This window comes from Chiloscyllium plagiosum, unplaced genomic scaffold, assembly GCF_037043375.1.
Source record: "Chiloscyllium plagiosum isolate Xiang-an unplaced genomic scaffold, Cpla_swu_hap1 HiC_scaffold_49, whole genome shotgun sequence".
Classification (NCBI taxonomy): domain Eukaryota; kingdom Metazoa; phylum Chordata; class Chondrichthyes; order Orectolobiformes; family Hemiscylliidae; genus Chiloscyllium; species Chiloscyllium plagiosum.
Window position 1 is genome coordinate 505,746 of NW_028270187.1, and position 71,532 is coordinate 577,277.

General features: G+C 55.1%; 3 protein-coding genes and 1 pseudogene across 3 annotated transcripts in view; 2 read left to right on the forward strand and 2 right to left on the reverse strand.

The window, feature by feature from the left end:
• Nucleotides 1-18,593: 18,593 nt before the first annotated feature.
• Nucleotides 18,594-25,365, reverse strand: LOC122546753 (uncharacterized). Its single transcript, XM_087984588.1, has 3 exons — nt 25,245-25,365; nt 22,982-23,051; nt 18,594-19,642 (listed from the first exon to the last, which is right to left on the reverse strand). The coding sequence occupies exon 3, from the start codon at nt 19,620-19,622 to the stop codon at nt 18,594-18,596; it is 1,029 nt and encodes a 342-aa protein (XP_087840714.1). The 5' UTR covers nt 19,623-19,642; nt 22,982-23,051; nt 25,245-25,365.
• Nucleotides 25,366-25,803: 438 nt separating this feature from the next.
• On the forward strand, nt 25,804-28,658 carry LOC148135337 (uncharacterized; annotated as a pseudogene).
• A 15,374-nt stretch (nt 28,659-44,032) lies between these two features.
• LOC122545316 (uncharacterized) lies at nt 44,033-48,181 on the forward strand. Its single transcript, XM_087984897.1, has 2 exons — nt 44,033-44,149; nt 47,089-48,181. Exon 2 carries the CDS (start codon nt 47,092-47,094, stop codon nt 48,010-48,012), a length of 921 nt encoding a protein of 306 aa, XP_087841023.1. The 5' UTR covers nt 44,033-44,149; nt 47,089-47,091; the 3' UTR covers nt 48,013-48,181.
• A 22,753-nt stretch (nt 48,182-70,934) lies between these two features.
• Nucleotides 70,935-71,532, reverse strand: part of LOC122547460 (uncharacterized) — a 30,353-nt gene continuing 29,755 nt past the window's right edge. Inside the window, exon 4 of the mRNA XM_087984589.1 lies at nt 70,935-71,532. This exon is cut by the window's right edge and continues 5,886 nt beyond it. The gene's annotated coding sequence lies outside the window, so the exon portion shown is untranslated.

Sequence of the window (71,532 nt, forward strand, 5' to 3'; positions counted from 1 at the left end):
GGGGGGGGGCAGGAGAACGCGCAAACTTCCACACGGACAGTCGCCCCCGAGGCTGGGATCAAACCCGGGTCCCTGGGCAACGTGAGGCAGCAGGTTAGGGTGGGGATTGACCGTGCTAAATTACCCATAGTGCCCAGGGATGTGCAGGTTAGGGTGGGATTGACCGTGGTAAATTACCCATAGTGCCCAGGGATGTGCAGGTTAGGGTGGGGGATTGACCGTGCTAAATTACCCATAGTGCCCAGGGATGTGCAGGTTAGGGCGGGATTGGCCATGCTAAATTACACATAGTGCCCAGGGATGTGCAGGTTAGGGCGGGATTGGCCATGCTAAATTACCCATAGTGCCCAGGGATGTGTGGGTTAGGGTGGGGATTGGCCGTGCTAAATTACCCATAGTGCCCAGGGATGTGCGGGTTAGGGTGGGGGATTGGCCGTGTTAAATTACCCATAGTGCCCAGGGATGTGCGGGTTAGGGTGGGGATTGGCCATGCTAAATTACCCATAGTGCCCAGGGATGTGCAGGTTAGGGTGGGGATTGGCCGTGCTAAATTACCCATAGTGCCCAGGGATGTGCAGGTTAGGGTGGGATTGGCCGTGCTAAATTACCCATAGTGCCCAGGGACATGCGGGTTAGGGTGGGGATTGACCGTGCTAAATTACCCATAGTGCCCAGGGATGTGCGGGTTAGGGTTGGGATTGGCCGTGCTAAATTACCCATAGTGCCCAGGGATGTGCGGGTTAGGGTGGGATTGACCGTGCTAAATTACCCATAGTGCCCAGGGATGTGCAGGTTAGGGTGGGGATTGGCCATGCTAAATTACCCATAGTGCCCAGGGATGTGCGGGTTAGGGTGGGGATTGACCGTGCTAAATTACCCATAGTGCCCAGGGATGTGCAGGTTAGGGTGGGATTGACCGTGCTAAATTACCCATAGTGCCCAGGGATGTGCGGGTTAGGGTGGGGATTGGCCATGCTAAATTACCCATAGTGCCCAGGGATGTGCGGGTTAGGGTGGGATTGACCGTGCTAAATTACCCATAGTGCCCAGGGATGTGCAGGTTAGGGTGGGATTGACCGTGCTAAATTACCCATAGTGCCCAGGGATGTGCGGGTTAGGGCGGGGGATTGGCCGTGCTAAATTACCCATCGTGCCCAGGGATGTGCAGGTTAGGGTGGGGATTGACCGTGCTAAATTACCCATAGTGCCCAGGGATGTGCAGGTTAGGGTGGGGATTGACCGTGCTAAATTACCCATAGTGCCCAGGGATGTGCAGGTTAGGGTGGGATTGACCGTGGTAAATTACCCATAGTGCCCAGGGATGTGCAGGTTAGGGTGGGGGATTGACCGTGCTAAATTACCCATAGTGCCCAGGGATGTGCAGGTTAGGGCGGGATTGGCCATGCTAAATTACACATAGTGCCCAGGGATGTGCAGGTTAGGGCGGGATTGGCCATGCTAAATTACCCATAGTGCCCAGGGATGTGTGGGTTAGGGTGGGGATTGGCCGTGCTAAATTACCCATAGTGCCCAGGGATGTGCGGGTTAGGGTGGGGGATTGGCCGTGTTAAATTACCCATAGTGCCCAGGGATGTGCGGGTTAGGGTGGGGATTGGCCATGCTAAATTACCCATAGTGCCCAGGGATGTGCAGGTTAGGGTGGGGATTGGCCGTGCTAAATTACCCATAGTGCCCAGGGATGTGCAGGTTAGGGTGGGATTGGCCGTGCTAAATTACCCATAGTGCCCAGGGACATGCGGGTTAGGGTGGGGATTGACCGTGCTAAATTACCCATAGTGCCCAGGGATGTGCGGGTTAGGGTTGGGATTGGCCGTGCTAAATTACCCATAGTGCCCAGGGATGTGCGGGTTAGGGTGGGATTGACCGTGCTAAATTACCCATAGTGCCCAGGGATGTGCAGGTTAGGGTGGGGATTGGCCATGCTAAATTACCCATAGTGCCCAGGGATGTGCGGGTTAGGGTGGGGATTGACCGTGCTAAATTACCCATAGTGCCCAGGGATGTGCAGGTTAGGGTGGGATTGACCGTGCTAAATTACCCATAGTGCCCAGGGATGTGCGGGTTAGGGTGGGGATTGGCCATGCTAAATTACCCATCGTGCCCAGGGATGTGCAGGTTAGGGTGGGGATTGACCGTGCTAAATTACCCATAGTGCCCAGGGATGTGCAGGTTAGGGTGGGGGATTGGCCGTGCTAAATTACCCATCGTGCCCAGGGATGTGTAGGTTAGGGTGGGGATTGGCCGTGCTAAATTACCCATAGTGCCCAGGGATGTGCAGGTTAGGGTGGGATTGGGCGTGCTAAATTACCCATAGTGCCCAGGGATGTGCGGGTTAGGGTGGGATTGACCGTGCTAAATTACCCATAGTGCCCAGGGATGTGCAGGTTAGGGTGGGGGATTGGCCGTGCTAAATTACCCATAGTGCCCAGGGATGTGCGGGTTAGGGTGGGGATTGGCCGTGCTAAATTACCCATAGTGCCCAGGGATGTGCGGGTTAGGGTGGGGATTGACCGCGCTAAATTACCCATAGTGCCCAGGGATGTGCAGGTGAGGGTGGGGATTGACCGTGCTAAATTACCCATAGTGCCCAGGGATGTGCAGGTTAGGGTGGGGGATTGGCCGTGCTAAATTACCCATAGTGCCCAGGGATGTGCAGGTTAGGGTGGGGGATTGGCCGTGCTAAATTACCCATAGTGCCCAGGGATGTGCGGGTTAGGGTGGGGGATTGACCGTGCTAAATTACCCATAGTGCCCAGGGATGTGCGGGTTAGGGTGGGGATTGACCGTGCTAAATTACCCATAGTGCCCAGGGATGTGCAGGTTAGGGTGGGGGATTGGCCGTGCTAAATTACCCATAGTGCCCAGGGATGTGCAGGTTAGGGTGGGGGATTGACCGTGCTAAATTACCCATAGTGCCCAGGGATGTGTGCGTTCGGTGCATTAGTCAGGGGCAAATATTGAATAGTATTGCAGGGGTAGGGGAGGTGGGTCTGGGTGGGTAACTCTTCGGAGGGGTCGGTGTAGACCTGTTGGGCCGAAGGGCCTGTTCCTGCAGGGATTCTATGTCTCTCAACTGCCCTCTGGGGGCAATTAGGGACGGATAACAGAGGCTGGCCCAGCCAGTGACACCCCTCCTGAACGAACTGAAAGCAGGTGGGGTCGTGCGAGGTCTCGGTGGGAGAGACACAGAGCCGTCCGGGCTGTTTTCGGAAACATTTCGAGGGGCTTGCAGGAGCAGTGGGTGCTGGGGGTGGGGGTCACGTGCTCGATGCCCTGGAGGTGGCCGGGCAAGTTGGAGCAGTTATTAAGGAAGCTCATATCGTTGGGGTTCCCGGGTTTCTGAATCGAGGCACAGAGTGGGATAGGGAGGAAATGATGATCCTCAGGGACTGATCAGACCGCATTCTGAGTCGAGTCTTCAGTCCTGGGCGCGTTATTAAATCCCTGGAGGGAGTGCAAGAGAGGTTTATTCGCATGAAATGAGGGGGTTTCGATACAAGGGTGCAGGGTCATAGCTCCTTGAAAGTGGAGTCGCAGGTAGATAGGGTAGTGAAGACGGTTTTGGTCTGCTTTCCTTTATTGGTCAGAGTATTGGTCAGACGCACGACCCCACCTGCTTTCAGTTCGTTCATGGGGGGTGTCACTGGCTGGGCCAGCCTCTGTTACCCGTCCCTAATTGCCCCCAGAGGGCAGTTGAGAGACATAGAATCCCTGCAGGAACAGGCCCTTCGGCCCAACAGGTCTACACCGACCCCTCCGAAGAGTTACCCACCCAGACCCACCTCCCCTACCCCTGCAATACTATTCAATATTTGCCCCTGACTAATGCACCGAACACACATATCCCTGGGCACTATGGGACAATTTAGCACGGCCAATCCCCACCCTAACCTGCACATCCCTGGGTACTATGGGTAATTTAGCATGGCCAATCCCCACCCTAACCTGCACATCCCTGGGCACTATGGGTAATTTAGCACGGTCAATCCCCACCCTAACCTGCACATCCCTGGGCACTATGGGTAATTTAGCACGGTCAATCCCCACCCTAACCTGCACATCCCTGGGCACTATGGGTAATTTAGCACGGTCAATCCCCACCCTAACCTGCACATCCCTGGGCACTATGGGTAATTTAGCACGGTCAATCCCCACCCTAACCTGCACATCCTTGGGCACTATGGGTAATTTAGCACGGTCAATCCCACCCTAACCCGCACATCCCTGGGCACTATGGGTAATTTAGCACGGCCAATCCCCACCCTAACCCGCACATCCCTGGGCACTATGGGTAATTTAGCACGGTCAATCCCCACCCTAACCCGCACATCCCTGGGCACTATGGGTAATTTAGCACGGTCAATCCCACCCTAACCCGCACATCCCTGGGCACTATGGGTAATTTAGCACGGTCAATCCCCACCCTAACCCGCACATCCCTGGGCACTATGGGTAATTTAGCACGGTCAATCCCCACCCTAACCTGCTGCCTCACGGTGCCCAGGGACCCGGGTTCGATCCCAGCCTCGGGGGCGACTGTCCGTGTGGAAGTTTGCGCGTTCTCCTACCCCTCCCGAGTCTGCGCCAACCCACTGAGCCACCGTGGGTTGGGAGGTCATGTTGTGGCTGTACAGGACATTGGTTAGGTCACTGTTGGAATATCGCGTGCAATCCTGGTCTCCTTCCTATCGGAAAGATGTTGTGAAAGTTGAAAGGGTTCAGAAAAGATTTACAAGGATGTTGCCAGGGTTGGAGGATCTGAGCTACAGGGAGAGGCTGAACAGGCTGGGGCTGTTTTCCCTGGAGCGTCGGAGGCTGAGGGGTGACCTGATAGAGGTTTACAAAATCACGAGGGGCATGGATAGGGTAAATGGACAAGTCTTTCCCCCCTGGGGCGGGGGAGTCCAGAACTACAGGGGCATAGGTTTAAGGGGAGAAGGGAATGGGGCCCGAGGGGTTTTCACAAATAGGGTGGTACGTGTGTGGAATGAGCTGCCAGAGGGAGTGGTGGAGGCTGGCACAATGACAACATTTAAGAGGCAAATGGATTGGGGACGTAGGTAAGGGAGGCTTCAGAGAGAGATGAGGCAAACGCTGGCGCACACGGGGACTGGGTTAGGTTCGGATAGCTGGGTGGGCGCGGACGGGTTGGACCGAGGGGTCTGTGTTTCCGTGCGAACAGCTCTCCGAGTGCGTCAGAAAATGTGCAGGTATTCCCCTCGTTCGGAATCGTGAAAAGTTTTGTCAGGGTAAAGAAGGAAATTCGGTCACTGTCCCAAGATTCTAGATTAGAGGTGGTGCTGGAAAAGCACAGCAGGTCAGGCAGCATCCGAGTGGCAGGAAAATCGACGTTTCGGGCAACAGCCCTTCATCAGGAATAGAGGCAGGGAGTCTCCGGGGTGGAGAGATAAATGGGAGAGGGGGTAGGGGTGGGGAGAAAGTAGCAGAGAGTACAATAGGTGAGTGGGGGTGGAGGTGATAGGTCAGGGAGGAGAGGGTGGAGTGGGGAGGTGGTTAGGAGGATTGGCAGGTCGGACAGGTCATGGGGACAGTGCTGAGCTGGTAGGTTGGAACGAGGGTGAGGTGGGGGGGAAGGGGAAATGAGGAAGCTGTTGAAGTCCACATTGATGCCCCGGGGTTGAAGTGTTCCGAGGCGGAAGATGAGGCGTCCTTCCTCCAGGCGTCTGGTGGTGAGGGAAGCCCAGGACCTCCATGTCCTCGGCAGAGTGGGAGAGGGGGAGTTGAAATGTTGGGCCACGGGGCGGTGTGGTTGGTTGGTGCGGGTGTCTCGGAGATGTTCCCCGAAGCGCTCTGCTAGGAGGCGCCCAGTCTCCCCAATGTAGAGGAGACCGCATCGGGAGCAACGGATACAATAAAAGATATTGGTGGATGTGCAGGTAAAACTTTGATGGATGTGGAAGGCTCCTTTAGGGCCTTGGATAGAGGTGAGGGAGGAGGTGTGGGTGCAGGTTTTACAGTTCCTGCGGTGGCAGGGGAAAGTGCCAGGATGGGAGGGTGGGTTGTAGGGGGGAGGGGCGTGGACCTGACCAGGTAGTCACAGAGGGAACGGTCTTTGTGGAAGGCGGAGAGGGGTGGGGAGGGAAATATATCCCTGGTGGCCACGATTCCAGGAAGAGAGCTGGGAGTGAGATGCAGTGAAACCTTGTTACTCAAGACTTAGGATCTGGAATGCGCTGTGATGGAGGTGGGTCCGAGAGGACGTTTCTGAGGAGCGGGATATTTATAGGAAAGGGATACATTTAAACCAGAAAGAGCACAGAAGACTTTTCCGGGGATTCGACGGTCTGAGTTATGGGGAGATGTGGCAAAATTTGCCGATGACACAGAGGCTGGAGGTGTCGTCAATGGTTATGGAGGGCTACAGCGCGACACAGGCAGGGTGCAGAGCTGGGCTGAGATACAGCAGATGGAGTCCAACCTGGATGCATTTTGGAGGGTCGAACTCGAATGCTGAACATAGGATTAAAGACAGGATTCTCGGCAGTGTGCAGGAACAGAGGGATCTGGGTGTGCAAGTACACGGCTCCCTCAAAGTTGCCACCCAAGTGGTTGGGGTTGTTAAGAAAGCATGTGGTGTTTTGGCTTTCACTAACAGGGGGATCGAGTTTAAGAGCCGCGAGGTTTTGCTGCAGCTCGACAAGTCCCTGGTGGGACCACACTTGGAATATTGTGTCCAGCTCTTGTCGCCCCACTATAGGGAAAATACCGAGGCTTTGGAGAGGGTGCAAAGCAGGTTTACCAGGGTGCTGCCTGGACTGGAGGGCTTGCCTTACGAAGACAGTTTGACTCAGCTCAGACTTTTCTCTCTGGAGAGAAGGAGGAAGAGGGGAGACCTGATCGAGGTGTACAAAATAATGTGAGGCAGGGAGACAGTCAATAGCCAGAGACCTTTCCCCAGGGCAGGATTGACTGGTACGAGGGGACATAGTTTGAAGATATTAGGAGGAAGGTATAAAGGGGACATCAGAGGTCGGTTCTTTGGATTAGATTAGGTTACTTACAGTGTGGAAACAGGCCCTTCGGCCCAACAAGTCCACACCCACCCACTCCCCTACATTTACCCCTTCTCCTAGCACTGCGGGCAATTTAGCGCGGCCAATTCACCCTGACCTGCGCATCTTTGGACTGTGGGAGGAAACCGGAGCGCCCGGAGGAAACCCACGCAGAAACGGGGAGGACCTGCAAACTCCACAGAGACAGTCGCCCGAGGCTGGAATTGAACCCGGGTCTCGGGCGCCGTGAGGCAGCGGCGCTAAGCCCGTGAAAGAGTTGTGAATGCGTTGCCAGCGGTGGTGGTGGTAGCGGAGTCATTGGGGACGTTTAAGTGACTGCTGGGCAGGCACGTGGACAGCGTTGAGTTGAGGTGGGGGGGGGGCGGGCGCGGGTGAGGTTACTGCTCTTCTGATTGGGATTGAACCTCGGCTCAGCACCGTGGGCCGAAGGGCCTGGTCCATGCTGTACTTGTCTGTGTGGTCTGTGGTGGGCAGACACAGACTCCGAAAAGTCTGCGCCTGGAAGGGCCAGTTTGATTGTAGCTAGCAGATACTGCCCTCAGGCAGAGGGCTTTCAGGCTGTTATTATTTTTTTAAAAAGAGAAAGGCATTTGTCCAATGGAAGGGGGAGTGGGCCTCTCCCAGCTCAGCCCCTCAGCGCGATCGAGCTGTTGGAGTCAAACCCGATAGCTCCAGCTTGGGATATTTTTTCCCTCTCTCCTGGGGTTAGATATGGGCCAAGGTTGGGGGGGGGGGGGGGGGGGGGGGTGATTATCAGGAGAGTTGCAGTTATTGGGAACTGCAGCATGAACCTGGAATCATCTGTTGGGTTTTCGGTCAGGCATTGTGCTCTCTTAATGTTCGTGTTTCAGTCGGGAACTTTGCTCATAGATTCGGTTCTGTTTAAAACTAAATAGACATTCTGCCCTTCGAGCCTGCACCACCATTCGATATGATCATGGCTGATCATCCTTAATCAGTATCCTGTTCCTGCCTTATCTCCATAATCCTTGATCCCACAATCCTTGAGAGCTCTATCCAACTCTTTCTTAAATGAATCCAGACACTGGGCCTCCACTGCCCTCTGGGGCAGACCATTCCACACACCCACCACTCTCTGGGTGAAGAAGTTTCTCCTCATCTCTGTCCTAAATGGTCTACCCCGTATTTTTAAGCTGTGTCCTCTGGTTCGGCACTCACCCATCAGCGGAAACATCTTTCCTGCTGCCAGAGTGTCCAATCCTTTCATAATCTTATATGTCTCAATCAGATCCCCTCTCAGTCTTCTAAACTCAAGGGTATACAAGCCCAGTCGCTCCAGTCTTTCAGCGTAAGGTAGTCCCACCATTCCAGGAATTGACCTCGTGAACCTACGCTACACTCCCTCAATAGCCAGGATGTCTTTCCTCAAATTTGGAGACCAGAGCTGCACACAATACTCCAGGTGTGGTCTCACCAGGGCCCTGTACAGCTGCAGAAGCACCTCTTTGCTTCTATACTCAATCCCTCTTGTTATGAAGGCCAGCATGCTATTAGCCTTCTTCACTATCTGCTGTACCTGCATGCTTACCTTCATTGACTGGTGTACAAGAACACCCAGATCTCTCTGTACTGCCCCTTTACCTAAATTGATTCCATTGAGGTAGTAGTCTGCCTTCCTGTTCTTGCTACCAAAGTGGATAACCATACACTTATCCACATTAAACTGCATCTGCCATGCATCTGACCACTCACCTAACCTGTCCAGATCACCCTGTAATCTCCTAACATCCTCTTCACATTTCACCCTGCCACCCAGCTTAGTATCATCAGCAAATTTGCTAATGTTATTACTAATACCATCTTCTATATCATTAACATATATTGTAAAAAGCTGCGGTCCCAGCACGGATCACTGCGATACCCCACTGGTCACTGCCTGCCATTCCGAAACGGAGCCGTTTATCACTACTCTTTGTATCCTGTCAGCCAACCAACTTTCAATCCAAGTTAGTACTTTGCCCCCAATACCATGCGCCCTAATTTTGCTCACTAACCTCCTATGTGGGACTTTATCAAAAGCTTTCTGAAAGTCCAGGTACACTACATCTACTGGATCTCCCTCGTCCATCTTCAGAGTTACATCCTCAAAAACTGCCAGAAGATTAGTCAAGCATGATTTCCCCTTCATAAATCCATGCTGACTCTGACCTATCCTGTTACTACTATCCAGATGTGTCCTAATTTCATCCTTTATAATAGACTCCAGCATCTTTCCCACCACTGAGGTCAGACTAACTGGTCGATAATTTCCTGCTTTCTCTTTCCCACCTTTCTTAAAAAATGGTACAACATTAGCCACCCTCCGATCCTCAGGAACCGACCCCGAATCTATCCAAGTACGTCTCCCCTGGAATATCCTCAGCATGCTTAAACCAACGAGCGGACTTAGGTTACTTACAGTGTGGAAACAGGCCCTTCGGCCCAACAAGTCCACACCGACCCGCCGAAGCGCAACCCACCCAGACCCATTCCCCTACATTTACCCTTGCACCTAACACCATGGGTAATTTAGCATGGCCAATCCCCACCCTAACCCGCACATCCCTGGGCACTATGGGCAATTTAGCACGGCCAATCCCCACCCTAACCCGCACATCCCTGGGCACTGTGGGTAATTTAGCACGGCCAATCCCCACCCTAACCCGCACATCCCTGGGCACTATGGGTAATTTAGAACGGCCAATCCCCACCCTAACCCGCACATCCCTGGGCACTATGGGTAATTTAGCACGGCCAATCCCCACCCTAACCCACACATCCCTGGGCACTATGGGTAATTTAGCATGGCCAATCCCCACCCTAACCCGCACATCCCTGGGCACTATGGGTAATTTAGCACGGCCAATCCCCACCCTAACCCGCACATCCCTGGGCACTATGGGTAATTTAGCACGGCCAATCCCCCACCCTGACCCGCACATCCCTGGGCACTATGGGTAATTTAGCATGCCCAATCCCCCACCCTGACCCGCACATCCCTGGGCACTATGGGTAATTTAGCACGCCCAATCCCCCACCCTGACCCGCACATCCCTGGGCACTATGGGTAATTTAGCACGGCCAATCCCCCACCCTGACCCGCACATCCCTGGGCACTATGGGTAATTTAGCACGCCCAATCCCCCACCCTGACCCGCACATCCCTGGGCACTATGGGTAATTTAGCACGCCCAATCCCCCACCCTGACCCGCACATCCCTGGGCACTATGGGTAATTTAGCACGGCCAATCTCCACCCTAACCCGCACATCCCTGGGCACTATGGGTAATTTAGCACGGTCAATCCCACCCTAACCCACACCTCCCTGGGCACTATGGGTAATTTAGCACGGCCAATCCCCACATCCCTGGGCACTATGGGTAATTTAGCACGGTCAATCCCCACCCTAACCCGCACATCCCTGGGCACTATGGGTAATTTAGTACGGTCAATCCCCACCCTCACCTGCACATCCCTGGGGCACTATGGGTAATTTAGTACGGTCAATCCCCACCCTAACCCGCACATCCCTGGGCACTATGGGTAATTTAGCACGGTCAATCCCCACCCTAACCCGCACATCCCTGGGCACTATGGGTAATTTAGCACGGCCAATCCCCACCCTAACCCGCACATCCCTGGGGCACAATGGGTAATTTAGCACGGCCCTGGCGCTGTGAGGCAGCAGTGCTAACCCACTGTGCCACCGTGCTGCTCAAAGAGCTCGCTTAGACTCTGGGCTACACATTCGGAACGTTTTTGATGGTTGGGGCGGGGGGGGGGGGGGGGGTCTGGCGTAGTCCATAACAACCTCGCAGCGCCAGAGACCCGGGTTCAATTCCCGCCTCAGGCGACTGACTCTGTGGAGTTTGCACATTCTCCCCGTGTCTGCGTGGGTTTCCTCCGGGTGCTCCGGTTTCCTCCCACAGTCCAAAGATGTGCAGGTTAGGGTGGATTGGCCATGCTAAATTGCCCCTAGTGTTAGGTGAAGGGGTAAATGTAGGGGTATGGGTGGGTTACGCTTCGGCGGGTCGGTGTGGACCTGTTGGGCCGAAGGGCCTGTTTCCCACACTGTAATAAGTAACCTAATCTAATCTAAAACGCCCCCTCACGATTCTATAAACCTCGAGGGTCAGCCCACCGACGTTCCAGGGAAAACAGCCCCCAGCCCGTCCAACCTCTCTCCCCACCCCGAGCCCCTAACAGCCTTGCGAATCTCTTCTGCACCGTCTCCAAGCCCTTCCGATAGGAGGGCGACCAGCTTTGGTATTCTGTTGTCCAAATGTGGCCTCGCCAACGTCCTGTTTAGCCGTCCCCCCACACAGAGCCGAATCCACAGAGCCAGGGGATGAGAGACGGGGCTGCTGTTGGCTGTTTAATGGTGCTCTGGCCCCCACCCCCCCCCCAGTCTCCCTCTTCCCCACTTGCCCCAACGCTCCCATCTCTGACTCAGTCCCATTTGACCCCCCCCCCCGCAAACACGGGAGGAGTTGGGGACGTCACGCTGAGGCTGGACAGTAAGTTGGTGGGGCCGCTTCAGGGGTACAGTGCCCCAGTTCAGTCGACACTCAGAGAGGGCTTGGAAGAGATTTACCAGGATGTCGGAGGGTCCGGGTCAAAGGGAGAGGCTGGGGGCTGTTTTCACTGGAGAGGGTGACCTTATCGAGGTTTATAAAATCATGAGAGGGCGAATGACAGGTCCATTTTTCCCAGAGTAGAAGGGGAGATACCTTTAAGGTGAAACGACGCAGGTTTTCAAACATGGCGAGGGGCAACGTTTGGACAGATTGCGTATGGAAAGGACTCCCCCACAGGAGGAGCTGGAGGACCGGGGACATGTACACAGGTTTAAAACTCATTTGGATAAGTACATGGGCCAAGTTCAGGGAGCGCGGTCGAGTTTAATTCAGGGATTGTGCACAGACTGGTTGGGCTAAAATTTCAATATCCGTGCTGGAAGAGACCTCTGGACGGATCGGTCAATCGCCCCGGGAATGGGAAGCCGGGGGACACTCAGACTCCGAGCCTCGACCACACAAGGTCAGTATCACTTCACCACTTCAGTCATCTTGGAGTCGGACTCCAGGGGCTTATCACACCATGACTCTATCGCTCTGGGACTCGATGGCTCTGTTAGTCAGTCACCCGGGGACACTGTCGCTCTGGGACACTATCACACAGGGACACTGTCGCTCTGGGACACTGTCGCTCTGGGACACTGTCGCTCTGGGACACTGTCACACAGGGACACTGTCACACAGGGACACTGTCAACAGGGACACTGTCGCTCTGGGACACTGTCGCTCGGGGACACTGTCGCTCTGGGACACTGTCGCTCTGGGACACTGTCGCTCTGGGACACTGTCGCTCTGGGACACTGTCACTCGGGGACACTGTCGCTCTGGGACACTATCACTCTGGGACACTGTCGCTCTGGGACACTGTCGCTCTGGGACACTGTCGCTCTGGGACTCTGTCGCTCTGGGACACTGTCGCTCTGGGACACTGTCGCTCTGGGACACTGTCGCACTGGGACACTGTCACTCGGGGACACTGTCGCTCTGGGACACTGTCGCTCTGGGACACTGTCGCTCTGGGACACTGTCGCTCTGGGACTCTGTCGCTCTGGGACACTGTCGCTCTGGGACACTGTCGCTCTGGGACACTGTCGCTCTGGGACACTGTCGCACTGGGACACTGTCACTCGGGGACACTGTCGCTCTGGGACACTGTCGCTCTGGGACACTGTCGCTCGGGGACACTGTCGCTCTGGGACACTATCACACAGGGACACTGTCGCTCTGGGACACTGTCGCTCTGGGACACTGTCGCTCTGGGACACTGTCGCTCTGGGACACTGTCTTAGATTAGATTAGATTACTTACAGTGTGGAAACAGGCCCTTCGGCCCAACAAGTCCACACCAACCCGCCGAAGCGCAACCCACCCATACCCCTACCTTTACCCCTTTAACCTAACACTACGGGCAATTTAGCATGGCCAATTCACCTGACCCGCACATCTTTTGGACTGTAGGAGGAAACCGGAGCACCCGGAGGAAACCCACGCAGACACGGGGAGAACGTGCAAACTCCACACAGTCAGTCGCCTGAGTCGGGAATTGAACCCGGGTCTACAGGCGCTGTGAGGCAGCAGTGCTAACCACTGGGCCACCGTGCCGCCCGGGGACACTGTCGCTCTGGGACACTGTCGTTCTGGGACTCTATCGCACTGGGACACTGTCACTCGGGGACACTGTCGCTCTGGGACACTGTCACTCGGGGACACTGTCGCTCTGGGACACTGTCGCTCTGGGACACTGTCACTCGGGGACACTGTCGCTCTGGGACACTGTCACACTGGGACACTATCGCTCTGGGACACTGTCGCTCTGGGACACTGTCGTTCTGGGACTCTATCGCACTGGGACACTGTCACTCGGGGACACTGTCGCTCTGGGACACTGTCACTCGGGGACACTGTCGCTCTGGGACACTGTCGCTCTGGGACACTGTCGCTCGGGGACACTGTCGCTCGGGGACACTGTCGCTCTGGGACACTGTCACTCGGGGACACTGTCGCTCGGGGACACTGTCACTCGGGGACACTGTCGCTCGGGGACACTGTCACTCTGGGACACTGTCGCTCGGGGACACTGTCGCTCTGGGACACTGTCGCTCTGGGACACTGTCGCTCGGGGACACTGTCGCTCGGGGACACTGTCGCTCTGGGACACTGTCGCTCGGGGACACTGTCGCTCTGGGATACTGTCGCTCTGGGACACTATCGCTCTGGGACACTGTCGCTCTGGGACACTGTCACTCGGGGACACTGTCACTCGGGGACACTGTCACTCGGGGACACTGTCACTCGGGGACACTGTCGCTCTGGGACACTATCGCTCTGGGACACTGTCACTCGGGGACACTGTCGCTCTGGGACACTGTCGCTCTGGGACACTGTCACTCGGGGACACTGTCACTCGGGGACACTGTCGCTCGGGGACACTGTCGCTCTGGGACACTGTCACTCGGGGACACTGTCACACTGGGACACTATCGCTCTGGGACACTATCGCTCTGGGACACTGTCACTCGGGGACACTGTCGCTCTGGGACACTGTCACTCGGGGACACTGTCACACTGGGACACTATCGCTCTGGGACACTGTCACTCGGGGACACTGTCGCTCTGGGACACTGTCACTCGGGGACACTGTCACTCTGGGACACTATCGCTCTGGGACACTATCGCTCTGGGACACTGTCGCTCTGGGACACTGTCGCTCTGGGACACTGTCACTCGGGGACACTGTCACTCGGGGACACTGTCGCTCTGGGACACTGTCGCTCGGGGACACTGTCGCTCTGGGACACTGTCACTCGGGGACACTGTCGCTCTGGGACACTGTCGCTCTGGGACACTGTCGCACTGGGACACTATCGCTCTGGGACACTGTCGCTCGGGGACACTGTCGCTCGGGGACACTGTCGCTCTGGGACACTGTCGCTCTGGGACACTATCGCTCTGGGACACTGTCGCTCTGGGACACTGTCGCTCTGGGACACTGTCGCTCTGGGACACTGTCGCCTTGGGACACTGTCGCCTTGGGACACCGTCGCTCTGGGACACCGTCGCTCTGGGACACCATCGCTCTGGGACACTGTCGCCTTGGGACACTATCGCTCTGGGACACCGTCGCTCTGGGACACCATTGCACTGGGACACTGTCACTCGGGGACACTGTCGCTCTGGGACACTGTCACTCGGGGACACTGTCGCTCTGGGACACTGTCGCTCTGGGACACTGTCGCCTTGGGACACTGTCGCTCTGGGACACTGTCGCTCTGGGACACTGTCGCCTTGGGACACTGTCGCCTTGGGACACTATCGCTCTGGGACACCGTCGCTCTGGGACACCATCGCACTGGGACACTGTCACTCGGGGACACTGTCGCTCTGGGACACTGTCGCTCGGGGACACTGTCGCTCTGGGACACTGTCACTCGGGGACACTGTCGCTCGGGGACACTGTCGCTCTGGGACACTGTCACTCGGGGACACTGTCACTCGGGGACACTGTCACTCGGGGACACTGTCGCTCGGGGACACTGTCGCTCGGGGACACTGTCGCTCTGGGACACTGTCACTCGGGGACACTGTCACACTGGGACACTATCGCTCTGGGACACTATCGCTCTGGGACACTGTCACTCGGGGACACTGTCGCTCTGGGACACTGTCGCTCGGGGACACTGTCGCTCTGGGACACTGTCACTCGGGGACACTGTCACACTGGGACACTATCGCTCTGGGACACTATCGCTCTGGGACACTGTCACTCGGGGACACTGTCGCTCTGGGACACTGTCACTCGGGGACACTGTCACACTGCGACACTATCGCTCTGGGACACTATCGCTCTGGGACACTGTCGCTCTGGGACACTGTCACTCGGGGACACTGTCACTCGGGGACACTGTCGCTCTGGGACACTGTCACTCGGGGACACTGTCACTCGGGGACACTGTCGCTCTGGGACACTGTCACTCGGGGACACTGTCGCTCTGGGACACTGTCGCTCTGGGACACTGTCGCACTGGGACACTATCGCTCGGGGACACTGTCGCTCGGGGACACTGTCGCTCTGGGACACTGTCACTCGGGGACACTGTCGCTCTGGGACACTGTCACTCGGGGACACTGTCGCTCTGGGACACTGTCGCTCTGGGACACTGTCGCCTTGGGACACTGTCGCTCTGGGACACTGTCGCTCTGGGACACTGTCGCCTTGGGACACTGTCGCCTTGGGACACTATCGCTCTGGGACACCGTCGCTCTGGGACACCATCGCACTGGGACACTGTCACTCGGGGACACTGTCGCTCTGGGACACTGTCGCTCGGGGACACTGTCGCTCTGGGACACTGTCACTCGGGGACACTGTCGCTCGGGGACACTGTCGCTCTGGGACACTGTCACTCGGGGACACTGTCACTCGGGGACACTGTCGCTCGGGGACACTGTCGCTCGGGGACACTGTCGCTCTGGGACACTGTCACTCGGGGACACTGTCACACTGGGACACTATCGCTCTGGGACACTATCGCTCTGGGACACTGTCACTCGGGGACACTGTCGCTCTGGGACACTGTCGCTCGGGGACACTGTCGCTCTGGGACACTGTCACTCGGGGACACTGTCACACTGGGACACTATCGCTCTGGGACACTATCGCTCTGGGACACTGTCACTCGGGGACACTGTCGCTCTGGGACACTGTCACTCAGGGACACTGTCACACTGCGACACTATCGCTCTGGGACACTATCGCTCTGGGACACTGTCGCTCTGGGACACTGTCACTCGGGGACACTGTCACTCGGGGACACTGTCGCTCTGGGACACTGTCACTCGGGGACACTGTCACTCGGGGACACTGTCGCTCTGGGACACTGTCACTCGGGGACACTGTCGCTCTGGGACACTGTCGCTCTGGGACACTGTCGCACTGGGACACTATCGCTCGGGGACACTGTCGCTCGGGGACACTGTCGCTCTGGGACACTGTCGCTCTGGGACACTGTCGCCTTGGGACACTATCGCTCTGGGACACTGTCGCTCTGGGACACTGTCGCTCTGGGACACTGTCGCTCTGGGACACTGTCGCCTTGGGACACTGTCGCTCTGGGACACCGTCGCTCTGGGACACCATCGCTCTGGGACACTGTCGCTCTGGGACACTGTCGCTCTGGGACACTGTCGCTCTGGGATACTGTGGCTCTGGGACACTATTGCTCTGAGACACTGTCGCTCTGGGACACTGTCGCTCTGGGACACTGTCGCTCTGGGACACTGTCGCTCTGGGATACTGTCGCTCTGGGACACTATCGCACTGGGACACTATCACTGTGGGACACTATCACTCTGGGACACTATCACTCTGGGACACTATCGTACTGGGACACTGTCGTTCTGGGACACTATCGCTATGGGACACTATCACTCGGGGACTCTATCGCTCTGGGATACTGTCGCTCTGGGACACTGTCGCTCTGGGACACTATCGTACTGGGACACTGTCGCTCTGGGACACTATCGCACTGGGACACTATCGTACTGGGACACTGTCGCTCTGGGACACTATCGCACTGGGACACTATCGTACTGGGACACTGTCGCTCTGGGACACTATCGCTATGGGACACTATCACTCGGGGACTCTATCGCTCTGGGATACTGTCGCTCTGGGACACTATCACTCTGGGACACTATCGTACTGGGACACTGTCGCTCTGGGACACTATCGCTATGGGACACTATCACTCGGGGACTCTATCGCTCTGGGATACTGTCGCTCTGGGACACTGTCGCTCTGGGACACTGTCGCTCTGGGACACTGTCGCTCTGGGACACTATCACTCTGGGACACTATCACTCGGGGACTCTATCGCTCTGGGATACTGTCGCTCTGGGACACTGTCGCTCTGGGACACTATCACTCTGGGACACTATCGTACTGGGACACTGTCGCTCTGGGACACTATCGCTATGGGACACTATCACTCGGGGACTCTATCGCTCTGGGATACTGTCGCTCTGGGACACTGTCGCTCTGGGACACTATCGTACTGGGACACTATCGTACTGGGACACTGTCGCTCTGGGACACTATCACACAGGGACACTGTCGCTCTGGGACACTGTCGCTCGGGGACACTGTCGCTCTGGGACACTATCACACAGGGACACTGTCACTCTGGGACACTGTCGCTCGGGGACACTGTCGCTCTGGGACACTATCACTCTGGGACACTGTCGCTCTGGGACACTGTCGCTCGGGGACACTGTCGCTCTGGGACACTATCACTCTGGGACACTGTCGCTCTGGGACACTGTCGCTCGGGGACACTGTCGCTCTGGGACACTATCACTCTGGGACACTATCGTACTGGGACACTGTCGCTCTGGGACACTATCGCACTGGGACACTGTCACTCTGGGACACTGTCGCTCGGGGACACTGTCGCTCTGGGACACTATCACTCTGGGACACTGTCGCTCTGGGACACTGTCGCTCTGGGACACTATCGCTGTGGGACACTATCACTCGGGGACTCTAGCTCTCGAGGAGTGAAGACCGATAAGACTCAATGAGAAATAACTGACCAGAAACACTCAGTGTTGACATGAGGCCTCAGTAATGCTTTATGAAGAGTGTTGGGAGTTGGGGTTCGGAGGGTGAGGTGGAGAGGAAGGGTAAGGGTTTATGGGACCTTTCACATAACTCAATTACTTCGGTATTTCTCTAGCCTCTCTCTCTCTCTCTCTCTCTCTCTCTCTGTCTCTCTGTAAAGACCATAGCTGACCCAAGGGTTGATGCGAGGAGCTGGAGGGATTGGATGGTGAACGGGAAGGTTGGGCGAGAGGGGTTTGTTTCGCCAATCTGCCCATTGGCCCCCCCCCCCCGCCCCATCTGACATTACCCCCTCCTCTAAGCCCTCCCACTTCACGGACCTCCCCTCCCCACGCGCGCCCTCACTGCTGGTTGACATAGCAGGGGGCGTCGAAGGGGTCAGGGGGCGTGGGGTGTTGGCATTTCCCTTGGCAGGACTGGGTGGGGGTCTTGGCCTGGCGGGGTTGCTGGTACCCGGCCTTGGATTGGTCCTGGGACTCGGTGTCCCCTCCCCGGGACAGCATGGCCCTGTGCAGCCTGGCGTCATAGACAACCCTGCCTGTCAGCTGCCTCTCGTTCACCTGGGGGTTGACCCCGAGGCCGCGGGAGGTGGGCCGGGTGGGAGGGTGGGGTGGGAGAGGATGAGGAGGTGGTGGGGGGGAGGTGGGGGCCCAGCCCTGTTGCAGGAGGCGAGCGGGAGAGGAGCTGGAGGAGGAGGTGGTGTTGGCGTTGACTAGGCCGAAGCCTACCACCAGCCCCGGCGAAGGCGGGTAGCCGTCCCGGGAGAGGGGCCCGGGCTCCGGGACTCTGAGGCGGGTGAAGTCACCCGTCTGCAGCCGCCCGCAGGAGGCGCAGTGCCTCTGGGGGAGGGGTGAGGCCGCCCCGCGGGGCCCAGAGAGAGGGCCGAGGCCTAGCGCCAAGGTCCGGGAAGGGTCAGGGGTCAGGCAGCGGCGGGAGGGGGCCTCCGGGCCCAGCCGGCGCTCGGGAAGGCGGCAGGACGCCGAGACCTCCCAGAGGGGGGTGCCCACCCTGGGACTGGGAGACAGAGAGGCCTGGGAGCGATTCCGGGAACGGGCAATGGAGGAAGAAGCCGCCGCCAATGGCGGGCACCAACGCTCGGAGCCGTTGCTGCGGGTCTCCGAGGGCAGGGCCGGGTACCAGAGGCCAGGGTAGTGGGAGTAAGGGTGCTGGGCTGGCGAGGGATCCAAGGGGTGGCTGGACGGGTGGCGAGGGTAGTCGCCCATCACCAGGTCCCCTGAGGCTGGGCTGTCATCTTCCTCCAGTTCCTCCAGGTCATCCTCTTCCTCCTCGGTCAGCCTCCCTCCGGCCACCGGCCGCTTTTCCAGGTCTTTCCCGTCGGCCGACTTCCCCAGGCAGCACAGGGACGGCATCTCGGGGGCCCTGGATGGGCCTGTACGTAGGCAAATGCAGCAGGTTAGAGACGGAGCGCACAGCACCCTCCTTCTCCTCCTCCCTACTCTGTCAGACACAGAGTAAAGCTCCCTCTACACCGTCCCCCACACTCCCCAGGGACAGGGGGGTTAGATACAGGGTAAAGCTCCCTCTACACTGTCCCCCCACACTTCCAGGGACAGGGGGGTTAGATACAGGGTAAAGCTCCCTCTACACTGTCCCCCACTCCCAGGGACAGGGGGGTTAGATACAGGGTAAAGCTCCCTCTACACCGTCCCCCCACACTCCCAGGGACAGGGGGTTAGATACAGAGTAAAGCTCCCTCTACACCATCCCCCAATCCCCAGGGACAGGGGGTTAGATACAGAGTAAAGCTCCCTCTACACCATCCCCCACTCCCAGGGACAGGGGGTTAGATACAGAGTAAAGCTCCCTCTACACCATCCCCCCACTCCCAGGGACAGGGGGTTAGATACAGAGTAAAGCTCCCTCTACACCATCCCCCACTCGCCAGGGACAGGGGGTTAGATACAGAGTAAAGCTTCCTCTACACCGTCCTCCACTCCCAGGGACAGGGGGTTAGATACAGAGTAAAGCTCCCTCTACACCGTCCCCCACTCCCAGGGACAGGGGGTTAGATACAGAGTAAAGCTCCCTCTACACCGTCCCCCACTCCCAGGGACAGGGGGTTAGATACTGAGTAAAGCTCCCTCTACACCGTCCCCCCACTCCCCAGGGACAGGGGGTTAGATACAGAGTAAAGCTCCCTCTACACCGTCCTCCACACTCCCCAGGGACAGGGGGTTAGATACAGAGTAAAGCTCCTTCTACACTGCCCCCCACTCCAGGGACCGGGGGCTAGATACAGAGTAAAGCTCCCACTACACCGTCCCCGCCCTCCCAGCGACAGGGGGTTAGATACAGAGTAAAGCTCCCACTACACCGTCCCCCACTCCCAGGGACAGGGGGTTAGATACAGAGTAAAGCTCCCTCTTCACCGTCCCCCACTCCCAGGGACAGGGGGTTAGATACAGAGTAAAGTTCCCTCTACACCATCCCCAACTCCCCAGGGACAGGGGGTTATATACAGAGTAAAGCTTCCACTACACCATCCCCAACTCCCCAGGGACAGGGTGGTTAGATATAGAGTAAAGCTCCCTCTACACCAACCCCAACTCCCCAGGGACAGGGGGTTAGATACAGAGTAAAGCTCCCTCTACACTATCCCCCACTCCCCATGGACAGGGGGGTTAGATACAGAGTAAAGCGCCCTCTACACTGCCGCCCCTATCAAACACTCCCAGGACGGATACAGCATGGGGTTAGATACAGGACAAACATCTTGTAGAATTTTCCACAAAAATTGATCTCTGGGTTAGAGAGAGAAAGAGAGGGGAAATCAGCCAGGGTTCCTGCTCCTGATCACTGCCCAGTGATCCCTGGGTTAGAGAGAGAGAGAGAGAGAGAGGGGAAATCAGCCAGGGTTCCTGCTCCTGATCACTGCCCAGTGATCCCTGGGTTAGAGAGAGAGAGAGGGGGGAAATCAGCCAGGGTTCCTGCTCCTGATCACTGCCCAGTGATCCCTGGGTTAGAGAGAGAGAGAGAGGGAGAGGGGGGAAATCAGCCAGGGTTCCTGCTCCTGATCACTGCCCAGTGATCCCTGGGTTAGAGAGAGAGAGAGAGAGGGGGGAAATCAGCCAGGGCTCCTGCTCCTGATCACTGCCCAGTGATCCCTGGGTTAGAGAGAGAGAGAGGGGAAATCAGCCAGGGTTCCTGCTCCTGATCACTGCCCAGTGATCCCTGGGTTAGAGAGAGAGAGGGAGAGGGGGGAAATCAGCCAGGGTTCCTGCTCCTGATCACTGCCCAGTGATCCCTGGGTTAGAGAGAGAGAGAGAGAGAGGGGGGAAATCAGCCAGGGTTCCTGCTCCTGATCACTGCCCAGTGATCCCTGGGTTAGAGAGAGAGAGAGAGAGAGGGGGGAAATCAGCCAGGGTTCCTGCTCCTGATCACTGCCCAGTGATCCCTGGGTTAGAGAGAGAGAGGGGAAATCAGCCAGGGTCCTGCTCCTGATCACTGCCCAGTGATCCCTGGGTTAGAGAGAGAGGGAGAGAGGGGGGGGGGGAATCAGCCAGGGTTCCTGCTCCTGATCACTGCCCAGTGATCCCTGGGTTAGAGAGAGAGAGAGAGGGGGGAAATCAGCCAGGGTTCCTGCTCCTGATCACTGCCCAGTGATCCCTGGGTTAGAGAGAGAGAGAGAGAGAGGGGGGAAATCAGCCAGGGTTCCTGCTCCTGATCACTGCCCAGTGATCCCTGGGTTAGAGAGAGAGAGAGGGGGGGGAATCAGCCAGGGTTCCTACTCCTGATCACTGCCCAGTGATCCCTGGGTTAGAGAGAGAGAGGGGGGAAATCAGCCAGGGTTCCTGCTCCTGATCACTGCCCAGCGATCCCTGGGTTAGAGAGAGAGAGAGAGGGGGGAAATCAGCCAGGGTTCCTGCTCCTGATCACTGCCCAGTGATCCCTGGGTTAGAGAGAGAGAGAGAGAGAGAGAGAGGAAATCAGCCAGGGTTCCTGCTCCTGATCACTGCCCAGTGATCCCTGGGTTAGAGAGAGAGAGAGGGGGGGAGGGAAAATCAGCCAGGGTTCCTGCTCCTGATCACTGCCCAGTGATCCCTGGGTTAGAGAGAGAGAGAGAGAGAGAGAGAGGAAATCAGCCAGGGTTCCTGCTCCTGATCACTGCCCAGTGATCCCTGGGTTAGAGAGAGAGAGAGAGAGAGAGAGAGGAAATCAGCCAGGGTTCCTGCTCCTGATCACTGCCCAGTGATCCCTGGGTTAGAGAGAGAGAGAGAGAGGGGGAAATCAGCCAGGGTTCCTGCTCCTGATCACTGCCCAGTGATCCCTGGGTTAGAGAGAGAGAGAGAGAGGAAATCAGCCAGGGTTCCTGCTCCTGATCACTGCCCAGTGATCCCTGGGTTAGAGAGAGAGAGAGAGAGGGGGAAATCAGCCAGGGTTCCTGCTCCTGATCACTGCCCAGTGATCCCTGGGTTAGTGAGAGAGAGAGGGGGAAATCAGCCAGGGTTCCTGCTCCTGATCACTGCCCAGTGATCCCTGGGTTAGAGAGAGAGAGAGAGAGGGGGGGGAAATCAGCCAGGGTTCCTGCTCCTGATCACTGCCCAGTGATCCCTGGGTTAGAGAGAGAGAGAGAGAGAGGGGGGAAATCAGCCAGGGTTCCTGCTCCTGATCACTGCCCAGTGATCCCTGATTTAGAGAGAGAGAGAGTGACGGTGAGAGACAGCGCATGTTGATGGAGTAAATGACCACAAAAAAGATGGGGCCTTACGTTTCGAAGAGTTTTTCCGAATTTGGAATGTCCAGCAGTAATGGTTGAAACGTCGCAGTTTGTGAATGACCTGTGTTTCGAACAGGAACAAGTTCAGTCTATGATCGAAGTTTCAATGTTTCAACACATATCCATAACCATACCCTGCACTGTCATCAAGACAGCATGGTGTTCGATACAGAGTAAAGCTCCCTCTACACCGTCCCCCCCACTCCCAGGGACAGGGGGTTAGATACAGAGTAAAGCTCCCTCTACACCGTCCCCCCCACTCCCAGGGACAGGGGTGTTAGATACAGAGTAAAGCTCTCTCTACACCGTCCCCCCATCAAACACTCCCAGGGACAGCATGGTCTTAGATACAGAGTAAAGCTCCCTCCACACCATCCCCCACTCCCAGGGACTGGGGGTTAGATACAGAGTAAAGCTCCCTCTACACCGTCCCCCCATCAAACACTCCCAGGGACAGGGGGGTTAGATACAGAGTAAAACTCCCTCTACACCGTCCCCCACTCCCAGGGACAGGGGGTTAGATACAGAGTAAAGCTCCCTCTACACCGTCCCCCCATCAAACACTCCCAGGGACAGGGGGGTTAGATACAGAGTAAAGCTCCCTCTACACCGTCCCCCCATCAAACACTCCCAGGGACAGGGGGGTTAGATACAGAGTAAAACTCCCTCTACACCGTCCCGCCATCAAACACTGCCAGGGACAGCATGGTGTTAGATACAGAGTAAAGCTCCCTCTACACCATCCCCCCATCAAACACTCCCAGGGACTGGGGGGTTAGATACAGAGTAAAGCTCCCTCTACACCGTCCCCCACTCCCAGGGACAGGGGGGTTAGATACAGAGTAAAGCTCCCTCTACACCTTCCCCACTCCCAGGGACAGGGGGGTTAGATACAGAGTAAAGCTCCCTCTACACCGTCCCCCACTCCCAGGGACAGGGGGGTTAGATACAGAGTAAAGCTGCCTCTACACTGTCCCCCCACTCCCAGGGACAGGGGGTTAGATACAGAGTAAAGCTCCCTCTACACCGTCCCCCCACTCCCAGGGACAGGGGGTTAGATACAGAGTAAAGCTCCCTCTACACTGTCCCCCCTCCCAGGGACAGGGGGGTTAGATACAGAGTAAAGCTTCCTCTACACCATCCCCCCACTCCCAGGGACAGGGGATTAGATACAGAGTAAAGCTCCCTCTACACCGTCCCCCACTCCCAGGGACAGGGGGTTAGATACAGAGTAAAGCTCCCTCTACACAGTCCCCCCACTCCCAGGGACAAGGGGTTAGATACAGAGTAAAGCTCCCTATACACCCTCCCCCCACTCCCAGGGACAGGGGGGTTAGATACAGAGTAAAGCTCCCTATACACAGTCCCCCCACTCCCAGGGACAAGGGGTTAGATACAGAGTAAAGCTCCCTATACACCATCCCCCACTCCCAGGGACAGGGGGGTTAGATACAGAGTAAAGCTCCCTATACACCATCCCCCACTCCCAGGGACAGGGGGGTTAGATACAGAGTAAAGCTCCCTATACACAGTCCCCCCACTCCCAGGGACAAGGGGTTAGATACAGAGTAAAGCTCCCTCTACACCATCCCCCACTCCCAGGGACAGGGGGGTTAGATACAGAGTAAAGCTCCCTATACACCATCCCCCCACTCCCAGGGACAGGGGGGTTAGATACAGAGTAAAGCTCCTTATACACAGTCCCCCCACTCCCAGGGACAAGGGGTTAGATACAGAGTAAAGCTCCCTCTACACCATCCCCCACTCCCAGGGACAGGGGGGTTAGATACAGAGTAAAGCTCCCTATACACCATCCCCCCACTCCCAGGGACAGGGGGGTTAGATACAGAGTAAAGCTCCCTATACACCATCCCCCCACTCCCAGGGACAGGGGGGTTAGATACAGAGTAAAGCTCCCTCTACACCGTTCCCCGCTCCCCCAACTCCCAGGGATGTGAGCGTTAGATACAGAGAGTAACACTCCCTCTACACCTTCCCCCACCACCCCCAGGGGTGGGAGGGTGAGATACTGAGGGTAACACTCCCTCTGTGCCCCCGTGCACTGCCCCAGGGCTGACAGAGTGCCCCCCTCGCCCCCCCTCGCCCCCCTCGCCCCCCACGCCCTCCTCGCCCCCCATGCCCCCCTCACCCCCCTCGCCCCCCTCGCCCCCCACGCCCTCCTCGCCCCCCACGCCCCCCTCGCCCCCCACCCCCCCTCGCCCCCCCTCCCCCCCCCCCTCCCCCACCCCCTGACCTTGCAGCTGAGGTCCCGGAAGGTAGACCTGAGGATGCAGATGGTGTTCAGCGTGATCTGCAGAGCCACCACGGTGCCCAGGACGATGAGGATGACCTGGCCCACATAGTGGCAGCAGTCGCCAGCCGCCTTGGAGCAGGGGTGCCCAGCATTGGCCATCCTCCAGGGCAGATTGAAGGCCATGGGGGAGGGGAGAGGGGGGGGAACAGCGGAGCCTAGCGCCGGGGGGACGGGGAACTGGGGAGCACCTCCCTGAGGGGGGTCCCCCACACCCCCCTGACCGACGGGGGGAGGGCGCAGGGGAGGAGCAGGGGGAGAGTCAACCGCGGCTCCCCTTCTCTCTCTCTCTCTCTGTCTCTGTCTCTGTCTCTATCTGTCTCCTCGAAGCCGGCGCTAGGCAAAGGCAGTGGGGTAACTCAAGCAGGGGCAGGGGTTCCAGGCAGTCGGGGGCAGCCCAACCCCGCAGGCCCGGCTGGCAAAGTGGTCTCCCGACCCCCCCTCACGCCTCCTCTGCCAACCGCCTCGGCCTCTGCCTTGTGACCCGGGGGGTGGCGCCACAATGGCCCCCTTTGTGAGGCGGCTGGCTCTGTGGGGGAGGGGGGGGGGGACCTGGGGTGGGGGTGGAGGAGGGGGAGGGGGGGAGGGGGGGTGGGGGAGGAGGGGACCTGGGGAGAGAAAGGACCTGAAGGCACAGGCCCCTCCTACAACAACAATTACAACAACAATTACAACAACAATTACAACAACAATTACAACAACAATCACAACAACAATTACAACAACAATCACAACAGCAATTACAACAATTACAACACCTCCTGTTATTACAACAGCAACTACAACAACAACAGCAATTATAACAACAGCAACACCACCACCAACAGCAATTACAACAATTACAACACCTACAGTTACTACAACAGCAACTACAACAACAACAGCAATTATAACAACAGCAACACCACCACCAACAGCAATTACAACACCTACTGTTACTACAACAGCAACTACAACAACAACAGCAATTATAACAACAGCAACACCACCACCAACAGCAATTACAGCAATTACAACACCTACAGTTACTACAACAGCAACTACAACAACAACAGCAATTATAACAACAGCAACACCACCACCAACAGCAATTACAACAATTACAACACCTACAGTTACTACAACAGCAACTATAACAACAACAGCAATTATACCAACAGCAACACCATCACCAACAGCAATTACAACAATTACAACACCAACTGTTATTACAACAGCAACTACAACAACAACAGCAATTATAACAACAGCAACACCACCACCAACAGCAATTACAACACCTACAGTTACTACAACAGCAACTACAACAACAATTATAACAACAGCAACACCATCACCAACTGCAATTACAACAATTACAACACCTACAGTTACTACAACAGCAACTACAACAACAGCAGCAATTATAACAACAGCAACACCACCACCAACAGCAATTACAACACCTACTGTTACTACAACAGCAACTACAACAACAACAGCAATTATAACAACAGCAACACCACCACCAACAGCAATTACAACACCTACAGTTACTACAACAGCAACTACAACAACAACAGCAATTATAACAACAGCAACACCACCACCAACAGCAATTACAACACCTACAGTTACTACAACAGCAACTACAACAACAACAGCAATTATAACAACAGCAACACCACCACCAACAGCAATTACAACAATTACAACACCTACAGTTACTACAACAGCAACTACAACAACAACAGCAATTATAACAACAGCAACACCACCACCAACAGCAATTACAACAATTACAACACCTAAAGTTACTACAACAGCAACTACAACAACAACAGCAATTATACCAACAGCAACACCACCACCAACAGCAATTACAACAATTACAACACCGACAGTTACTACAACAGCAACTATAACAACAACAGCAAATATAACAACAGCAACACCACCACCAACAGCAATTACAGCAATTACAACACCTACAGTTACTACAACAGCAACTACAACAACAACAGCAATTATAACAACAGCAACACCACCACCAACAGCAATTACAACAATTACAACACCTAAAGTTACTACAACAGCAACTACAACAACAACAGCAATTATAACAACAGCAACACCACCACCAACAGCAATTACAACACCTACAGTTACTACAACAGCAACTACAACAACAACAGCAATTATAACAACAGCAACACCACCACCAACAGCAATTACAACACCTACAGTTACTACAACAGCAACTATAACAACAACAGCAATTATAACAACAGCAACACCACCACCAACAGCAATTACAACAATTACAACACCTACAGATACTACAACAGCAACTATAACAATAACAGCAATTATAACAACAGCAACACCACCACCAACAGCAATTACAACAATTACAACACCTACAGATACTACAACAGCAACTATAACAATAACAGCAATTATAACAACAGCAACACCATCACCAACAGCAATTACAACAATTACAACACCTACAGTTACTACAACAGCAACTACAACAACAACAGCAATTATAACAACAGCAACACCACCACCAACAGCAATTACAACAATTACAACACCTACAGTTACTACAACAGCAACTATAACAACAACAGCAATTATAACAACAGCAACACCACCACCAACAGCAATTACAACAATTACAACACCTACTGTTACTACAACAGCAACTACAACAACAGCAGCAATTATAACAACAGCAACACCACCACCAACAGCAATTACAACAATTACAACACCTACTGTTACTACAACAGCAACTACAACAACAACAGCAATTATAACAACAGCAACACCATCACCAACAGCAATTACAACAATTACAACACCTACAGTTACTACAACAGCAACTATAACAACAACAGCAATTATAACAACAGCAACACCACCACCAACAGCAATTACAACAATTACAACACCTACAGTTACTACAACAGCAACTATAACAACAACAGCAATTATACCAACAGCAACACCACCACCAACAGCAATTACAACACTTACAACACCTACAGTTACTACAACAGCAACTATAACAACAACAGCAATTATAACAACAGCAACACCACCACCAACAGCAATTACAACACCTACAGTTACTACAACAGCAACTACAACAACAGCAGCAATTATAACAACAGCAACACCACCACCAACAGCAATTACAACAATTACAACACATACAGTTACTACAACAGCAACTACAACAACAACAGCAATTATACCAACAGCAACACCATCACCAACAGCAATTACAGCAATTACAACACCTACAGTTACTACAACAGCAACTACAACAACAACAGCAATTATAACAACAGCAAAGAGTGGGGATGAACGAGTGCTTTCCTGTTGGCAATCAGTAACTACTGGTGCACCTCAGGGATCAAAATAGACACGACCCTCTCTCCCTCGTAGCCCTACACACGGAGGAAAATAAAACCACCATTTCGACTGGGACAACACATCTATCCTGGGACAGGCTAAGCCAAGACATGCCAGAGAATTCCTAGAGGCCTGGCACTCCAACCACAACGCCATAAACAAACACATAGATCTAGATGCCATCTATCAACCCCTCAGAAAACTAACAGGAAATGACAGCACCACAAACCCCAGGAACCCCATCCAGGAGAAAGATATAAACAGAAAGCAGGAGACAACAGCTTCGCTTCTCTTGGAGGTCGCCACTGATGATGTTACCGAGCCAGGTAATGAAACGTCTGGATATCAAACCTACAGCTCAGCGAGCAAACCTACTCCCTAAACCTCAACCTGAGCTACAAACCTTCACAAACCTTGCAAAAATCAGGGATCAGTGTTGGGACCCCCATTATTCAGGATTTACACGGATGATTTGGAGTTGGGGAACCACATGTCGGACGTCAAAGTTTGTGGATGACGCGAAGATCAGAGTGTGCGGAGGACTGGGAAAGTTTGCAAAGGGACACAAGGAAGTTCCAGTGAGTGGGCAACGTCCTGGCAGATGGAGTGCAATCTGAATAAATGTGAAGTGACAGTAAAAAGGATCATTACATTACAGTGTGCAAACAGGCCCTTCGGCCCAACAAGTCCACACCGACCCACCGAAGCGCAACCCACCCCCCCCCTACCCTACACCTAACACTACGGGCAATTTAGCGCGGCCAATTCACCCTAACCTGCACATTTTTGGATTGCGGGAGGAAACCCGCGCAGAACGTGCAAACTCCACACGGAGAGTCGCCTGAGGCGGGAATTGAACCCGGGACTCTGGCGCTGTGAGCCTGCTGTGCTAACCCACTGTGCCCACCCGTGCCGCCCACAATATGAATGGTAAAACACTGCAGCACGCTGCTGTGTAGAGGCACCTGGGTGTCCTCTTGCATGAATCAGAGAGGGTGGGTCTGCAGGTACAACAGGTCATTAGGAAGGCAAATGGAATTTTGTCTTTCATTGCTAAAGGGCTTGAGTTCTAAAACAGGGAGGTTAGGTTACAGCTGTACAAGGCACTAGAGACGGCCGCACCTGGAGAACTGCGTGCAGATTTGATTTCCTTACTTGAGAGAGGATGTCCTGGCACGGGAGGGGGAGCAGAGGAGGGTCACTAGGTTGAGAGAGTTGGTTTCTGAGGGGAGGCTGAGTGGGCCGGGATTACATTCATTGGAAGGTCAGAGCCTCAGAATTCGAGGGAGCACTTTGAGGACTGAGTTGAGGATTAGATTATTAGATTACATTACAGTGTGGAAACAGGCCCTTCGGACCAACAAGTCCACACCGACCCGCCGAAGCGAACCCACCCATACCCCTACATTTACCCCTTACCTAACACTACGGGCAATTTAGTATGGCCAATTCACCTGACCTGCACATCTTTGGACTGTGGGAGGAAACTGGTGCACCCGGAGGAAACCCACGCAGACACGGGGAGAACGTGCATACTCCACACAGTCAGTCGCCTGAGGCGGGAATTGAACCCGGGTCTCAGGCGCTGTGAGGCAGCAGTGCTAACCACTGTGCCACCGTGCCGCCCAAACCTATGTTCTTTAAACCTCCATAAGGTCACCTTTCAACTTCCTGTGCCCCAGTGAGGAAGGTGTCCGATTCCCCAGCCTCTCCTTCTACCCCAAAACTATCCATATCAGGGAACATCTTTGTAAATCTTTTCTGAGCCCTCTCTGGGTTAATAACCTCCTTCCTGTAACAAAGCGACCGGAGCTGGACACAGTCTTCCAGAAGAGGCCTCGTCAATGTCCTGTATAACCTCAACATGGCGTCCCCAACTCCCTGTACTCTGAGGAATGAAAGCGAGTGTGCTAAACGCCTCCGTAACCCCACTGTCTGCTTGTGATGCAAATTTCAAAGAATGAGGTACCAGAATCCCCAGGTCTCTCTGGTCTACAACACCAGCCCAAGGCCTTACTTTTATTGTTGAAGTCCTGCCCTTGTGTGTTTTACCAAAAGGCAACACCCCGCACTTATCCAGATTAAACTCTGTCTGCCGCCCCTCAACCCAATGGATCGCGATCTCTTTGTAACCTTGGATAACCACTGTCCCACCCATCTTGGTGTCATCCGCAAAAGTACTCACTATCCTTTCCCAACTCTCGTCCAAATTATTTACTTAAACGACCAACAGCCGTGGACCCAGCTGGTGATCCCTGGGGAGCCTCGGGTCTGAAAAGCAACCCTCCACCACCGCCCTCTGTCTGCTACCTTTAAGCCAGTGTTGTATCCAGTTGGGTCGCTCACCCAGCATCCCCATGGGATCTAACTTTACTAAACAGTCTGCCACACAGAGGCTTGTCAATTGTTTTATCCAAGCAAGCCACATCAACTGCTCTGGTCTCATCAGTCTCCTTAGTCACATCCTCCAAACACTCAATCACGTGTGTCAAACATAATTTCTCTCACACACTGACTCTCCTGAATCGTTCCTTGCCTCTCCAAGTGTGGTCTTTTCAGAATCACTGCCAAAAACTTACCCCCCCCCCAAAGTCAGGTCTGCAGTTCCCAGGCTAATCCTGACATCCCTTCTTAATCAAAGGCCACTCCCCAATCATTGAACACCCTCACCCTGAGTTATAAACGATGCAGAAATATTTCCCCACCCTCACCACAATTTCCTCCCTGACTTCCCACAAAGTCTCGGGATGGCCTGGTTCAGGGGCCGGAGATTTCTCCACCTTTATGTTTCCCTAAGACATTCAGCACTTCCTCTTGTGTAATGCGAGCTGTTTTCAAAACACCAATATTCATTTCCCCTGAGTCCTCCAGCGTGTTCTTTTACGACAGTAAAAGCTGACACAAAATAGCCCTCCCATCTCCTGAGGTTCATCACAAACACAACCTCCTTGATTTTTAAGGGGCCCTACTCTCTCTCTCTCTCTCTCTCTCTCGAGTTGATCTCCTGCTCTTAAACTGTTTGTAGACTCTCTTTAGAATATCCATAATAAAATATAAGGGAAGCAGAAGGGAAATTAAACAAGGATTTAGGACGGCTAATGACCTTGGCAATTATTTTATTAAAGTCCAAGTAAACCATGGAGTGTTTGATGGAGGACAATGTAGAGGGAGCTTTACTCTGTGTATAAGTCTCCTGTCAGTGTTTGATGCAGGGAGTGTGTAGAGAGAGCTTTACTCTGTATTCAACCCTGTGCTGACCCTGTCCTGGGAATGTTTAATGGGGAGACAGTGTAGAGGGAGCTTTATTCTGTCTCTACCTCTGTGCTGTCCCCGAACAGGAAGTATTTGATGAGGACAGTGTAGAGGGAGCTTTACTCTGTATCTAACCCCATACTATCCATGTCCTGGGAGTGTTTGATGGGGGGATGGTGTAGAGGAAGCTTCATCCTGTACCTAACCCCTTGTCCCAGGGAATGTTTGACTGGGGGGGACAGTGTAGAGGAAGCTTTACTCTGTATCTAACCTACTTTCGCTGGGAGTGTTTGGTGGGGGAACAGTGTAGAGGAAACTTTATTCTGCATCTAACCCCATGCTGTTCCTGTCCTGGGAGTGTTTGAAGTGGGGGGACAGTGTAGAGGGAGCTTTACTCTGTATCCGACCCTGTGCTGTCCCTGTCCTGGGAGTGTTAGATGTGAACAGTGTAGAGGAAGCTTTACTCTGTATCTAATGCCCTATTCCTGGGTGTTTTTAATGGGGGGAAATGTAGAGAAAGCTTTACTCTGTATCTAACTCCCTATCCCTGGGAGTGTTTGATGGGAAAAGTGTAGAGGAAGCTTTACTCTGTACCTAACCTCCCATCCCTGGGAAAATTTGATGGGGATAGTGTAGAGGGAGCTTTACTCTGTATCTAACCTCCCGTCCCTGGGGTGTTTAATGGGGACAGTGTAGAGGGAGCTTTACTCTATATCTAACACCCTATCCTGAGGACTGTTTGATGGGGTGACAGTGCAGAGGAAGTTTTACTCTGTGTTTAACCCCCTGTCCCCGGGAGTGTTTGATGGGGACAGTGTAGAGTGAGCTTTAATCTGTGTCTAAACCCCACTGTCCTTGGGAGTGTTTGATGGGGTGACAGTGTAGAGGGAGCTTTACTCTGTGTTTAACCCCCTGTCCCTGGGAATGTTTGATGGGGAATAGTGTAGAGGGAGCTTTATTCTGTATCTAACCCCCCCCCCCTGTTCTTGGGAATGGGGACAGTGTAGAGTGAGCTTTACTCTGTGTCTAAACCCCCCTGTCGCTGGGAGTGTTTGATGGGGTGACAGTGTAGAGGGAGCTTTACTCTGTGTTTAACCCCCTGTCCCTGGGAATGTTTGATGGGGAATAGTGTAGAGGGAGCTTTATTCTGTATCTACCCCCCCCCCCCCCCACCCCCCCAATCCCTGGGAGTGGGGGTCAGTGTAGAGGGAGCTTTACCCTGTATCTAACCCCCTGTCCCTGGGAGTGGGGGGACAGTGTAGAGGGAGCTTGACTCGGTATCTAACCCCGTTTCCCTGGGAGTGGGGGACGGTGTAGAGGGAGCTTTACTCTGTATCTAACCCCCTGTACCTGGGAGTGGTGGACGGTGTAGAGGAAGCTTTACTCTGTATCTAACCCCCCTGTCCCTGGGAGTGGGGGACGGTGTAGAGGGAGCTTTACTCTGCATCTAACCCCCTGTCCCTGGGAGTGGGGGACAGTGTAGAGGGAGCTTTACTCTGTATCTAACCCCCTGTCCCTGGGAGTGGGGGACGGTGTAGAGGGAGCTTTACTCTGTATCTAACCCCCTGTCCCTGGGAGTGGGGGATGGTGTAGAGGGAGCTTTACTCTGTATCTAACCCCCTGTCCCTGGGGAGTGGGGGACGGTGTAGAGGGAGCTTTACTCTGTATCTAACCCCCCTGTCCCTGGCAGTGGGGACAGTGTAGAGGGAGCTTTACTCTGTATCTAACCCCCTGTCCCTGGGAGTGGGGACAGTGTAGAGGGAGCTTTACTCTGTATCTAACCCCCTGTCCCTGGGAGTGGGGACAGTGTAGAGTGAGCTTTACTCTGTATCTAATCCCCTGTCCCTGGGAGTGGTGGACGGTGTAGAGGCAGCTTTACTCTGTATCTAACCCCCTGTCCCTGGGAGTAGGGGGACAGTGTAGAGGGAGCTTTACTCTGTATCTAACCCCTTGTCCCTGGGAGTGGGGGATGGTGTAGAGGGAGCTTTACTCTGTATCTAACCCCCTGTTCCTGGGAGTGGGGACAGTGTAGAGGGAGCTTTACTCTGTATCTAACCCCCTGTCCCTGGGAGTGGGGACAGTGTAGAGGGAGCTTTACTCTGTATCTAACCCCCTGTCCCTGGGAGTGGGGACAGTGTAGAGGGAGCTTTACTCTGTATCTAACCCCCTGTCCCTGGGAGTGGGGGGACGGTGTAGTGGGAGCTTTACTCTGTATCTAACCCCCTGTCCCTGGGAGTGGGGGATTGTGTAGAGGGAGCTTTACTCTGTATCTAACCCCCCTGTCCCTGGGAGTGGGGGATGGTGTAGAGGGAGCTTTACTCTATATCTAACCCCCTGTCCCTGGGAGTGGGGGACAGTGTAGAGGGAGCTTTACTCTGTATCTAACCCCCTGTCCCTGGGAGTGGGGGACAGTGTAGAGGGAGCTTTACTCTGTATCTAACCCCCTGTCCCTGGGAGTGGGGGATGGTCTAGAGGGAGCTTTACTCTGTATCTAACCCCCTGTCCCTGGGAGTGGGGGCGGTGTAGAGGGAGCTTTACTCTGTATCTAACCCCCTGTCCCTGGGAGTGGGGGATGGTGTAGAGGGAGCTTTACTCTGTATCTAACCCCCTGTCCCTGGGAGTGGGGGCGGTGTAGAGGGAGCTTTACTCTGTATCTAACCCCCTGTCCCTGGGAGTGGGGGATGGTGTAGAGGGAGCTTTACTCTGTATCTAACCCCCTGTCCCTGGGAGTGGGGGGACAGTGTAGAGGGAACTTTACTCTGTATCTAACCCCCTGTCCCTGGGAGTGGGGGATGGTGTAGAGGGAGCTTTACTCTGTATCTAACCCCCTGTCCCTGGGAGTGGGGGGACAGTGTAGAGGGAGCTTGACTCTGTATCTAACCCCCTGTCCCTGGGAGTGGGGGGACAGTGTAGAGGGAGCTTTACTCTGTATCTAACCCCCTGTCCCTGGGAGTAGGGGGACAGTGTAGAGGGAGCTTTACTCTGTATCTAACCCCCTGTCCCTGGGAGTGGGGGATGGTGTAGAGGGAGCTTTACTCTGTATCTAACCCCCCTGTCCCTGGGAGTGGGGGATGGTGTAGAGGGAGCTTTACTCTGTATCTAACCCCCTGTCCCTGGGAGTAGGGGGACAGTGTAGAGGGAGCTTTACTCTGTATCTAACCCCCTGTCCCTGGGAGTGGGGGATGGTGTTGAGGGAGCTTTACTCTGTATCTAACCCCCTGTCCCTGGGAGTAGGGGGACAGTGTAGAGGGAGCTTTACTCTGTATCTAACCCCCCTGTCCCTGGGAGTGGGGGACAGTGTAGAGGGAGTTTTACTCTGTATCTAACCCCCTGTCCCTGGGAGTAGGGGGACAGTGTAGAGGGAGCTTTACTCTGTATCTAACCCCCTGTCCCTGGGAGTAGGGGGACAGTGTAGAGGGAGCTTTACTCTGTATCTAACCCCCTGTCCCTGGGAGTGGGGGATAGTGTAGAGGGAGCTTTACTCTGTATCTAACCCCCTGTCCCTGGGAGTAGGGGGACAGTGTAGAGGGAGCTTTACTCTGTATCTAACCCCCTGTCCCTGGGAGTGGGGGATGGTGTAGAGGGAGCTTTACTCTGTATCTAACCCCCCTGTCCCTGGGAGTGGGGGATGGTGTAGAGGGAGCTTTACTCTGTATCTAACCCCCTGTCCCTGGGAGTAGGGGGACAGTGTAGAGGGAGCTTTACTCTGTATCTAACCCCCTGTCCCTGGGAGTGGGGGATGGTGTAGAGGGAGCTTTACTCTGTATCTAACCCCCCTGTCCCTGGGAGTGGGGGGGACGGTGTAGAGGGAGCTTTACTCTGTATCTAACCCCCCTGTCCCTGGGAGTGGGGGATGGTGTAGAGGGAGCTTTACTCTGTATCTAACCCCCCTGTCCCTGGGAGTGGGGACGGTGTAGAGGGAGCTTTACTCTGTATCTAACCCCCTGTCCCTGGGAGTGGTGGACGGTGTAGAGGGAGCTTTACTCTGTATCTAACCCCCCTGTCCCTGGGAGTGGGGACGGTGTAGAGGGAGCTTTACTCTGTATCTAACCCCCTGTCCCTGGGAGTGGGGGATGGTGTAGAGGGAGCTTTACTCTGTATCTAACCCCCTGTCCCTGGGAGTGGGGGATGGTGTAGAGGGAGCTTTACTCTGTATCTAACCCCCCTGTCCCTGGGAGTGGGGACGGTGTAGAGGGAGCTTTACTCTGTATCTAACCCCCTGTCCCTGGGAGTGTGGGGGACGGTGTAGAGGGAGCTTTACTCTGTATCTAACCCCCTGTCCCTGGGAGTGGGGGACGGTGTAGAGGGAGCTTTACTCTGTATCTAACCCCCTGTCCCTGGGAGTGTGGGGGACGGTGTAGAGGGAGCTTTACTCTGTATCTAACCCCCCTGTCCCTGGGAGTGGGGACGGTGTAGAGGAAGCTTTACTCTGTATCTAACCCCCTGTCCCTGGGAGTGTGGGGACGGTGTAGAGGGAGCTTTACTCTGTATCTAACCCCCCTGTCCCTGGGAGTGGGGACGGTGTAGAGGGAGCTTTACTCTGTATCTAACCCCCCTGTCCCTGGGAGTGGGGGACGGTGTAGAGGGAGCTTTACTCTGTATCTAACCCCCTGTCCCTGGGAGTGGGGACGGTGTAGAGGGAGCTTTACTCTGTATCTAACCCCCCTGTCCCTGGGAGTGGGGGACGGTGTAGAGGGAGCTTTACTCTGTATCTAACCCCCTGTCCCTGGGAGTGGGGGACAGTGTAGAGGGAGCTTTACTCTGTATCTAACCCCCTGTCCCTGGGAGTGGGGGATGGTCTAGAGGGAGCTTTACTCTGTATCTAACCCCCTGTCCCTGGGAGTGGGGGCGGTGTAGAGGGAGCTTTACTCTGTATCTAACCCCCTGTCCCTGGGAGTGGGGGGACGGTGTAGAGGGAGCTTTACTCTGTATCTAACCCCCTGTCCCTGGGAGTGGGGGATGGTGTAGAGGGAGCTTTACTCTGTATCTAACCCCCTGTCCCTGGGAGTGGGGGCGGTGTAGAGGGAGCTTTACTCTGTATCTAACCCCCTGTCCCTGGGAGTGGGGGACGGTGTAGAGGGAGCTTTACTCTGTATCTAACCCCCTGTCCCTGGGAGTGGGGGGACGGTGTAGAGGGAGCTTTACTCTGTATCTAACCCCCTGTCCCTGGGAGTGGGGGACGGTGTAGAGGGAACTTTACTCTGTATCTAACCCCCTGTCCCTGGGAGTGGGGGGACGGTGTAGAGGGAGCTTTACTCTGTATCTAACCCCCTGTCCCTGGGAGTGTGGGATGGTGTAGAGGGAGCTTTACTCTGTATCTAACCCCCTGTCCCTGGGAGTGGGGGGACAGTGTAGAGGGAGCTTGACTCTGTATCTAACCCCCTGTCCCTGGGAGTGGGGGGACAGTGTAGAGGGAGCTTTACTCTGTATCTAACCCCCTGTCCCTGGGAGTAGGGGGACAGTGTAGAGGGAGCTTTACTCTGTATCTAACCCCCTGTCCCTGGGAGTGGGGGATGGTGTAGAGGGAGCTTTACTCTGTATCTAACCCCCCTGTCCCTGGGAGTGGGGGATGGTGTAGAGGGAGCTTTACTCTGTATCTAACCCCCTGTCCCTGGGAGTAGGGGGACAGTGTAGAGGGAGCTTTACTCTGTATCTAACCCCCTGTCCCTGGGAGTGGGGGATGGTGTTGAGGGAGCTTTACTCTGTATCTAACCCCCTGTCCCTGGGAGTAGGGGGACAGTGTAGAGGGAGCTTTACTCTGTATCTAACCCCCCTGTCCCTGGGAGTGGGGGACAGTGTAGAGGGAGTTTTACTCTGTATCTAACCCCCTGTCCCTGGGAGTAGGGGGACAGTGTAGAGGGAGCTTTACTCTGTATCTAACCCCCTGTCCCTGGGAGTAGGGGGACAGTGTAGAGGGAGCTTTACTCTGTATCTAACCCCCTGTCCCTGGGAGTGGGGGATGGTGTAGAGGGAGCTTTACTCTGTATCTAACCCCCTGTCCCTGGGAGTAGGGGGACAGTGTAGAGGGAGCTTTACTCTGTATCTAACCCCCTGTCCCTGGGAGTGGGGGATGGTGTAGAGGGAGCTTTACTCTGTATCTAACCCCCCTGTCCCTGGGAGTGGGGGATGGTGTAGAGGGAGCTTTACTCTGTATCTAACCCCCTGTCCCTGGGAGTAGGGGGACAGTGTAGAGGGAGCTTTACTCTGTATCTAACCCCCTGTCCCTGGGAGTGGGGGATGGTGTAGAGGGAGCTTTACTCTGTATCTAACCCCCCTGTCCCTGGGAGTGGGGGGGACGGTGTAGAGGGAGCTTTACTCTGTATCTAACCCCCCTGTCCCTGGGAGTGGGGGATGGTGTAGAGGGAGCTTTACTCTGTATCTAACCCCCTGTCCCTGGGAGTGGGGGACAGTGTAGAGAGAGCTTTACTCTGTATCTAACCCCCTGTCCCTGGGAGTAGGGGGACAGTGTAGAGGGAGCTTTACTCTGTATCTAACCCCCTGTCCCTGGGAGTGGGGGATGGTGTAGAGGGAGCTTTACTCTGTATCTAACCCCCCTGTCCCTGGGAGTGGGGGGACGGTGTAGAGGGAGCTTTACTCTGTATCTAACCCCCCTGTCCCTGGGAGTGGGGACGGTGTAGAGGGAGCTTTACTCTGTATCTAACCCCCCTGTCCCTGGGAGTGGGGGACGGTGTAGAGGGAGCTTTACTCTGTATCTAACCCCCTGTCCCTGGGAGTGGGGGGACGGTGTAGAGGGAGCTTTACTCTGTATCTAACCCCCTGTCCCTGGGAGTGGGGGGACGGTGTAGAGGGAGCTTTACTCTGTATCTAACCCCCTGTCCCTGGGAGTGGGGGACAGTGTAGAGGGAGCTTTACTCTGTATCTAACCCCCTGTCCCTGGGAGTGGGGGACGGTGTAGAGAGAGCTTTACTCTGTATCTAACCCCCTGTCCCTGGGAGTGGGGGACGGTGTAGAGGGAGCTTTACTCTGTATCTAACCCCCTGTCCCTGGGAGTGTGGAACAGTGTAGAGGGAGCTTTACTCTGTATCTAACCCCCCTGTCCCTGGGAGTGGGGACGGTGTAGAGGGAGCTTTACTCTGTATCTAACCCCCCTGTCCCTGGGAGTGGGGGACGGTGTAGAGGGAGCTTTACTCTGTATCTAACCCCCTGTCCCTGGGAGTGGGGGACGGTGTAGAGGGAGCTTTACTCTGTATCTAACCCCCTGTCCCTGGGAGTGGGGGACGGTGTAGAGGGAGCTTTACTCTGTATCTAACCCCCCTGTCCCTGGGAGTGGGGGGGACGGTGTAGAGGGAGCTTTACTCTGTATCTAACCCCCCTGTCCCTGGGAGTGGGGGGACGGTGTAGAGGGAGCTTTACTCTGTATCTAACCCCCTGTCCCTGGGAGTGGGGGACAGTGTAGAGGGAGCTTTACTCTGTATCTAACCCCCTGTCCCTGGGAGTGGGGGACAGTGTAGAGGGAGCTTTACTCTGTATCTAACCCCCTGTCCCTGGGAGTGGGGGGACGGTGTAGAGGGAGCTTTACTCTGTATCTAACCCCCTGTCCCTGGGAGTGGGGGACGGTGTAGAGGGAGCTTTACTCTGTATCTAACCCCCTGTCCCTGGGGAGTGGGGACGGTGTAGAGGGAGCTTTACCCTGTATCTAACCCCCTGTCCCTGGGAGTGGGGGATGGTGTAGAGGGAGCTTTACTCTGTATCTAACCCCCTGTCCCTGGGAGTGGGGGGACGGTGTAGAGGGAGCTTTACTCTGTATCTAACCCCCCTGTCCCTGGGAGTGGGGACGGTGTAGAGGGAGCTTTACTCTGTATCTAACCCCCTGTCCCTGGGAGTGGGGGATGGTGTAGAGGGAGCTTTACTCTGTATCTAACCCCCTGTCCCTGGGAGTGGGGGATGGTGTAGAGGGAGCTTTACTCTGTATCTAACCCCCCTGTCCCTGGGAGTGGGGACGGTGTAGAGGGAGCTTTACTCTGTATCTAACCCCCTGTCCCTGGGAGTGGGGGACGGTGTAGAGGGAGCTTTACTCTGTATCTAACCCCCTGTCCCTGGGAGTGTGGGGGACGGTGTAGAGGGAGCTTTACTCTGTATCTAACCCCCCTGTCCCTGGGAGTGGGGACGGTGTAGAGGGAGCTTTACTCTGTATCTAACCTCCTGTCCCTGGGAGTGGGGGATGGTGTAGAGGGAGCTTTACTCTGTATCTAACCCCCTGTCCCTGGGAGTGGGGGGACAGTGTAGAGGGAGCTTGACTCTGTATCTAACCCCCTGTCCCTGGGAGTGGGGGGACAGTGTAGAGGGAGCTTTACTCTGTATCTAACCCCCTGTCCCTGGGAGTAGGGGGACAGTGTAGAGGGAGCTTTACTCTGTATCTAACCCCCTGTCCCTGGGAGTGGGGGATGGTGTAGAGGGAGCTTTACTCTGTATCTAACCCCCCTGTCCCTGGGAGTGGGGGATGGTGTAGAGGGAGCTTTACTCTGTATCTAACCCCCTGTCCCTGGGAGTAGGGGGACAGTGTAGAGGGAGCTTTACTCTGTATCTAACCCCCTGTCCCTGGGAGTGGGGGATGGTGTAGAGGGAGCTTTACTCTGTATCTAACCCCCTGTCCATGGGAGTGGGGGACAGTGTAGAGGGAGCTTTACCCTGTATCTAACCCCCTGTCCCTGGGAGTAGGGGGACAGTGTAGAGGGAGCTTTACTCTGTATCTAACCCCCCTGTCCCTGGGAGTGGGGGACAGTGTAGAGGGAGTTTTACTCTGTATCTAACCCCCTGTCCCTGGGAGTAGGGGGACAGTGTAGAGGGAGCTTTACTCTGTATCTAACCCCCTGTCCCTGGGAGTAGGGGGACAGTGTAGAGGGAGCTTTACTCTGTATCTAACCCCCTGTCCCTGGGAGTGGGGGATGGTGTAGAGGGAGCTTTACTCTGTATCTAACCCCCTGTCCCTGGGAGTAGGGGGACAGTGTAGAGGGAGCTTTACTCTGTATCTAACCCCCTGTCCCTGGGAGTGGGGGATGGTGTAGAGGGAGCTTTACTCTGTATCTAACCCCCCTGTCCCTGGGAGTGGGGGATGGTGTAGAGGGAGCTTTACTCTGTATCTAACCCCCTGTCCCTGGGAGTAGGGGGACAGTGTAGAGGGAGCTTTACTCTGTATCTAACCCCCTGTCCCTGGGAGTGGGGGATGGTGTAGAGGGAGCTTTACTCTGTATCTAACCCCCCTGTCCCTGGGAGTGGGGGGGACGGTGTAGAGGGAGCTTTACTCTGTATCTAACCCCCCTGTCCCTGGGAGTGGGGGATGGTGTAGAGGGAGCTTTACTCTGTATCTAACCCCCTGTCCCTGGGAGTGGGGGACAGTGTAGAGGGAGCTTTACTCTGTATCTAACCCCCCTGTCCCTGGGAGTGGGGGGGATGGTGTAGAGAGAGCTTTACTCTGTATCTAACCCCCTGTCCCTGGGAGTAGGGGGACAGTGTAGAGGGAGCTTTACTCTGTATCTAACCCCCTGTCCCTGGGAGTGGGGGATGGTGTAGAGGGAGCTTTACTCTGTATCTAACCCCCCTGTCCCTGGGAGTGGGGGGGACGGTGTAGAGGGAGCTTTACTCTGTATCTAACCCCCCTGTCCCTGGGAGTGGGGACGGTGTAGAGGGAGCTTTACTCTGTATCTAACCCCCCTGTCCCTGGGAGTGGGGGACGGTGTAGAGGGAGCTTTACTCTGTATCTAACCCCCTGTCCCTGGGAGTGGGGGGACGGTGTAGAGGGAGCTTTACTCTGTATCTAACCCCCTGTCCCTGGGAGTGGGGGGACGGTGTAGAGGGAGCTTTACTCTGTATCTAACCCCCTGTCCCTGGGAGTGGGGGACAGTGTAGAGGGAGCTTTACTCTGTATCTAACCCCCTGTCCCTGGGAGTGGGGGACGGTGTAGAGAGAGCTTTACTCTGTATCTAACCCCCTGTCCCTGGGAGTGGGGGACGGTGTAGAGGGAGCTTTACTCTGTATCTAACCCCCTGTCCCTGGGAGTGTGGAACAGTGTAGAGGGAGCTTTACTCTGTATCTAACCCCCCTGTCCCTGGGAGTGGGGACGGTGTAGAGGGAGCTTTACTCTGTATCTAACCCCCCTGTCCCTGGGAGTGGGGGACGGTGTAGAGGGAGCTTTACTCTGTATCTAACCCCCTGTCCCTGGGAGTGGGGGACGGTGTAGAGGGAGCTTTACTCTGTATCTAACCCCCTGTCCCTGGGAGTGGGGGACGGTGTAGAGGGAGCTTTACTCTGTATCTAACCCCCCTGTCCCTGGGAGTGGGGGGGACGGTGTAGAGGGAGCTTTACTCTGTATCTAACCCCCCTGTCCCTGGGAGTGGGGGGACGGTGTAGAGGGAGCTTTACTCTGTATCTAACCCCCTGTCCCTGGGAGTGGGGGACAGTGTAGAGGGAGCTTTACTCTGTATCTAACCCCCTGTCCCTGGGAGTGGGGGACAGTGTAGAGGGAGCTTTACTCTGTATCTAACCCCCTGTCCCTGGGAGTGGGGGGACGGTGTAGAGGGAGCTTTACTCTGTATCTAACCCCCTGTCCCTGGGAGTGGGGGACGGTGTAGAGGGAGCTTTACTCTGTATCTAACCCCCTGTCCCTGGGGAGTGGGGACGGTGTAGAGGGAGCTTTACCCTGTATCTAACCCCCTGTCCCTGGGAGTGGGGGATGGTGTAGAGGGAGCTTTACTCTGTATCTAACCCCCTGTCCCTGGGAGTGGGGGGACGGTGTAGAGGGAGCTTTACTCTGTATCTAACCCCCCTGTCCCTGGGAGTGGGGACGGTGTAGAGGGAGCTTTACTCTGTATCTAACCCCCTGTCCCTGGGAGTGGGGGATGGTGTAGAGGGAGCTTTACTCTGTATCTAACCCCCTGTCCCTGGGAGTGGGGGATGGTGTAGAGGGAGCTTTACTCTGTATCTAACCCCCCTGTCCCTGGGAGTGGGGACGGTGTAGAGGGAGCTTTACTCTGTATCTAACCCCCTGTCCCTGGGAGTGGGGGACGGTGTAGAGGGAGCTTTACTCTGTATCTAACCCCCTGTCCCTGGGAGTGTGGGGGACGGTGTAGAGGGAGCTTTACTCTGTATCTAACCCCCCTGTCCCTGGGAGTGGGGACGGTGTAGAGGGAGCTTTACTCTGTATCTAACCTCCTGTCCCTGGGAGTGGGGGATGGTGTAGAGGGAGCTTTACTCTGTATCTAACCCCCTGTCCCTGGGAGTGTGGGGACGGTGTAGAGGGAGCTTTACTCTGTATCTAACCCCCCTGTCCCTGGGAGTGGGGACGGTGTAGAGGGAGCTTTACTCTGTATCTAACCCCCCTGTCCCTGGGAGTGGGGACAGTGTAGAGGGAGCTTTACTCTGTATCTAACCCCCTGTCCCTGGGAGTGTGGGGACGGTGTAGAGGGAGCTTTACTCTGTATCTAACCCCCCTGTCCCTGGGAGTGGGGACGGTGTAGAGGGAGCTTTACTCTGTATCTAACCCCCCTGTCCCTGGGAGTGGGGGACGGTGTAGAGGGAGCTTTACTCTGTATCTAACCCACTGTCCCTGGGAGTGTGGAACAGTGTAGAGGGAGCTTTACTCTGTATCTAACCCCCCTGTCCCTGGGAGTGGGGACGGTGTAGAGGGAGCTTTACTCTGTATCTAACCCCCTGTCCCTGGGAGTGGGGGGGACGGTGTAGAGGGAGCTTTACTCTGTATCTAACCCCCTGTCCCTGGGAGTGGGGGACAGTGTAGAGGGAGCTTTACTCTGTATCTAACCCCCTGTCCCTGGGAGTGGGGGACGGTGTAGAGGGAGCTTTACTCTGTATCTAACCCCCTGTCCCTGGGAGTGGGGGGATGGTGTAGAGGGAGCTTTACTCTGTATCTAACCCCCTGTCCCTGGGAGTGGGGGACGGTGTAGAGGGAGCTTTACTCTGTATCTAACCCCCTGTCCCTGGGAGTGTTTAACAATTCCAGGGTTTGCGCAGGCGCTCTAGGGGAGACGGTGCCGGCGCCGCGATCAGTGCGCAGGCGCGGCTGAGCCGGCACCGACGCATGCGCCGCCGCACCACCGCGGCCGCCATTTTCCCGCCGAGAGGAAGGAGGGCGACGTGCCGCATCGTCGCTGGTCGCGGCGGGACCACTCCACGGCGGGCTCCCAAACACCGGCAGCGGCATCGCGAAGTTGCAATCGGTAAGCGACCGGACCGTGGAGCGTCTCCCGGCTCGGCCCTCCGCGGAGCCAGCGGCCTACTCGTCTGCGGAATAGGGCGGTTTCACCCGCGCGGGGCAGTGTGGGTAAAGCGGCCGCCATCTCTCCCCATTGACCCCCCACTTTATCTCAAATGATTGATTATCTCACGAATATGAACATTTTGACCCCATTTTCCCTAATATTATTGTTGATTATTATTGTCACTTCGATTATCACACTAATATCCCGCCTTATCTTCAACTGAGTCATGATTATTTTGCTGAGATGGTCATTTAGGGTACACTTTGTTGCCAAGATTGGGTTGGGATATCTGGTCGGCGTGGCCAGGTTAGACCGAAGGGTCTGTTTCCGCGCTGTACATCTCTGTGACTCCATGGCTACCGCACACTCCCAGCCTGACCTTCCCATCTTCACATCAGCTTCAAACGTTGCGTTTGCTTGGTCTGACGACAAACCTGACTCAGTGATGTCTGCTGAAAAATGTGTTGCCGGAAAAGCGCAGCAGGTCAGGCAGCATTCCTGAAGAAGGGCTCGTGCCCGAAACGTCGATTCTCCTGCTCCCTGGATGCTGCCTGACCTGCTGCGCTTTTCCAGCAACACATTTTTCAGCTCTGATCTCCAGCATCTGCAGTCCTCACTTTTTCCTCAGTGATGTATGTACAAGGGCTCAGCACCTTTTTTAAACAATAGACAATATGTGCAGGAGTAGGCCATTCTGCCCTTTGAGCCTGCACCACCATTCAATATGATCATGGCTGATCATCCTTAATCAGTATCCTGTTCCTGCCTTATCTCCATAACCCTTGATCCCACAATCTTTGAGAGCTCTATCCAACTCTTTCTTAAATGAATCCAGAGACTGGGCCTCCACTGCCCTCTGGGGCAGAGCATTCCACACAGCCACCACTCTCTGGGTGAAGAAGTTTCCCCTCAGCTCTGTCCTAAATGGTCTACCCCGTATTTTTAAGCTGTGTCCTCTGGTTCGGCACTCGCCCATCAGCGGAAACATGTTTCCTGCCTCCAGAGTGTCCAATCCTTTCATAATCTTATATGTCTCAATCAGATCCCCTCTCAGTCTTCTAAACTCAAGGTTATACAAGCCCAGTCGCTCCAGTCTTTCATTGTAAGGTAATCCCGCCATTCCAGGAATTGACCTCGTGAACCTACGCTGCACTCCCTCAATAGCCAGAATGTCTTTCCTCAAATTTGGAGACCAGAACCGCACACAGTACTCCAGGTGTTGTCTCACCAGGGCCCTGTACAGCTGCAGAAGAGCCTCTTTGCTTCTATACTCAATCCCTCTTGTTATGAAGGCCAGCATGCTATTAGCCTTCTTCACTACCTGCTGTACCTGCATGCTTACCTTCATTGACACCCGCCATGGGGACTATCTTGTGCGTTGCAAAATGAGTCAACATTTGTGTGCTCGGTTTTGCTGCCAGGCCTATCCCTTGGCACTTCACCGAATTTAGAGATACCATCTACCGCACTTGCCTTATCCATCTTTGAGTTCAGGAGTCATACAGACCCTTCGGTCCAACCAGTCCCTGCCCAACATAATCCCAAATGAAACTAGTCCCACCTGCCAGCACCCGGCCCATATCCCTCCAAACCCCTTCCTATTCATATACCCATCCAAATGCCTCTTAAATGTTGCAATTGTACCAGCCTCCAACACATCCTCTGGCAGCTCATTCCATACACATACCACCCTCTGAGTGAAAAGGTTGCCTCTTGGGTCTCTTTTATATCTTTCCCCTCTCACCCTGAACCTGTGCCCTCCAATTCTGGACTCCCCCCACCCCAGGGAAAACACTTTGCCTATATATCCTATTCATGCCTCATAATTTTATAAACCTCATATAAGGTCACCCCTCAGCCTCCGACGCTCCAGGGAAAACAGCCCCAGCCTGTTCAGCCTCTCCCTGTCGCTCAGATCCTCCAACCCTGGCAACACCCTTGTAAATCTTTTCTGAACCCTTTCAAGTTTCTTAACATCTTTCCAATAGAATTGCACGCAATATTCCAACAGTGGCCCTAACCAATGTCCTGTACAGCCGCAACATGACCCACCCAACTCCCTGTACTCAATACTCTGACCAATAAAGGAAAGCAGGCCAAACGCAGCCTTCACTTACCCGCATTCCACATTTCCTCTGAACGTTCATCCCAAATGTGAAACATACTGTGTGTCAAAATGTCAAATCTGTGTCACCTCACCTTACAACGTGTGCCAAGATGAGAGCGGTGCTGGAAAAGCACAGCAGGTCAGGCAGCATCCGAGGAGCAGGGAAACCGACAAAAGCCCTTCAGGAATTTAAAAATGTGCCCCTAAATCTTGAAATCCCACACCCCAGGGGAAAGGCAGTTAGCTCTATCTGTCCTGTCATGATTTTATAAACTTCTGTTAGGTCACCTCTCAACCTCATGTGCTCTGTTTGGGGAAAAAAGACCCAGCCTACCCCAGTTTATGCCCATTTATTAAACCCCCCCCCGGCCTGGCAGCATCCTGGTAAATCTGCCCTCTACACTCTCCAGCTTCACAATATCCTTCTTAGTGAGTTTTGAGAAGACGTTTGGAGCTCTGGTGGAAGTTCTGGATGTAGGATTGCTCGCTGAGCTGGGAGGCGAGCAAACCCCACGGCCAGAATATCTGTCCTGTCCCTGGGTGAGGAGGACTGGACACGGTACTCCATCAGAGGCCCCCAACAAAACTCGAGACCTCGCCCTTATCCAGACGGAACGCTGCCTGCCGCTCCTCAGCCCCCTTGACCCATTTGATCAGGATCCCTTTGCAAACGTAGAAAACCTCCCCACCCCACCCCGTCTGCCATTTTTGGGGGGGGAAGGGGGCCGGTTAGTTCACCGCGGTGAATCTTCCGGTGACCTTAACCGTCTCGCTTCTCTTGTCTGGGCAGGCGATGGAAGCCGAGGGGCAGCAGCGGGCACCGGAGGACCTGGCTGGACCCTCGGGCGAAAGGGCGGGCCCCAGTTTCCAGTGCTCGGAGTGTGGCAAGCTGTTTCGCTGGGCGTGCGTGCTGGAGACGCACCGGAGATACCACAGCGGCGAGCGGCCCTTCGAGTGCCCGGTCTGCGGCAAGGGGTTCGCCACGGCCGGCAACTTGGCAGACCACCAGCGGGCACACAGCGGCGAGCGGCCCTTCCAGTGCGGGCTGTGCGGCAAGAGCTACATCTCGTCCAGCAACCTCATCGCGCACCGCCGCACCCACACCGGCGAGCGGCCGTACAAGTGCACCGTCTGCGGCAAGGGGTTTGCCGCGTCGCCGAACCTGGCCGTGCACCAGCGCACCCACACCGGCGAGCGGCCGTACCGCTGTGCCGACTGCGGCAAGGCCTTCGCCGAGTCCGGCAAGCTGTCGCGGCACCGGCGCACCCACGGCGGCCGGAGACCTTTTGCCTGCCCGGTGTGCGGCCGCGGCTTCCTGGAGCAGGGCCGGCTGGCACAGCACGAGATGCTGCATGCCGGGCACCGCCCCTTCGGCTGCGGTTCCTGTGGCAAGGGCTTTGCCAGCGCCGGTGGCCTCCTGGCGCACCAGCGCACCCACACCGGCGAGCGGCCCTTCCGCTGCGCCTCCTGCGGCAAGGGCTTCGTCACCGCCAGCAACCTGAGCGCCCACCGGCGCACCCACACCGGGGAGCGGCCCTACCGCTGCGCCTCCTGTGGCCGCGCCTTCCTGGAGCACAGCAAGCTGGCCCGTCACCGGCGCACCCACACCGGCGAGCGGCCCTTCCTGTGCGCAGCCTGCGGCAAAGCCTTCACCCGGGCTGGCTCGCTGCGCAGCCACCAGCGATTGCACGGTGCCGCGGCGGTGACCCTCTGAGCGTGCCGCGGCGGTGACCCTCTGAGCGTGCCGCGGCGGTGTCCCTCTGAGCGTGCCGCGGCGGTGACCCTCTGAGCGTGCCGCGGCGGTGACCCTCTGAGCGTGCCGCGGCGGTGACCCTCTGAGCGTGCCGCGGCGGTGACCCTCTGAGCGTGCCGCGGCGGTGTCCCTCTGAGCGTGCCGCGGCGGTGACGCTCTGAGCGTGCCGCGGCGGTGGCCCTCTGAGCGTGCCGCGGCGGTGTCCCTCTGAGCGTGCCGCGGCGGTGACCCTCTGAGCGGGCAGCGGCGGTGACGCTCTGAGCGTGCCGCGGCGGTGTCCCTCTGAGCGTGCCGCGGCGGTGTCCCTCTGAGCGTGCCGCGGCGGTGACCCTCTGAGCGTGCCGCGGCGGTGACCCTCTGAGCGTGCCGCGGCGGTGACCCTCTGAGCGGGCCGCGGCGGTGACCCTCTGAGCGGGCCGCGGCGGTGACCCTCTGAGCGGGCCGCGGCGGTGACCCTCTGAGCGGGCCGCGGCGGTGACCCTCTGAGCGGGCCGCGGCGGTGACCCCTTGAGCGTGCCGCGGCGGTGACCCTCTGAGCGTGCCGCGGCGGTGACCCTCTGAGCGGGCCGCGGCGGTGACCCTCTGAGCGGGCCGCGGCGGTGACCCTCTGAGCGTGCCGCGGCGGTGACCCTCTGAGCGTGCCGCGGCGGTGACCCTCTGAGCGTGCCGCGGCGGTGACCCTCTGAGCGTGCCGCGGCGGTGACCCTCTGAGCGTGCCGCGGCGGTGACCCTCTGAGCGTGCCGCGGCGGTGACCCTCTGAGCGTGCCGCGGCGGTGACCCTCTGAGCGTGCCGCGGCGGTGACCCTCTGAGCGTGCCGCGGCGGTGACCCTCTGAGCGTGCCGCACGCTGCCTGTTGCGTCCCCATTACGCGGCGACGACCAGCGCACAAACAGACCCTTCGCTCCAACCCGTCCCTGCCGGCCCAGCGATCCCAACCTAACCCAGACGCCGTTTGCCAGCACTTGGCCCCATCTCCCACCAAACCCCCTTCCTGTCCACGTTCCCCCTCCCCCATCACTTCCTCGTTCCACACACCCACCACCCTCTGCGGGTAAAGGTTAGCCCTCGAGTCCCTTTTAAATTTTTCCTGTCCCACCTTTTAGTTTTTGACTCCCCAGCCCTGGCGGTTTGTCCCATCCCTCGTGATTTTATAAACCTCGAGAAGGTCAACCCCTCCGACGCTCCGGGGAAAACGGCCCCCAGCCTCCCCCTGTAGCTCACACCCCTCCAACCCTGGTGGCATACACCGCGGGGCCCCCTTTAAACACCGACAGTGCCCGCTCCCTCAGCACTGACCCTCCGACAGCGCCCACTCCCTCAGCACTGACCCTCCGACAGTGCCCACTCCCTCAGCACTGACCCTCCGACAGTGCCCACTCCCTCAGCACTGACCCTCTGACAGCGCCCACTCCCTCAGCACTGACCCTCTGACAGTGCCCACTCCCTCAGCACTGACCCTCTGACAGTAGCCACTCCCTCAGCACTGACCCTCTGACAGTGCCCACTCCCTCAGCACTGACCCTCTGACAGTGCCCACTCCCTCAGCACTGACCCTCTGACAGTGCCCACTCCCTCAGCACTGACCCTCTGACAGTGCCCACTCCCTCAGCACTGACCCTCTGATAGTGCCCACTCCCTCAGCACTGACCCTCCGATATTGCGGCACTCCCTCAGCACTGACCCCCCGACAGCGCCCACTCCCTCAGCACTGACCCCCCGACAGCGTCCACTCCCTCAGCACTGACCCTCCGACAGTGCCCGCTCCCTCAGCACTGACCCTCCGACAATGCCCGCTCCCTCAGCACTGACCCTCCGACAGTGCCCACTCCCTCAGTACTGACCCTCCGACAGTGCTCACTCCCTCAGCACTGACCCTCCGACAGTGCGGCACTCCCTCAGCACTGACCCTCCGACAGTGCGGTGCTCCCTCAGCACTGACCCTCCCACAGTGCCCACTCCCTCAGCACTGACCCTCCGACAGTGCAGCACTCCCTCAGCATTGACCCTCCGACAGTGCGGTGCTCCCTCAGCACTGACCCTCCGTCAGTGCCCGCTCCCTCAGCACTGACCCTCCCACAGTGCAGCGCTCCTTCAGCACTGCCCCTCCGACAGTGACCACTCCCTCAGCACTGACCCTCCGACAGTGCCTACTCCCTCAGCACTGACCCTCCGACAGTGCCCGCTCCCTCAGAACTGACCCTCCGACAGTGAGGTGAGGGTGACAGCCTTTGACATCAAGGCTGTATCCGACCGAGTGTGGCATCACGGAGCTCCGAGACAAACTGGGATGAATGGGCACACACCCTCCACTGCTCAGAGTCCCACCTGGCACAGAGGAAGTGGGTTGTGGTTGTTGGAGGGTCAGACATCTCAGCTCCAGGATAACTCTGCAGGAGTCCTTCAGGGTAGTGTCCCAGACCCCAACCCTCCTTCAGCTGCTTCATCAATGACCCTTCCCCCGTCAACCCCCCCCCCCAGCGTAAGGTCAGAAGTGGGAGGGTGTCCACCGATGGTCACACAGAGTTCAGCCCCATTCGCCCGTCCCACAGATACTGAGATAGTCCGTGTCCAAATGCAGCAGGATCTGGGCAATACCCAGGCTTGGGCTGACAAGTGGCAAGGAACATTCACGCCATCCAAATGCCAGGCTCTGACCATCACTAATAAGGGAGAATCTAGCCATCGCCCCCTTGACGTTCAATGGTGTTACCGTCACTGAATCCCCCCTCCCCCCCCACTATCAACATCCTGGGGGTTCCCATTGAGAGAGAATCTAACCATCGCCCCCTTGATGTTCAATGGTGTTACCGTCACTGAATCCCCCCTCCCCCCCCACTATCAACATCCTGGGGATTCCCACTGAGAGAGAATCTAACCATCGCCCCCTTGACGTTCAATGGCGTTACCGTCACTGAATCCCCCCTTCCCCCCCACTATCAACATCCTGGGGGTTCCCATTGAGAGAGAATCTAACCATCGCCCCCCTTGATGTTCAATGGTGTTACCGTCACTGAATCCCCCCTCCCCCCCCCACTATCAACATCCTGGGGGTTCCCATTGAGAGAGAATCTAACCATCGCCCCCTTGATGTTCAATGGTGTTACCGTCACTGAATCCCCCCCTCCCCCACTATCAACATCCTGGGGATTCCCATTGAGAGAGAATCTAACCATCGCCCCCTTGACGTTCAATGGCGTTACCGTCACTGAATCCCCCCTCCCCCCCCACTATCAACATCCTGGGGATTCCCATTGAGAGAGAATCTAACCATCGTCCCCTTGACGTTCAATGGCGTTACCGTCACTGAATCCCCCCTCCCCCCCACTATCAACATCCTGGGGGTTCCCATTGAGAGAGAATCTAACCATCGTCCCCTTGACGTTCAATGGCGTTACCGTCACTGAATCCCCCCTCCCCCCACTATCAACATCCTGGGGGTTCCCATTGAGAGAGAATCTAACCATCGCCCCCTTGACGTTAAATGGCGTTACCGTCACTGAATCCCCCCTCCCCCCCCCCCCACTATCAACATCCTGGGGGCTCCCATTGAGAGAGAATCTAACCATCGCCCCCTTGACGTTCACTGGTGTTACCGTCACTGAATCCCCCCTCCCCCAGACTATCAACATCCTGGGGGTTCCCATTGAGAGAGAATCGAACCATCGCCCCCTTGACGTTCAATGGCGTTACCGTCACTGAATCCCCCCCCCTCCCCACTATCAACATCCTGGGGGTTCCCATTGAGAGAGAATCTAACCATCGCCCCCTTGACGTTCAATGACCAGAAACTGAATCGGACTCCTTACAGAAACACAGCAGAGAGCAGGTCAGAGGCTGGGAATCCTTCCGGGAGGGACTCCCCACCACCGACTCACCAGAACCTGCCCACCGTCGGCAAAGCTCACCTTGGGAGAATGATGGAACGGTGCCCACTTGCCCAGGATGCGTCCAGCTCGAAGAGCACTCGAGGAGCTCCGCACCATCCGGGGACACGGCAGCACGTTCCCCCTCTGAACCACCAAAGCCGACGCTCGGGAGCAATCCACCGAGCCGACTGTCGAAGCTCCTTCCCAATCCATTTCCTCGTCCATCTAAAAGGACAAGAGCAGCAGACGAAATGCGAACACCATGACTTAGAAGATCCTGACTCCCTCACCATCCCGACTTGGAAATATATCGCCCTTCCTGCAGTGTGGCTGGGTCAAAGTCTTGGATTACCACCCCCCCCCCCCCCCCCCCATTACTGCGATTGTGGGTCTGAAGGTGGACTGCAGCAGTTCAACAAAGGCAGCTGACCCCCACCTTTTCAAGGGGGGGACCTGGGGAGGGGCCGATATAACACTGACACAGCCAGTGATGTGCATGTCCAATGATTGAATAAAAATATTATTCACAGGACGTACGCAGGAAGCTGCTAATGTTTACACGATGTACCCCCCCCGGGGGGAGGGGGGGGGGGAGTGTGTATAAATATTTACAGGGTGCCCCCCCCCCCCCCGGGGGGAGGAGTGTGTATAAATATTTACAGGGTGTCCCTCGGGGGGGGGGGGGGGGAGTGTGTGTTAATATTTACAGGGTGTCCCTCGGGAGGGGGGGGGGGGGGAGTGTGTATAAATATTTACAGGGTGTCCCTCGGGGGGGGGGGGGGGGAGTGTGTGTTAATATTTACAGGGTGTCCCTCGGGAGGGGGGGGGGGGGAATGTGTGTTAATATTTACAGGGTGTCCCTCGGGAGGGGGGGGGGGAGTGTGTGTTAATATTTACACGGTGTCCCTCGGGAGGGGGGGGGGGGGGGGGAGTGTGTGTTAATATTTACAGGGTGTCCCTCGGGAGGGGGGGGGGGGGGAGTGTGTGTTAATATTTACAGGGTGTCCCTCGGGGAGGGGGGGGGGGGGGGGAGTGTGTGTGTTAATATTTACAGGGTGTCCCTCGGGGAGGGGGGAGGGGGGAGAGTGTGTGTTAATATTTACAGGGTGTCCCTCGGGAGGGGGGGGGGGAGTGTGTGTTAATATTTACAGGGTGTCCCTCGGGGGGGGGGGGGGGGGGAAGTGTGTGTTAATATTTACAGGGTGTCCCTCGGGAGGGGGGGGGGGGGGGAGTGTGTGTTAATATTTACAGGGTGTCCCTCGGGAGGGGGGAGGGGGGGAGTGTGTGTTAATATTTACAGGGTGTCCCTCGGGGGGGGGGGGGGGGAGTGTGTGTTAATATTTACAGGGTGTCCCTCGGGAGGGGGGGGGGGGGGGGGAGTGTGTGTTAATATTTACAGGGTGTCCCTCGGGAGGGGGGAGGGGGGGAGTGTGTGTTAATATTTACAGGGTGTCCCTCGGGGGGGGGGGGGGGGGGGGAGTGTGTGTTAATATTTACAGGGTGTCCCTCGGGGGGGGGGGGGAGTGTGTGTTAATATTTACAGGGTGTCCCTCGGGAGGGGGGGGGGGGGGGAGTGTGTGTTAATATTTACAGGGTGTCCCTCGGGAGGGGGGGGGGGGGGGGAGTGTGTGTTAATATTTAGGGGTATCCCGGGGCGGGGGGGGGGGGGGGAGAGTGTGTGTGTTAAATTTTACAGGGTGTCCCTCGGGAGGGGGGGGGGGGTGGGGGGGAGTGTGTGTTAATATTTACAGGGTGTCCCTCGGGAGGGGGGGTTAGTGTGTGTTAATATTTACAGGGTGTCCCTCAGGAGGGGGGGAAGAGTGTGTGTTAATATTTACAGGGTGTCCCTCGGGAGGGGGAGTGTGTGTTAATATTTACAGGGTGTCCCTCAGGAGGGGGGGGTTAGTGTGTGTTAATATTTAGGGGTATCCCGGGGCCGGGGGGGTTTGGCGGGGAGAGTGTGTGTGTTAAATTTTACAGGGTGTCCCTCGGGAGGGGGGGGGGGTGGGGGGGGAGTGTGTGTTAATATTTACAGGGTGTCCCTCAGGAGGGGGGGGGTTAGTGTGTGTTAATATTTAGGGGTATCCCGGGGCCGGGGGGGTTTGGCGGGGAGAGTGTGTGTTAAATTTTACAGGGTGTCCCTCGGGAGGGGGGGGGGGTGGGGGGGGAGTGTGTGTTAATATTTACAAGGGCTTCCCCCGGGGGGGGAGGGGGTGTGTGTTAATGTTTATAGGGTGTCCTCGCGGGGGGAGTGTGTGTTAATATTTACAAGGACTCCCCCGGGTGGTGAGGGGGAGTGTGTGTTAATATTTACAAGGACTCCCCCGGGTGGTGAGGGGGTGTGTGTGTTAATATTTATAGGGTGTCCTCGCGGGGGGAGTGTGTGTTAATATTTACAAGGACTCCCCCGGGTGGTGAGGGGGGGTGTGTGTTAATGTTTATAGGGTGTCCTCGCGGGGGGAGTGTGTGTTAATATTTACAGGGTGTCTCTGAAGAGACGTCTGAGGGGTGATCTCTGTGATACTGAGCAGTGACATTACTTCCCTGACCAGTGGCACACTGAGAGGTAGATGGTGTGTAACAGCACACTGAGAGGGGTAGATGGTGTGTAACAGCACACTGAGAGGTAGATGGTGTGTAACAGCACACTGAGAGGGGTAGATGGTGAGTAACAGCACACTGAGAGGGGTAGATGGTGTGTAACAGTACACTGAGAGGGGTAGATGGTGTGTAACTGCACACTGAGAGGTAGATGGTGTGTAACTGCACACTGAGAGGTAGATGGTGTGTAACTGCACACTGAGAGGTAGATGGTGTGTAACTGCACACTGAGAGGGGTAGATGGTGTGTAACAGCACACTGAGAGGGGTAGATGGTGTGTAACAGCACACTGAGAGGGGTAGATGGTGTGTAACAACACACTGAGAGGTAGATGGTGTGTAACAGCACACTGAGAGGTAGATGGTGTGTAACAGCACACAGAGAGAGGTAGATGGTGTGTAACAGCACACTGAGAGGTAGATGGTGTGTAACAGCACACTGAGAGAGGTAGATGGTGTGTAACAGCACACAGAGAGGTAGATGGTGTGTAACAGCACACAGAGAGTTGTAGATGGTGTGTAACTGCACACTGAGAGGTAGATGGTGTGTAACTGCACACTGAGAGGTAGATGGTGTGTAACAGCACACTGAGAGGTAGATGGTGTGTAACAGCACACTGAGAGGTAGATGGTGTGTAACAGCACACTGAGAGGTAGATGGTGTGTAACAGCACACTGAGAGGTAGATGGTGTGTAACAGCACACTGTGAGGTAGATGGTGTGTAACAACACACTGTGAGGTAGATGGTGTGTAACAGCACACTGAGAGGTAGATGGTGTGTAACAGGACACTGAGAGAGGTAGATGGTGTGTAACAGGACACTGAGAGAGGTAGATGGTGTGTAACAGCACACTGAGAGGGGTAGATGGTGTGTAACAGCACACTGAGAGGGGTAGATGGTGTGTAACAGCACACAGAGGGGTAGATGGTGTGTAACAGCACACAGAGAGGTAGATGGTGTGTAACAGCACACTGAGAGGTAGATGGTGTGTAACAGGACGCTGAGAGAGGTAGATGGTGTGTAACAGCACACTGAGAGGTAGATGGTGTGTAACAGCACACTGAGAGGTAGATGGTGTGTAACAGGACACTGAGAGGGGTAGATGGTGTGTAACAGCACACAGAGAGAGGTAGATGGTGTGTAACAGCACACTGAGAGGGGTAGATGGTGTGTAACAGCATACAGAGAGGGGTAGATGGTGTGTAACAGCACACAGAGGGGTAGATGGTGTGTAACAGCACACAGAGAGGTGTAGATGGTGTGTAACAGCACACTGAGAGGTAGATGGTGTGTAACAGCACACTGAGAGGGGTAGATGGTGTGTAACAGCACACAGAGAGGTAGATGGTGTGTAACAGCACACAGAGAGGTAGATGGTGTGTAACAGCACACTGAGAGGGGTAGATGGTGTGTAACAGCACACTGAGAGAGGTAGATGGTGTGTAACAGCACACAGAGAGGTAGATGGTGTGTAACAGCACACAGAGGTAGATGGTGTGTAACAGCACACTGAGAGGGGTAGATGGTGTGTAACAGCACACTGAGAGGGGTAGATGGTGTGTAACAGCACACTGTGAGGTAGATGGTGTGTAACAGCACACAGAGGGGTAGATGGTGTGTAACAGCACACTGAGAGGTAGATGGTGTGTAACAGGACACTGAGAGAGGTAGATGGTGTGTAACAGCACACTGAGGGGTAGATGGTGTGTAACAGCACACAGAGAGGGATAGATGGTGTGTAACAGCACACAGAGGGGTAGATGGTGTGTAACAGCACACAGAGAGGTAGATGGTGTGTAACAGCACACTGAGAGGGGTAGATGGTGTGTAACAGCACACAGAGAGGTAGATGGTGTGTAACAGCACACTGAGAGGGGTAGATGTTGTGTAACAGCACACTGAGAGGGGTAGATGGTGTGTAACAGCACACAGAGAGGTAGATGGTGAGTAACAGCACACAGAGAGGGGTAGATGGTGTGTAACAGCACACTGAGAGGGGTAGATGGTGTGTAACAGCACACAGAGAGGTAGATGGTGTGTAACAGCACACAGAGGTAGATGGTGTGTAACAGCACACTGAGAGGGGTAGATGGTGTGTAACAGCACACAGAGAGGTAGATGGTGTGTAACAGCACACTGAGAGGGGTAGATGGTGTGTAACAGCACACTGAGAGGTAGATGGTGTGTAACAGCACACAGAGGGGTAGATGGTGTGTAACAGCACACAGAGGGGTAGATGGTGTGTAACAGCACACTGAGAGGTAGATGGTGTGTAACAGCACACTGAGAGGTAGATGGTGTGTAACAGCACACTGAGAGGTAGATGGTGTGTAACAGCACACAGAGAGGTAGATGGTGTGTAACAGCACACTGAGAGGTAGATGGTGTGTAACAGCACACTGAGAGGTAGATGGTGTGTAACAGGACACTGAGAGAGGTAGATGGTGTGTAACAGGACACTGAGAGGGGTAGATGGTGTGTAACAGCACACTGAGAGGTAGATGGTGTGTAACAGGACACTGAGAGAGGTAGATGGTGTGTAACAGCACACTGAGAGGGGTAGATGGTGTGTAACAGCACACTGAGAGGTAGATGGTGTGTAACAGCACACTGAGAGGTAGATGGTGTGTAACAGGACACTGAGAGGGGTAGATGGTGTGTAACAGCACACTGTGAGGTAGATGGTGTGTAACAGCACACTGAGGTAGATGGTGTGTAACAGCACACTGAGAGGTAGATGGTGTGTAACAGCACACAGAGGGGTAGATGGTGTGTAACAGCACACTGAGAGGGGTAGATAGTGTGTAACAGCACACTGAGAGGTAGATGGTGTGTAACAGGACACTGAGAGAGGTAGATGGTGTGTAACAGCACACTGAGAGGGGTAGATGGTGTGTAACAGCACACAGAGAGGGGTAGATGGTGTGTAACAGCACACAGAGGTAGATGGTGTGTAACAGCACACTGAGGTAGATGGTGTGTAACAGCACACTGAGAGGTAGATGGTGTGTAACAGCACACAGAGGGGTAGATGGTGTGTAACAGCACACTGAGAGGGGTAGATAGTGTGTAACAGCACACAGAGAGGAGTAGATGGTGTGTAACAGCACACAGAGAGGGGTAGATGGTGTGTAACAGCACACTGAGAGGTAGATGGTGTGTAACAGCACACTGAGAGGTAGATGGTGTGTAACAGGACACTGAGAGAGGTAGATGGTGTGTAACAGCACACTGAGAGGGGTAGATGGTGTGTAACAGCACACAGAGAGGGGTAGATGGTGTGTAACAGCACACAGAGGTAGATGGTGTGTAACAGCACACTGAGAGGGGTAGATGGTGTGTAACAGCACACAGAGAGGAGTAGATGGTGTGTAACAGCACACAGAGAGGGGTAGATGGTGTGTAACAGCACACAGAGAGGGGTAGATGGTGTGTAACAGCACACAGAGGTAGATGGTGTGTAACAGCACACAGAGGGGTAGATGGTGTGTAACAGCACACAGAGGGGTAGATGGTGTGTAACAGCACACTGAGAGGTAGATGGTGTGTAACAGCACACTGAGAGGTAGATGGTGTGTAACAGCACACTGAGAGGGGTAGATGGTGTGTAACAGCACACTGAGAGGGGTAGATGGTGTGTAACAGCACACTGAGAGGTAGATGGTGTGTAACAGCACACTGAGAGGTAGATGGTGTGTAACAGCACACTGAGAGGTAGATGGTGTGTAACAGCACACTGAGAGGTAGATGGTGTGTAACAGGACACTGAGAGGTAGATGGTGTGTAACAGCACACTGAGAGGGGTAGATGGTGTGTAACAGCACACTGAGAGAGGTAGATGGTGTGTAACAGCACACAGAGGGGTAGATGGTGTGTAACAGCACACTGTGAGGTAGATGGTGTGTAACAGGACACTGAGAGGTAGATGGTGTGTAACAGCACACTGAGAGGGGTAGATGGTGTGTAACAGCACACTGAGAGAGGTAGATGGTGTGTAACAGCACACAGAAGGCTAGATGGTGTGTAACAGCACTGAGAGGGGTAGATGGTGTGTAACAGCACACTGTGAGGTAGATGGTGTGTAACAGCACACAGAGGGGTAGATGGTGTGTAACAGCACACAGAGGTAGATGGTGTGTAACAGCACACTGAGAGGTAGATGGTGTGTAACAGCACACTGTGAGGTAGATGGTGTGTAACAGCACACTGAGAGGTAGATGGTGTGTAACAGCACACTGAGAGGTAGATGGTGTGTAACAGGACACTGAGAGGTAGATGGTGTGTAACAGCACACTGAGAGAGGTAGATGGTGTGTAACAGCACACAGAAGGCTAGATGGTGTGTAACAGCACTGAGAGGGGTAGATGGTGTGTAACAGCACACTGTGAGGTAGATGGTGTGTAACAGCACACAGAGGGGTAGATGGTGTGTAACAGCACACAGAGGTAGATGGTGTGTAACAGCACACTGAGAGGTAGATGGTGTGTAACAGCACACTGTGAGGTAGATGGTGTGTAACAGCACACTGAGAGGTAGATGGTGTGTAACAGCACACAGATGGGTAGATGGTGTGTAACAGCACACTGAGAGGGGTAGATGGTGTGTAACAGCACACTGAGAGGTAGATGGTGTGTAACAGCACACAGAGGGGTAGATGGTGTGTAACAGCACACTGAGAGGGGTAGATGGTGTGTAACAGCACACTGAGAGGCAGATGGTGTGTAACAGCACACTGAGGGGTAGATGGTGTGTAACAGCACACAGAGAGGTAGATGGTGTGTAACAGCACACTGAGAGGTAGATGGTGTGTAACAGCACACTGAGAGGGGTAGATGGTGTGTAACAGCACACAGAGAGGTAGATGGTGTGTAACAGCACACTGAGAGAGGTAGATGGTGTGTAACAGGACACTGAGAGAGGTAGATGGTGTGTAACAGCACACTGAGAGAGGTAGATGGTGTGTAACAGCACACTGAGAGAGGTAGATGGTGTGTAACAGCACACTGAGAGGTAGATGGTGTGTAACAGGACACTGAGAGAGGTAGATGGTGTGTAACAGCACACAGAGAGGTAGATGGTGTGTAACAGCACACTGAGAGAGGTAGATGGTGTGTAACAGCACACTGAGAGAGGTAGATGGTGTGTAACAGCACACTGAGAGAGGTAGATGGTGTGGAACAGCACACTGAGAGGTAGATGGTGTGTAACAGCACACTGAGAGGTAGATGGTGTGTAACAGCACACTGAGAGAGGTAGATGGTGTGTAACAGCACACTGAGAGAGGTAGATGGTGTGTAACAGCACACTGAGAGGTAGATGGTGTGTAACAGGACACTGAGAGAGGTAGATGGTGTGTAACAGCACACAGAGAGGTAGATGGTGTGTAACAGCACACTGAGAGGTAGATGGTGTGTAACAGCACACTGAGAGGCAGATGGTGTGTAACAGCACACTGAGAGGTAGATGGTGTGTAACAGCACACTGTGAGGTAGATGGTGTGTAACAGCACACTGAGGTAGATGGTGTGTAACAGCACACTGAGAGGTAGATGGTGTGTAACAGCACACAGAGGGGTAGATGGTGTGTAACAGCACACTGAGAGGGGTAGATAGTGTGTAACAGCACACTGAGAGGTAGATGGTGTGTAACAGCACACTGAGAGGGGTAGATGGTGTGTAACAGCACACTGAGAGGGGTAGATGGTGTGTAACAGCACACAGAGAGGGGTAGATGTTGTGTAACAGCACACTGAGAGGCAGATGGTGTGTAACAGCACACAGAGAGGTAGATGGTGTGTAACAGCACACTGAGAGAGGTAGATGGTGTGTAACAGCACACTGAGAGGTAGATGGTGTGTAACAGCACACAGAGAGGTAGATGGTGTGTAACAGCACACAGAGGGATAGATGGTGTGTAACAGCACACAGAGAGGGGTAGATGCTGTGTAACAGCACACTGAGAGGTAGATGGTGTGTAACAGCACACTGAGAGGTAGATGGTGTGTAACAGCACACTGAGAGGTAGATGGTGTGTAACAGCACACTGAGAGGTAGATGGTGTGTAACAGCACACTGAGAGGGGTAGATGGTGTGTAACAGCACACTGAGAGGTAGATGGTGTGTAACAGCACACTGAGAGGTAGATGGTGTGTAACAGCACACTGAGAGGGGTAGATGGTGTGTAACAGCACACTGAGAGGTAGATGGTGTGTAACAGCACACTGAGAGGTAGATGGTGTGTAACAGCACACAGAGAGGTAGATGGTGTGTAACAGCACACAGAGAGGTAGATGGTGTGTAACAGCACACTGAGAGGTAGATGGTGTGTAACAGTACACTGAGAGAGGTAGATGGTGTGTAACAGCACAGTGAGAGGGGTAGATGGTGTGTAACAGCACACAGAGAGGGGTAGATGGTGTGTAACAGCACACACAGAGGGGTAGATGGTGTGTAACAGCACACAGAGAGGTAGATGGTGTGTAACAGCACACTGAGAGGGGTAGATGGTGTGTAACAGCACACAGAGATAGATGGTGTGTAACAGCACACTGAGAGGGATAGATGGTGTGTAACAGCACACAGAGAGGTAGATGGTGTGTAACAGCACACTGAGAGGGGTAGATGGTGTGTAACAGCACACTGAGAGGTAGATGGTGTGTAACAGCACACTGAGAGGGGTAGATGGTGTGTAACAGCACACAGAGAGGGGTAGATGGTGTGTAACAGCACACACAGAGGGGTAGATGGTGTGTAACAGCACACTGAGAGGTAGATGGTGTGTAACAGCACACTGAGAGGTAGATGGTGTGTAACAGGACACTGAGAGAGGTAGATGGTGTGTAACAGCACACTGAGAGGTAGATGGTGTGTAACAGCACACTGAGAGGTAGATGGTGTGTAACAGGACACTGAGAGAGGTAGATGGTGTGTAACAGCACACAGAGAGGGGTAGATGGTGTGTAACAGCACACTGAGAGGGGTAGATGGTGTGTAACAGCACACAGAGAGGGGTAGATGGTGTGTAACAGCACACTGAGAGGGGTAGATGGTGTGTAACAGCACACTGAGAGGGGTAGATGGTGTGTAACAGCACACTGAGAGGGGTAGATGGTGTGTAACAGCACACAGAGAGGGGTAGATGGTGTGTAACAGCACACTGAGAGGGGTAGATGGTGTGTAACAGCACACTGAGAGGTAGATGGTGTGTAACAGGACACTGAGAGAGGTAGATGGTGTGTAACAGCACACTGAGAGGGGTAGATGGTGTGTAACAGCACACTGAGAGGTAGATGGTGTGTAACAGCACACTGAGAGGTAGATGGTCTGTAACAGGATACTGAGAGAGGTAGATGGTGTGTAACAGGACACTGAGAGGTAGATGGTGTGTAACAGCACACTGAGAGGGGTAGATGGTGTGTAACAGCACACTGAGAGAGGTAGATGGTGTGTAACAGCACACAGAGGGGTAGATGGTGTGTAACAGCACACTGAGAGGTAGATGGTGTGTAACAGCACACTGAGAGGTAGATGGTGTGTAACAGCACACAGAGAGGTAGATGGTGTGTAACAGCACACTGAGAGGTAGATGGTGTGTAACAACACACTGAGAGGGGTAGATGGTGTGTAACAGCACACAGAGAGGTAGATGGTGTGTAACAGCACACAGAGAGGTAGATGGTGTGTAACAGCACACTGAGAGGTAGATGGTGTGTAACAGCACACTGAGAGGTAGATGGTGTGTAACAGCACACTGAGAGGTAGATGGTGTGTAACAACACACTGAGAGGGGTAGATGGTGTGTAACAGCACACAGAGAGAGGTAGATGGTGTGTAACAGCACACAGAGAGGGGTAGATGGTGTGTAACAGCACACTGAGAGGTAGATGCTGTGTAACAGCACACAGAGGGGTAGATGCTGTGTAACAGCACACTGAGAGAGGTAGATGGTGTGTAACAGCACACAGAGGGGTATATGGTGTGTAACAGCACACAGAGGGATAGATGCTGTGTAACAGCACACTGAGAGAGGTAGATGGTGTGTAACAGCACACAGAGGGGTAGATGGTGTGTAACAGCACACAGAGGGATAGATGGTGTGTAACAGCACACTGAGAGGGGTAGATGGTGTGTAACAGCACACTGAGAGAGGTAGATGGTGTGTAACAGCACACAGAGAGGGGTAGATGGTGTGTAACAGCACACTGAGAGAGGTAGATGGTGTGTAACAGCACACAGAGGTAAATGGTGTGTAACAGCACACTGAGAGAGGTAGATGGTGTGTCACAGCACACAGAGGTAGATGGTGTGTAACAGCACACAGAGGGGTAGATGGTGTGTAACAGCACACAGAGAGGTAGATGGTGTGTAACAGCACACTGAGAGGTAGATGGTGTGTAACAGCACACTGAGAGGGGTAGATGGTGTGTAACAGCACACTGAGAGAGGTAGATGGTGTGTAACAGCACACAGAGAGGGGTAGATGGTGTGTAACAGCACACAGAGAGGTAGATGGTGTGTAACAGCACACAGAGGTAAATGGTGTGTAACAGCACACTGAGAGAGGTAGATGGTGTGTCACAGCACACTGAGAGAGGTAGATGGTGTGTAACAGCACACAGAGGGGTAGATGGTGTGTAACAGCACACAGAGAGGTAGATGGTGTGTAACAGCACACTGAGAGGTAGATGGTGTGTAACAGCACACTGAGAGGTAGATGGTGTGTAACAGCACACAGAGAGGTAGATGGTGTGTAACAGCACACAGAGAGGTAGATGGTGTGTAACAGCACACTGAGAGGTAGATGGTGTGTAACAGCACACTGAGAGGGGTAGATGGTGTGTAACAGCACACAGAGAGGTAGATGGTGTGTAACAGCACACAGAGAGGTAGATGGTGTGTAACAGCACACAGAGAGGTAGATGGTGTGTAACAGCACACTGAGAGGTAGATGGTGTGTAACAGCACACTGAGAGGGGTAGATGGTGTGTAACAGCACACAGAGAGGGGTAGATGGTGTGTAACAGCACACAGAGGTAGATGGTGTGTAACAGCACACAGAGGGGTAGATGGTGTGTAACAGAACACAGAGAGGGGTAGATGGTGTGTAACAGCACACAGAGAGGGGTAGATGGTGTGTAACAGCACACAGAGAGGGGTAGTTGGTGTGTAACAGCACACAGAGAGGGGTAGATGGTGTGTAACAGCACACAGAGGGGTCGATGGTGTGTAACAGCACACAGAGAGGTAGATGGTGAGTAACAGCACACAGAGAGGGGTAGATGGTGTGTAACAGCACACAGAGGTAAATGGTGTGTAACAGCACACTGAGAGAGGTAGATGGTGTGTAACAGCACACAGAGGGGTAGATGGTGTGTAACAGCACACTGAGAGGTAGATGGTGTGTAACAGCACACTGAGAGGTAGATGGTGTGTAACAGCACACAGAGAGGTAGATGGTGTGTAACAGCACACTGAGAGGGGTAGATGGTGTGTAACAGCACACTGAGAGGTAGATGGTGTGTAACAGCACACTGAGAGGTAGATGGTGTGTAACGGCACACTGAGAGGTAGATGGTGTGTAACAGCACACAGAGAGGTAGATGGTGTGTAACAGCACACTGAGAGGTACATGGTGTGTAACGGCACACAGAGAGGTAAATGGTGTGTAACGGCACACTGAGAGGTAGATGGTGTGTAACGGCACACTGAGAGGGGTAGATGGTGTGTAACAGCACACTGAGAGGTAGATGGTGTGTAACAGCACACTGAGAGGTACATGGTGTGTAACGGCACACAGAGAGGTAAATGGTGTGTAACGGCACACTGAGAGGTAGATGGTGTGTAACGGCACACTGAGAGGGGTAGATGGTGTGTAACAGCACACTGAGAGGTAGATGGTGTGTAACAGCACACAGAGAGGTAGATGGTGTGTAACAGCACACAGAGAGGGGTAGATGGTGTGTAACAGCACACAGAGGTAGATGGTGTGTAACAGCACACTGAGAGGTAGATGGTGTGTAACAGCACACAGAGGGGTAGATGGTGTGTAACAGCACACTGAGAGGTAGATGGTGTGTAACAGCACACTGAGAGGTAGATGGTGTGTAACAGCACACTGAGAGGTAGAAGGTGTGTAACAGCACACTGAGAGGTAGATGGTGTGTCACAGCACACTGAGAGGTAGAAGGTGTGTAACAGCACACTGAGTGGTAGATGGTGTGATGCAGCTGTCCTGCAGCCAAAAGGAATCTCTCTCAGTCCGACCGTATACACCAGATAACCGGGGTGTGATTTCTGTCTGGAATAAAGTACCTGCTGACACCGGCGGTGTCTTTTGTTGGAGTTGATCAAATTCTATTATCAAACATCTCTCCCGCGTCGTCGATCGGTGTTAATTTTATTGACAACTTCATAGCCATGTAAGACAGGGTTACAGGTCTGCTCAGGCCTGTCACTGTATAACACTGAGGTACAGTACTGGTGGGGACAGGTCTGTCACTGTATAACACTGGGGTACAGTACTGGTGGGGACAGGTCTGTCACTGTATAACACAGGGGTACAGTACTGGTGGGGACAGGTCTGTCACTGTATAACACTGGGGTACAGTACTGGTGGGGACAGGTCTGTCACTGTGTAACACTGGGGTACAGTACTGGTGGGGACAGGTCTGTCACTGTATAACACTGGGGTACAGTACTGGTGGGGACAGGTCTGTCACTGTATAACACTGGGGTACAGTACTGGTGGGGACAGGTCTGTCACTGTATAACACAGGGGTACAGTACTGGTGGGGACAGGTCTGTCCCTGTGTAACATGGGGAACAGTACTGGTGGGGACAGGTCTGTCACTGTATAACACTGGGGTACAGTACTGGTGGGGACAGGTCTGTCCCTGTATAACACTGGGGTACAGTACTGATGGGGGACAGGTCTGTCACTGTATAACACTGGGGTACAGTACTGGTGGGGACAGGTCTGTCACTGTATAACACTGGGGTACAGTACTGGTGGGGACAGGTCTGTCACTGTATAACACTGGGGTACAGTCCCGGTGGGGACAGGTCTGTCACTGTATAACACTGGGGTACAGTACTGGTGGGGACAGGTCTGTCACTGTATAACACTGGGGTACAGTACTGGTGGGGACAGGTCTGTCACTGTATAACACTGGGGTACAGTACTGGTGGGGACAGGTCTGTCCCTGTATAACACTGGGGTACAGTCCTGTTGGGTACAGGGCTTTCCGTGTACACGTCTCCAAAGAACACATGCACAAAATCTGTCTGACACACTCAACTCCTCACTGCTGAAGACTTGTAGCTGTGGTCTCCCACATCAGCGACCAGCCCCAGACTTTCACCCTGTCTCCCCAGAGTTTGCCTGCCCCCTCCCCAGGCATAATCAGAGGATCAGTGAGCCAAGAATACTACAGCATGGGTACAGGCCATTCCGCCCCTCCGAACCTGTGCTGTTCCAGATCCTCTATATCTAAACCTGTCGCCTATTTTCTAAGGATCTGTACCTCTCTGCTCCCTGCTCATTCATGTATCAGTCTCGATACATCTTAAATGGCGCTATCGTGCCAGCCTCTACCACCTCCGCTGGCAACACATTCCAGGCACCCACCACTCTCCGCTGAAAGAACTTTCCCTGCATATCTCCCTTAAACTTATTCCCCTCTCACCTTGAACTCGTGACCCAGAGTAATTGAGTCCCCCACTCTCTGGGGGAGAAGCTACTTGCTATCCCCCCTTTCAAAACCTCTCATGATTTTGTAGCCCTCAATCAGGTCCCCCCCCCAACCTGTGTCTTTCTCATGAAAATAATCCCATTCTCCTCAACCTCTCTTCAAGCTCATGCCCTGCAGAACAGGTAGCATCCTGGTGAACCTCCCCTGCACTATCTCCAAAGCATCCACATCCCTTTGGTAATGTGGGTGACCAGAACTGTCCGCTGTATTCCAAATGTGACTGAACCAAAGTCATATACAACTGTACCATGACCTGCCAACTCTTGTACTCAGTACCCCCGTCCGATGAAGGAAAGCGTGCTGTATGCCTTCTTGACCACTTTGTTGACCTGCGTTACCACCTTCAGGGAACTGTGGACCTGAACACCCAGATCTCTCTGTACATCAATTTTCCCCAGGGCTTTTCCATTTACTGTATAGCTCGCTCTTGAACTGGATCTTCCAAAATGCATCACCTCGCGTTTGCACAGATTGAACTCCATCTGCCACTTCTCTGTCCAACTCTCCAATCGACTTGCATCCTGCTGTACTCTCCGAAACGTCTCCTTCACTGTTGGCTTCTCCGCCAATCTTTGCTGATCACACTAAGTTGCTAAGAGGACCACCCAGTCCTTCCTCCAGATCATTTGCGTTGATCACAAACAGCAGTGGTCCCAGCACGGATCCCTGTTGGGGACACCACCCGTCACAGGTCTCCCTTCCACGAGTACACTCTGTCTCTGGTTGCCCAGCCCTCGAGCTGGTAAATCCCGGACCCACGTGACTTCACTGTCTCTATCAGTCGACCACGGGGAACCTTATCAGATGCCTTCCTGAAGTCCATGTATAAGACATCAACAGCCCTTCCCTCATCAATCAACTTGGCCACTTGCTCAAATAACTCCATTAATGAAGTAAGATATGACCTTCCCTGCACAAAACCACGTCGCCTATCACCAATAAGCCCTTTTTTTCCCCAAGTGGGAATAGATCCTGTCCCTCAGTTTTCTGCAGGAGCGTGCCCACTACTGATGCCAGGCTCACTGGTCTATAATTACCTGGATGATCCCTGCTCCCATCCGGACCTGGGGACTTGTCCGCCTTAATGCGGCAGATACGGGCACTGTCGGAGGGTCAGTGCTGAGGGAGTAGGCACTGTCGGAGGGTCAGTGCTGAGGGAGTGGGCACTGTCGGAGGGTCAGTGCTGAGGGAGTGGGCACTGTCGGAGGGTCAGTGCTGAGGGAGTGGGCACTGTCGGAGGGTCAGTGCTGAGGGAGTGGGCACTGTCGGAGGGTCAGTGCTGAGGGAGTGGGCGCTGTCAGAGGGTCAGTGCTCAGGGAGTGGGCACTGTCGGGGGGTCAGTGCTGAGGGAGTGGGCACTGTCGGGGGGTCAGTGCTGAGGGAGTGGGCACTGTCGGGGGGTCAGTGCTGAGGGAGTGGGCACTGTCGGGGGGTCAGTGCTGAGGGAGTGGGCACTGTCGGAGGGTCAGTGCTGAGGGAGCGGGCGCTGTCGGAGGGTCAGCGCTGAGGGAGTGCCGCACTGTCGGGGGGTCAGTGCTGAGGGAGTGGGCACTGTCCGTGGGTCAGTGCTGAGGGAGTGCCGCACTGTCGGAGGGTCAGCGCTGAGGGAGTGGGCACTGTCGGAGGGTCAGCGCTGAGGGAGTGGGCACTGTCGGAGGGTCAGCGCTGAGGGAGTGGGCGCTGTCGGACGGTCAGCGCTGAGGGAGTGGGCGCTGTCGGACGGTCAGCGCTGAGGGAGTGGGCGCTGTCGGACGGTCAGCGCTGAGGGAGTGGGCGCTGTCAGAGGGTCAGTGCTCAGGGAGTGGGCACTGTCGGGGGGTCAGTGCTGAGGGAGTGGGCACTGTCGGAGGGTCAGTGCTGAGGGAGCGGGCACTGTCGGAGGGTCAGTGCTGAGGGAGCGGGCACTGTCAGAGGGTCAGTGCTGAGGGAGCGGGCACTGTCAGAGGGTCAGTGCTGAGGGAGCGCCGCACTGTCGGAGGGTCAGTGCTGAGGGAGTGGGCACTGTCGGAGGGTCAGTGCTGAGGGAGTGGGCACTGTTGGAGGGTCAGTGCTGAGGGAGTGGGCGCTGTCGGAGGGTCAGTGCTGAGGGAGTGGGCACTCCGCGTTAAGAGATTTGTCCCTGGATTGTGTCGGCAGCTGGAGAAACCACGCTCAGTTTGGAGTCAGCAGTGACCACATTTTCAGATGGGTCCCCGGGCTGCTGTCTGTCGGTCTCTTCAACCAATTCGGTCAAAACGCAGCCGATCGGCGAGGGAACCCGCTCCTTGCCACGTTCCTGCTCTGGCAGGACGCGAGGACTGAAGACTTGTAGGATGCCGTCCCAAGAAACGGTGTGCGCGCGCTGTACCAAATCTGTCCAGGAGCTCCCCCCACCCCACCCCAAGAGAAAGCAGGGCTGGCTCGCAGAGAAATTCATTTTGGATTTACTTGTGGGAATGTGGGTATTAGCCTGGCATTTACCACCCATCCCTAACTGCCCCCTCCCCCAGAAAAGACAGTGAGCTGCCTTATTAGACCGGAGAAGTTACCCCACCCCATGTGTGTGACATAGGGACCCCCCCTGCCCCCCATCGTAGTGCCCTCAGGGAGGACATTCCAAGATTTTCCTGTTCTGGACGGGGATTGGCTTGGAGGGGAGGGAGGGTGTGGTGTTCCCATGTACCTGCTGCCCCCTCGTCCTTCCAGGTGGGAGCGGTCGTGACTTCGGAAGGTGCTGCGTGAGGTGAGTTTCTGCAGCGCGTCTTGTCCAGGGTGCACACACTGCCGCTCCTGAACGTCGGTGGGGGGGTGGGAGGGAGGGAACGTTGTGCCAATAGAACAGGGGGCGACTTTGTCCCTGGACGCTGTCGGGATTCCCGAATGTCATCGGAGCTGCCCCCATCCAGGGCACGTGGGGAGTTTTCCCTCACCTCCTGACCCCCCAACCCAAAAAGCCTGTCCACTGTCAATGAGATACAAGTCAGGAGTGTGAGTTACTTGCTGCAGGATTCCCCAGCCTCTGACCTGCTCTTGTCGCTCCAATTTATGATAATCCCTTCATCAGGAAAACCATGCCTGAAACGTCGATTCTCCTGCTCCTCGGGCGCTGCCTGACCTGCTGTGCTTTTCCAGCGCCACACTCTCAACTCTGATCACCAGCGTCTGTCGTCCTCACTTTCTCCTAACGGCTGGTCCAGTTCAGTTTCTGCTCAATGGGAGCCCCCAGGATGTTGATAGTGAGGGGGAAGAGAGGGGGATTCAGTGACGGTAACACCATTGAACGTCAAAGGGGGCGATGGTTAGATTCTCTCTCAATGGGAACCCCCAGGATGTTGATAGTGGGGGGGAGGGGGGATTCAGTGACGGTAACACCATTGAACGTCAAGGGGGCGATGGTTAGATTCTCTCTCAATGGGAATCCCCAGGATGTTGATAGTGGGGGGGAGGGGGGATTCAGTGACGGTAACACCATTGAACGTCAAGGGGGCGATGGTTAGATTCTCTCTCAATGGGAATCCCCAGGATGTTGATAGTGGGGGGAGGGGGGATTCAGTGACGGTAACACCATTGAACGTCAAGGGGGCGATGGCTAGATTCTCCCTTATTGGTGATGGTCAGAGCCTGGCATTTGGATGGCATGAATGTTCCTTGCCACTTGTCAGCCCAAGCCTGGGTATTGCCCAGATCCTGCTGGATTTGGACACGGACTATCTCAGTATCTGTGGGACGGGCGAATGGGGCTGAACTCTGTGTGACCATCGGTGGACACCCTCCCACTTCTGACCTTACGCTGGGGGGGGGGGTTGACGGGGGAAGGGTCATTGATGAAGCAGCTGAAGGAGGGTTGGGGTCTGGGACACTACCCTGAAGGACTCCTGCAGAGATATCCTGGAGCTGAGATGTCTGACCCTCCAACAACCACAACCCACTTCCTCTGTGCCAGGTGGGACTCTGAGCGGTGGAGGGTGTGTGCCCATTCATCCCAGTTTGTCTCGGAGCTCCGTGATGCCACACTCGGTCGGATACAGCCCCCATACCAAGAGCTGTACCTCTCCCCTTCTGCAATCTGGCTCCTTTTTTCCACGTTTGACCCAAGGCTGTAATGAGGTCCAGAACTGAGTGACCCTGGGGGAACCCCCCAAACTGGGCGTCACCGAGCAGGTCATTGGTGAGCGGGTGCTGCTCGATAGCACTGTTGGTAACCCCTTCCCTCACGTCACTGACCACGGAGAGGAGACTGATGGGGTGGTGGGGAAGCAGGAATTGGCCAGATTGGATCTGTCCGGCTTTTTAACGTACAGGACAGACCTGGGCAACTTTACACATCGCCCAGTCGTTGCCAGCGTGGGACTGGAACTGGACCAGCTTGGGAAGTGGCAGGTCCTGGAGCACAAGTCTTCGGTGCTATTACCGGGACGTTATCGGGGCCCGTAGCCTTTGTAGCGTCTGGCTGTTTCTCCATATCACGTGGGGTGGACGCAAGCTGCCGAAGACTGGTATCCGTGAGGATTTGGTTGGGGGAGGGATCCCCTGATGGTTACGGTTGAGTCGGTGGGGAGATATGCCGCACCGCGAGGTTTCAGATTGTGCTGGAGTACAGTTCTGCTGCGGTCGATGACCCACAGCGCCTGCTGGCCGCCCAGTTACACAAATGACAAAGCATCAGGACGCCAGCACCGCCCGTCTCTCAGTTTGTTTAAAATGACTTTTGTTTTTAATGATATTCTTTCAGAAGGAAGGAATCAGACCAACAAAATGCCACATTCAGGTTGTGGGAAAGACAGTCAAACATTTTCCACTCAACTAACTAACAGGGATCGCAATGTGAGGATATATTGATTTATATTAAATAGAGATTCCAAGTGAACCAGCTCTTGTAATGTTAGCATCCAAGACTGAGTTCGGCAGGTAACAGGTTTCCCCCCACCATCTCTCTGTGCTGGGGGGGTCAGTGCTGAGGGAGCGCCGCACTGTCGGAGGGTCAGTGCTGAGGGAGCGGGCACTGTCGGAGGGTCAGTGCTGAGGGAGCGGGCACTGTCGGAGGGTCAGTGCTGAGGGAGCGGGCACTGTCGGAGGGTCAGTGCTGAGGGAGTGCCGCACTGTCGGAGGGTCAATGCTGAGAGATCGCCCTCTACACTGTCCCCTATGAAACACTCCCAAGGACTGAGGTTCAGATGGAGAGTAAAGCCCCCTCCACACTGTCCCCATCAAACACTCCCAGAGCAGGGACAGCACAGTGTTAGATACAGAGTAATGCTCTCTTTAAGCTGTCCCACATTAAAT

Bases quoted from the DNA above. Each gene is read 5' to 3' on its own strand.
- LOC122546753 (XM_087984588.1), bottom strand. From the start codon at position 19,622: ATGCCGTCCCTGTGCTGCCTGGGGAAGTCGGCCGACGGGAAAGACCTG.
- LOC122545316 (XM_087984897.1), top strand. From the start codon at position 47,092: ATGGAAGCCGAGGGGCAGCAGCGGGCACCGGAGGACCTGGCTGGACCC.